The sequence below is a fragment of the Lissotriton helveticus genome, chromosome 9 (assembly GCF_964261635.1).
Source record: "Lissotriton helveticus chromosome 9, aLisHel1.1, whole genome shotgun sequence".
Classification (NCBI taxonomy): domain Eukaryota; kingdom Metazoa; phylum Chordata; class Amphibia; order Caudata; family Salamandridae; genus Lissotriton; species Lissotriton helveticus.
Genome location: NC_136070.1, coordinates 1,188,742,324 through 1,188,814,412, shown reverse-complemented (window position 1 = coordinate 1,188,814,412; position 72,089 = coordinate 1,188,742,324).

Sequence of the window (72,089 nt, the reverse complement as noted above, 5' to 3'; positions counted from 1 at the left end):
GTGTAAGTGCAACAAGTTTTGGAAGAACAATGATTTACCTTACTTACTACTTACCATTCCTCCCTCTGGCTCATTACACACTAGATGGTGTAAGCTCAGGGCAGCATGGATGCACCAGTATTTGAAGGTTACCCAAAGGAGATACATGTATTTTACGTAAAAAGAATTGCATTGTATATGTAATGTAATTGGGGAGAGGATGTGGCCTAACAGGCTAGGTCAGTCGATCTCAAATCCGGGGAAGCGGGTTCGAGTCTCGGCAAAGACGCTCAACTGCCTGTGATTATGGGCAAATGACTTAAGGTCACCGTGCCTAACAAAAATGAATTTGTCCTTGTGTAACATAACTGGTGCTCATGTAAAGCACTCCGATACCTTTGGGTCAAGTTCGAGCTGTATAATGTGTTTGCCACTCTGGTACCAAGGACATATCTTCAAATCTAAATGTGCACTACGGATGTAAATAAGCAGTGATTGATTAAATGATAAATGTCTTCTTCCCATTATGGAGTTGCTTGTGGTTCCATGTGGAGGTGTCTCGCCTGGTAGTTTGGGATGCATTGTTCCCTGGAGGAGCTGGGTGAGTACTGGTTTACAGAAGGCAGACCTCTGTCTACAGGGGCAGAGTGGGGGAAGTGCGATGGGTTGGAATGGTACACAGAGAGATTGCCAGCGGTTTCGACTATTTGCAAGAATTTCTCCCATTATCTTTTGTATGGTTGATGATACTTTCTAGGATCTCAAACCTTTTGTGCTGTTGCATTGTGTTTTTTGTAGACAGGTGTTCAAAATGTAGCAGCTCGTTATGAGAAAAGGTAGAAGGGGGAATAAAGGTCTGCAGAGGCATGAACTCTCTCATTGTTTGTTTGAGTTTAAGATCTTCACACAAAAAAAGGTCTGCAGGCATTTCTTGTCAACAGAAGCTCAACCCAGCGCAATCTGTTCTTTATTGGGAATCATGCCAGGCGAGTGTGGCTGCTGGGAGTCTGTGCTATTAAATAGAAAAATGTATTTGATCCTGTTTAAAGTGGGGATAACTCAGTGGATCTTTCTGTGGCCATGGCAGAAAAAAGGGCTGATCATCCTTTGTGGAATCCTCTTCTTTGTCTTTGATGCTGTTATCCTGAATTCTACAGACTTTGGCCATTGCTGTCTGAACTATCTTCTTATATTATTTATGTTGCAAGTGTATCTGACAAAAATCCATTCTGGTCCTCTTCATCTGCCTGCTTGACCTTCTTGCTACTGAATACTAATTTACAATATCTTTAATGCTACTCACAACTAAACATTGCTCTGCAAAAAAAAAGAATATATATTGATAATGAATGAATTAATTTATTAGATTTATTGTTGCCAGAAAGTGGATTATATGTTGGAGGGAATGTGCGTCTTTACAAAGTAATGTCCTAATTCCATTCAAGATCTAGTTAGTTCTCAATAATTTTAGCTGAGTTCAACTCTTGGTAGTTGTAGCAAAGACCAGACAGACTTAAATTACAAATAGCATTCATCAGTACCAAAAAAGTTAAAAAGTAGAAATGTTTATAAAAATAAAGCAAACTTTAATGAACAAATACACAACAAAACACCACAAATCAGGTATAGGGAACCAATGATATGATTTTTAGAAGTGTTAAATACAAACTAGCACCTAAAAGAGCAAAGCCCCAATCTAGGTTCCCTGGTTGCGTTAGACTGAATCAAAGACAAAAGTGTAGGCCGACTGTGAGCTACTGCCGGTCGGATAAAAATAACAGGCCTGTCCCAGTGCAAAGTTTACCTTCTGACTTAGAAGATGTTCTGGAGAAAAGACCCGGTCCATGGGTTGTCTGCTGGTCTGCCTCAGGCAGGAGCCAAAGGATTGATTAACAATGGCAGTCTGAAAAAATGTGGCTCCTTGGTTTGAGCCTTGGCTCCGGCGAGAAATTTGTCATTGTCGCCATTGAAGGTGGGAATGCTCAGGGTGGACAAAATCTGGATTCCACAACCAGAATGTCTCGCTGCTCGTCAACGTTGGCCTCGGTGAAGCCACTCTATGTTTAGACTTAGAAACTTTTATGGAAGTCAAAATCCTTTCAGTGGGGAAACAAGCAAGTTGCAGCTGACTAGTGATTCGACTTTGGCAGCTGCAGCTTCAGGTTTGGTCCCAGTCACCACTTATTCTCTATAGGAAAAGTTCTGCAGATGTTTCTAAGTGTCCATGTTAGAAACTGGGTCTCTAGTTGGCAGAGTTTTGCACCCTGTCCAAGAAGGGACCACACGCCTAGTTAGGGTAAGCTAGATAACACCCTAAAATATAACATGAGCTCACCCTCTGGTAGCTTGACATAGAGCAGGCAGGCTTATTTAAAGAGGCAATGTGTAAACTATTGTACAACACACACACACACACACAGTAACACAACGACTACGCCATAAAAAAACTCCACACAAGTTTAGAAACATAGAGAATAATTATATGAGTAAAACTAGACAAAGTGATAAACATCCAATCAGTGGAAGTCAAGATATTAATTTTTGAAGAATAAATGCAAAAGCAGTGCTTAGAAAACAATAGAGCTAAAAGGTTACTTGAGGTCACGAGGGTCCGGTTTAACTACAAAGTTCAGGCCAGCTACGAGAGTCATGCAGGTCATTCTAAAAAAGTACCATGGATGGAGCACAGTGTCGACCCTGAGGGCATGATACATAGATCTTTTCCCAGCAGTTGGGCCACTGCGCTGTCGTCGACCTCTGTGGAAATGTAGGCAATGTGTCATCACTGAGCCGCGCAGAGCATCGTTGTCAGGCTGCGCAGGCTGTGGAACTGCTGTAGTCGAATAGCCTCAGTGTCGGCGTCGAAGTGTGATGCTTTGGTTCCGAACAGTGTAGTGGTCACGATGCATTGGTTCTGTAGCAAAATAGCTGCAGAACCCACTTCTGAGGCCCAAGACTGGAAGGGTGCCACAGGCAGACTCACAGATGGAAAAGTCCAGCAGCACCAGCAGGATTGCAGGAAGTCTTTTGTGTCCCTTAGACTTCAGAAAAAAGGAGGCAAGCTAGCAAGCCCTTGGGTCACTCTGAGTTCAAGTGAGATGGCTTCAGTCCTTGTCCTCAGCAGGGAAGAGATCAGCAGGATGCATGTCAGGTCAGTACAGCAGAAGATCAGTTCCTCAGAACTATCAGTCAAGGTAATGTGGCAACTCTTACAGCACAGTAGTTTTCCCAGTGTACTGATTTGGTAGTGTCAGAGCCTCAGTACGTATACCCAAATGTGCCTTTGAAGTGGGGGTAACTTCAAAGCAGCTCCATTAAGTGCACCGATCCCCTTTCATCCCAGCCCTGTCTGCAGTTTTGTGGGGACAGAACATAGCCTATTCAGATGCAAATGTGAGCACCCTCTCTCCCTTCCTGCCCAGGAAGGCTATCAGAATACAGATGAGTCCTCTGTCACACCCACACTTCCTGGGTTTGTGGCTGTCTAGAAGGAATGCACAAAGTGTTGCTGTCACCCAGCCCAGACATGTATCGGAGACAGGCTGCAGGCACGCATAGCAAAGTTAAGTGCAGAGAAATGCCTACTTTCTAAAAGTGTCATTTCTATGATTGTAATATTAAATCCAACTTTACCATTAAAGATCATTTATAATTTCCATTCCAAGGATATTAAGCATGGCTATTGTAATGGGCAAACCCTCCCTTATGGTCACTCAAAACTGGTTCTGTGGGCACCCCCTCCCTCGTAATGGAAATGTGGCTGGCTGGCTAGCTGGCTAGCAGGACAATGAAGGGGTACTCTCAGGTGTTAGTTGTACTGTGTCACAGTAGATAACTTTTGATGTTTAATTAAGTTCTTCGAAACAGTCCAGAAGCCCATCTTGTCATGAGGGAAAGCATCTCCCCACTCCCAAGCCCTTTGTCCACTGTCTGGGAGCAATACACATCCCGCCACAGGAAAGTAATTAACAGTAAGTTGACAATGAACACTGAAAGAAAGGCACATTTGGCTTATGTAGGAATATACCAACTTTTGTAACGTGGCATTTTAAAAATAGAATTTAAAATCTGGCTTGACCATTAGGTTGGATTTTAAATACCTACTAAAATACATCCTAGCTAGTCCCAAACTGAAGTTATGCATTATAAAGATGTTATAATGTAACCTATTGGGTTTCTATAGGAGAGTAAGCCATGCCACAATAAAAAAACGTAGGAGATTTATTTACTGACAGGACTTGCAAAACCTAGGTACATGTATGCTACTTTTGAATCACTATGAACCCTGATTTGAGCTTGCAGGGCCCACTTTAGGGGTGAGTTATAAGTATTAAAAATGAATATGTAGGCCTGGCAAATTAGCAAGACCCCCCTTCTGATTGAATTGGCTGTTTTAAAACTACATACTTAGGCTGCTGTGCTAGAGTCGTATTATACATGGTCGTTTCATTGGTGGCACAATAAAAACTGCAGTCTACTAGTTGCATTTAACTTACAGGCCCTGGGTACGTGGGGCATCATATACTAGAGACTTATAGTAAGTTAAATGTGTCAATCAGGGTTTTTAACCAATTCACCTAGTTTTTAATGGTCAGAGCAGAGGCAACTCCATTCAAGTAAGCACATGGCTCGATGGCAGTCAAAATAAGCTCTCGCAAAAAAATCTCCACATTTCCCAATGCGAGGGAGTATAGCAAGGAAGATCAGCCATCTAAAGAGGGATCAGGGGAAACTATTATTTTTAAAGAAAGAAATGGGAAACATGGCTTACAGATTTACAAGCAGTTCTTAAGATGGATTAATTAAATACTTCAGAATCTTTCAAAGAAATATGGAGTGATCTTTCAACAAAGCTCAAAATCAGAGAGACTAGAGAGTTTCTAGAGGCATCATATGCCAGATAAAAAAACAATAAACAATTAATTATATAGAGGGCAAATATTTGTTATACAGCAAAAGCTGTTTGGACCTGAGGCAGTGTGTCCTCACTGAATAAATGTCCATAAATACCATTTGCCAGGAAAAATAACACGAATTTCAGGTGAGGGAATAATTATAAAAAATGCTTCTGTGTTAAGAATCCATCAGCACCGCTGTGTAGTGAATGCTATGATGCTAATCATGCCAGTGTGCCACTGGTACACCTGAAGTCTACCTGAGTGCCTCCAAAAAATGCCATGTTGTCATCGATTATCAATAGTGCTTGAAATCATCATTGCTGTTCAGAATAAGAGGAGGCTGCACGTTCTGGGGCAGCTGCCAGATAACTTTATTTTTTTTATTGTTTTTATTGTTCAGTTCATAGCATATACAACACGTAGAAATCATACATAAATCAATCAATATTCAATGTGCTGTAAAAAAAAAAAAGCATTGCAAATATCATGGCTAAAAACAATCAGGAGCCAACCAAAACGAATACACCAATCAAAGAGCGAACTCTCCATATGCTGTATCATGGGCTGCCAAATCTTGATCCCTAATTGTTTTTTCTTCAATGATTTAATACGGTACAGGTTAAATTCCAAATAAAACACATTGTAGAACTTTGCACGCCACATTTCATACGATGGCGCCTCTGGTTTAAACCACATGGAAGCAATACATAATCGAGCGACTGCCATAGACATAAAAAAGAAAAATCTGTATGGATAATAAAGCTGAATAACATCACTATCTTTACACACCCCAAATAACATCATCTCTCTGGATATCATAACGTTACCACTTGTTGTTTGAGATAAAAATTGTGCAATAGATAAAAAAAAAAGGTTCCAACACAGTACAATCAAAAAATATATGTACAATATCAGCAGCCGCAGTTTGACACCTGAAGCATTTCCCATCATGAGCATCACCCCACTTCATCATTTTAGCCGCTGTATGGTATAAATTAAACAAAGTTTTATAATGTTGGGCGCGTAAATTAGAAGTCAAAATAACTTTGCTAGCCATATCAATTGATTCTTGAACAAACAAACCAGAGTTGCCAAGTCTAGCACTCCATTTCACATCTTGAACCGCGATATCATCTCGCTGCTTTGCCAATAAAATATCGTACAGAGTCCCGATCTTGCCAGATAACTCTTAAGTGTGAAAGGATTTCCAGGTCAGCCTCAGTCATTGTACAATCAGAACAGCCTAACCTGAACTGCCAGGCCACATCATCTCTGAACAAGAACAACAGCAACTCCAGACCAGTTTCAGCCACTTTGAGGCTTCTTTAATAATAGGCAGCTTAGATCCTTTTGCAGAATGAGCACATAAATAGATCTGGGTCTATCAGTCTTACTTGCTTCATCATATTGAAACATCAAAAGAGGATAAGTGAAATGGCAGAAAATAGTTTAGGCTTCATTCCAATCAACAGTTGTTTTGCCTGCTGCACCCTTCAGATGAGGAGCAACCATTTGCAAATCTGTCTTTGTCCAGCAGAGCAGTTCAGTACAAACTGAGTGTACAAACGGAGTGGGAACAAAAGCAACCCTCATCAGTGTGAGCCTCATTGGGTCTCATCATGGAAGTACAGCTTAATATTCTGCCTCCTGAGTAGCAACAGCTGGAATTTCCATTGGTGAGAAGTTGGCGAGCAGCATTGTTCTTGTATGGAACTAGCCACAACTACCTACTAATACACTGTTGGGAAAAATGGAGGCTAAAAACAGACTGTGAACGGTTGTGGGATAGTGCATTGCAAGTTACTATGAGATAATGTTATAACCATGTGCAGGAATGTAAACCAGTCTCAGATAGTTAAAATGGCGCAGTTTTAGTGACGACTGGAGCTGTCAATAGTGGAGCGGAACATGTACTGAAATGTGAATTGTACTGTCACATAACATGTGTATCACTGTGTAACAGTGGATTGAATCGCCACAAGCTAATATATGCAATAATATATGATTTCTGTAGTAACTACTCTGTAATATGACAATACTGTATGGCACATGAAAACAAATAAAATCAATAAAACTTTGTTTAAAAAAAAGAACAGACTGTGAAAAGATAGGGTTGTCATAAAAGGGTGTAGAAGATACTCTCTCCCTTCTGTTAAAAATGAGAAATAGCCTCAGGTCTCTTGATAGCAAAATAGATAATTTGACTACCAGGATGAACCATCTAAAGGAAAGGTTGGATAGGCATGCTACCAGGATAGACATGACTGAATGTCGTAACTCAATTCAAGATGATTCGTCCAACACACATTGACAGCAAAATACTAAAAGGAGGATTGCTATATGTTGGGAGCCACCACCGACATTGGCTTGATGGGTCAACAAACAAACAAATAAATTGTTTTAAACTTTTTAATATCCTGAAGTGATATATTTTATCTGAGGATCCTTCTGTCCTGTGCCTTGGCACCTACGTTTTGAGTAGCCTTCCAATCAAGAGGTCCCAATCTAGCCAACAATTCCACTGTTGTTCCTAAGAGCAAGAGTCCTGTTTATTTTACCAAATGAGACCTTTATTCATCATAACACAATTCACTGAGGCGAGTAGACACAAACACCCAGCTGTCGATTTGGTACAGTGGGAACGTGTCACTAGGAGACCTGAGGTTTATTGCTGGCTTTTCCACATAGCAAATATACGCTAGCTGTGGACTCTGTATTAAACTTATGTACAGATTGTACATCACAGCAGCAATTCCTTAGTGAGAATAGTCCCTGAGTCTCACCATCAAAACCACTCATACCACAGTTGTTGTGTAATGAGAAAAATGGAAACTATGGAACAAGAAAATGTCCTGTCCTCCACTTGTGATAAATTGTGAGCTCTTGGGCATTCACTTTTTAAACATATTTGTCTGCTTCTTTTTTGCAGTGATAGGAAGATCTTGACTCAAACTAAACACTGGCAGTAAGTATGTGATAAGAAAGCAACCAACAATCATTTGAATTTACCTACGGAAAAGAACACCTAGTCTCATCCACTTACGAAACCCTGTGGAAGTGAGAAAGTTGTGGACCCTGAAACAAGGAGTACTGCATTGTATCGTTGGCACTCCTGCTGCACAAAATTGTATGATCATAGTTAAATCATTCCCTTCCTCTGAAGTTCTCCTCTTAATTGCCGTAAATGATTGACGTGGAAGAACCACTATAGGACTAAACCAGATGCCTGGCTCAGTCTGAGCTCAATGTTTTCTGGATCCACAAGCCAAAAGCGAGGCAAGCCTTTAGGTTGCTTTTCCCCTTTACGAAATTGTGTGATCTAAGGCAATTGGCTTTTCTCACATTGTCTCCTTTTCTTCATTATTATCACCTTCGCTGCGGCGACTATTCTGCCGCAGCGCTAAGGGGCGGGGGGCCGCGCGCCCATGCTGGTGACGGAACCGCTCCGTCATCAGCCGCGGTTGAGCTGTGCTCACGATGGAGCGGTTCCGTCATGGCCCCGCCCGCCTAATAGAACGTGCTGCGCAGGCGCAAAATCAGCGCCACGCATGCGCGTCGGGCGGGCCATGACGGAACCGCTCCGTCATCAGCACAGCGCCACCGCGGCTGATGACGGAGAGTTTCTCATTCTCCTTCTTCCATGGTTCTTGTTGTAAAGATGATGTGAACAGATGACAGGATACTTCAATGTACAACAGTTCTCCTTCTCTTGTGACTCCGACACTCTTGTCCTTGACACTCTTGACACTCTTGTCCTCTTTATCCTCTTCTAGTTTTCTGGCATCCTCTGCCTTGCCTCCTAATCGTTGTCTGCCCTGATACAGCTGTCCCACCTTAATTTCAAGCGTGTCACTCCTCCCATTGATTCTCGATTCGCTGAGTATTCTGATTCTCGATTCGCTGAGTATTCTGGTATCATCCATATAATCTGGTGCGCAGACTGTCTGGGCTGACAGGCTATCGGTAGCAGCCATGTTGGAATCCCTGTCATACATAAGTTTACATGCTTGTTGCACAATGTTGTCGATCATGGTGTTGTTCCTAAAGGTAAGTGGTGTAGGACAACTACTGTGATTCTTTTCCTTTGCTACAAATAATATATAAATAGATGCCTATTTTTTTTTTTTTTAAATCTGAATGTTAGTGCTCAGTCTAGTGAACAGTAGCAAGTGCTGCTGTTCACCCAGTGCCCACATTTAAAGGTGAGGCTGGATGCAAGCAGCTCCAACGCCATATAATAAGTTTCACTGCCATATAACTTAAAAGTAAATACAATTATGATTTAAGGCAACAATATCAGACAGGGAGCTTTCAAGATAGAGAGATAGATAGAGACAAAGAAAGAGAAAATATCAAAAAACACAGGCTGTGTTTTGGCTAACCCAGCACTATGCCAGGCCATCAAAGGGGGCAATATTTCCCAGGCCCTCAGCTTTTTAGATCCCGTGCTTGCGCAACATTTCTATCTGTTGCTGACTTGACAACTTGTAAATACCTTTCACCATTTGAGGCAGGGCTGAACCTTAGAGGGGCTAGTGCTTTTTCTGAGCAGAGCCTGGGGTACATCTACTTACTGCCTCACTGTCACACCAAAAAAGCAATGTTCTGAGACTGGTATATATGACTTGGGAGGGTTTCACGTCCTCGCCCCAGAATAAGCAGAGCCCTAAACAGGAGCATGAGATTCACCCTGTGCACACTTTGTGATATTAGCACTTCAGTGACCACACACACACACACACACATATATATATAACAGCCGTAAATCTTGTCAGATTGAACCACTAAAAGTCAGTAAATGAACCTAAGCTTAACCCTCTTAACCCTCTGATAGCTTAGCAGAAAAGCAGTCAGGCTTTACTTGGAGGCAATGTGTAAAGTATTTATGTAGCACACAAACAGTAATATAGTGAAAACACAACACAGGAAAAATCCCACATCATTTTAGAAGAATAGAGTAAAAATAAATATATTATTTGACACCAAAATGACATCAATCCGTCAGTAGACCCAAATATATGTCATTTTAAAGACTTTGACGAAAAGTAGCACTTAGAAGCAATAATCGCCAATTGCAGTTATCTGGCTGTGGTGAACTGGGTCCAATTCACGAGTTCAGGCCGACCGCAATGGAGCACGGGCTGGATAGATGACTGAGTTCAGTCCACTGTGAAAAAGAACTTTGTGTCCCAGTGCGTGGAGTTGTGAAGTCCTTGCTTTCACCTACACTGAGGGAGCATTGAGGAGCTGCTGAAGGGAGCTGAAATGCCACATCCTAAGTTGAGATGTGTTGTGCTGAGTCAAGGTCGCTGGAGTCGTCAAAGAAGCTACTTCAAGTTTGATGAAGCTGCTGGGTCTGATAGGAGTTGCAAAGAGTTGTGCTGGTGCTGAACAGAGATGCATTAAACTGAGCCCGTTGTTGGCACTGAGATACGTCACGTTGAGTTGATGCTTGCGAAGCCACTGATCAGAAGCTGGGATGCGCAGTTCTGCATCAAGGTACATCAAGATGCGTTGAGCTGGGTCAGTGGTGCAAGGCTGCCGAACTGTGATGCATGATCCAGCATTCAGATGTGCTGGGTTGCGTTGGCACAGAGAAGCCTGTTATGTCTCTGTAGCTGAGAACACAAAGCCAGCTAACTTGCCTTTGGAGACACTCTAGTAATCCTGGGTTTAAGTTACAGAGTCAGTCCTTCTTCCTCGGGCAGTAGGGTAGCAGAGCAGTCCCTCTTACAGCAGGGCAGCAGAGCAGCAGAGCAGCAGAGCAACAGAGCAGATGGGCAGTTCTTCTTGCAGGAAGGCAGCAGAGCAGTTTTTCTTCTGAGTCTTCCACAGGTCCAGAAGTTATCTGAAGAGTTGAGTCTTAGGGTCCAAAATGTATACCTGGTGCAGCCTTAAAATGGAAGATGCTTCTTGAGTTCCACCTTATAGAGTTGTCTAGAATTTGTTGCCTCCCTGACCTGGCCCCAGTCTGTCTGGGTGCACAATAGGCTAGTGAGTAGTCCTTTCTGTATGAGCTGAGCTAGTGCCTTTGAAGTGAAAGTGTGGTAGGTGACAGCTCCGCCCCATATCAAGTCGGAGTTGGCCTATCCTGCCAACACTCAAAACCTCTTTTTCATTTTTGATACTGTCTAATGAGAATACACAAAGGTCAACTGCCAGCTGGATCTTGTTATGTGACCCAGGAACAAGGTACAAGCAGCAAATGGTTAGGACAAGAATATAAAGAATCAATGTTGACTGGCCCACCGTGTTCAATTTACTTGGTCACTTGTGGCTGTTGGCCTGATGGCAGGACTCAATTAGTCTTGTTAATAAACCCCTCACACACCAACCTGGTTGGTGTCATGCTTCATCATGTCATGCTTCATCATCGGGGGCACACCTTTTGCCACTCACTTCACTTCCTGGTCCTGACGAAAGTCCCGCCCAATCTTCAAAGGGACTGAAACATGTAGACCGCCAACACACAGTCAACTCGTAGCAATAACCTTGGCTATTAGTAGTTGCATCAGATATTTTAACTAAAATACCCTGGGCCGCCAAGAATAAATTAGTAGGTAAGGATCCCCAGAGGTATATTTTATCATCCACCTTCATCCACATCACACTGTTGCTCGACACCTGCTCCGCTGTAGTCAGGTGTGGAAGCACAACCAGGCGGCACTCGGCTGCCTGCTTGGACCCCGATGATGAAGCATGACACCAACCAGGTTGGTTTGTGAGGGGTTTATTAACAAGACTAATTGAGTCCTGCCATCAGGCCAACAGCCACAAGTGACCAAGTAAATTGAACACAGTGGGCCAGCCCACATTGATTCTTTACATTACATTTGGGGACAGGACGCGGCCCTAAAAACCCTCGCTCTACCTCTTGTTTAGCTTTAGGACAAGAATATGCCAACTTTAGTGGCATTTGCAGAATTGTGACTGAAAATTTGACCTTAACATAAAAGAGGGTTTAAAAATTACAATTTCTCAATTACCAAACATGACTGTCCTACCTGCTCCCAATCAAAAGTTGTCACTTATTAAATGTAATAAGGTAACCCAATGTTATCCTATGAGAGAAGTAGGCCTTGGAGTAATGTAAAACAAATGTGTGAGTTTTTCGCTGGCAGGACAGGTTAAACTTAAACATGCATGTCCAAAATTTTAATTTCAATACATTATGTCCTGTGCGCTGTTTAAGGCCTTCATTAGGGGTGACATATGTATTACAAAGGATGGATTAAGCCTGATACTTAAGGGGGTGGCACAATAGGAGCACAGCTTGAGATCCAATGATAGCGGACACTTGAGCCTGCTGCTCTGTACCAGCTCAACCATTATCCTGTATAATCTGTGGCCTGAGGTACTGAAGAGCCAGCCACGATAGCTGAGACTGCAGCAGAAACCTTCAGAAGTTGTCCCGGGAGCTGTGGTACCTAGGACTGGTGCACAGATGGATGTGTGGACCGTGACGGCTTAACGGCTCGGACCTCCCAAATGGCGGATGGTTCTTGGTGCAAAGTGACCTACGGAAGAGGCCTTGCATGTGTCTATGGTAATGGGGTCGCCCGGCGGCTGCTGGGCTCCTGGTTGGTAGTCGGTACACCGCTACAGCTAATCTGTGAGCAGGGGCTCCGAAGCCCTCGCGGATCAAGGAAATGTGACGCGAGGTGGGCTCCATTTGAAGCCAGGGGAGGCGCCTGGTTTGGGGGCCTGTATCAGGGCCTGGCACTGAGTGTTGAGCCCAGCGATGCAGAGCAGCACTGGTGTCAGGCCTCTGGGGGTGGACGATGGAACACACAGAAACTCTGAGCCCTGGTGGAAACTGCGGCAGCTCCCAGGTTGATATGGTCTGGGCAACATCAGTCATCATCAAAAAGAGTGGGAAAACAAGGACTCGCTGAGGCCCTGCACCTGTGAGTGGAGGCTCCCCATTGGTCAGGTCACTGTGGTGCAGGAACGTTGGACAATATTGGTGCAATGAGTGAGGCACTGCCTAGAGCCCGGACCAGGTTTGGGGCTGCATCCTGGTGCTGGTTCTGGGACTATACATATTTGCCTTTCAGCTTGGAGTTTCCCACTGGGGACTAGAAGGCATTATTTCTGATTGTTGGCCGTGGACAGTGGAGCTATCTCTGAGGACTAGCCCGACCTGTGCCACCACTCTCCATGGCTGAGGGTAAAGGACCTATTACCCTGTGAGGTCCTATGGCAGAGGTTTCCTGAATTAGTACGAGTGAAGTAAACAGGGCACCGGGTGGAGCCAGGACTGTTGCAAAATAAGAGTGCTGGAATGGGCCAGGCCCATCAGCCGTCCCAGGTTTCTTGCAGTCGGTGACTCACTACCAGGAGAGGAGTGCATTTCAGGGTGCAGCAACACATTGCTACTTAATAAGTGACTTTCTGAGAACACCACCCAGCTGGCTCATTGCTCTGGACTCTGGCAGTGCTACCCGCGTTCCTGGCCTGATTTGTGCCCTTATTTTGGTGTTGGCTTGGGACTCCCTTTGATCCACCCATGGAGCTTCAGCTGGACCTAGGATACTACAATCTACTGCCAGGATCACCCACAAAGCCACTATGGGGAAGCCAAACACTAAACAAACAGCCATGCAGCCTGGTGCACGAGATCCTTCCCTGCCACAGACTGGGAAGAGTGAGGGTCTTGACCCCCAGAATCCTTCATGCATGTGCATTTTGATAAGGTTCCAGCTGCAATTGCAGATACTAACCTTATGCTCCAGCAGGAAATCAGTGCAGTGTCAGTGGGGCTGGGAATGCTGCGGGAGTATCATCGCAAATTGGCTGACCGTGTAGGAGAGGCAAAAACCTCCATGAGAGAATTGCAACCGGAACAGAAGACGTTGGCTCACAAGATGGCGGATCTATTAGACAGGGTACGCACCTTGAAGCGGCACGCTTGAGATGCACAAGTATGGAATTGTTGCAATAATATTTGGGTGGTGTGGCTTCCTGAAGGAGTTGAGGTGTCTGACATGGTGGTATATTTAGAGGACTAGCAACGGTCCAAGGTAGCCCAGAACCCTCTAACCCCATTCTTTGCTCTTTACAGAGCACATAGTGTGCTGGTGTGTCCTCTGGCACCTGGCCATCCTCCACACACTTTGTGGTGGCCAGACTGCTTCACTATAGGTACAGCTACATGATTCTACAACGGGCACAGACATATGGCCCCTTTGCTGTCAATAATGGACATGTGTTGTGTTCCTACATTTTATAGCCCTAGTCTAGACAAGGCGTGTCTCCTTCATGGAAGTCAAAAAGGCCCTCAGAGAGGCTTGGCTTGTCAAGTCAAGTCAGAGGAACTTGTTAAGGGCATATATCACCATAGGGTCTCATGGAGCTAGCGAGGACTCCGTAGAGACTGACAATCAGGTATGCGGGGATATGGATGGTCAAATAGCCAGTTTTTCAGTTCCTTACAAAAGGACTTATGGTCCGCGATGGAAAGAAGATGAGGCAGCAGCTTGTTCCAGCAAGCAGGAGCAAGAAAGGAGAAGGATCAACCACCGTTTCTAGCGGTGCGGACTCTGCAAGGGGTATGACGACATTTAGAACTGGATCTGAGCGACCTACTTGGTTGATACCAACTAAGTTTCTTAGCCAAGTAGCTTGGCCCAGTTCCATACATACTCTTATGCACAAGACAAAGAATTTTAACATGGCACCGTTTCCTAAAAGGAGGCCAGTGAAGGGACTTCATACTTGACACAGATGGAGCTTATGCTGGGAGATTTAATATCAATTTTGCCGCAGTATTTTGCAAAAACTTGAAGCTTAGAATAGAGCTCCTCATTTATAGAGGCTAACAGGGCATTACCATAGTCAATGCGACTCATGATACAATATTCTCTGATGGGTTATGGATTGTTGTAGATGGTATAACCCACTTCTGGGATGACGCTGATGCTGTCTGGACCTGGCTGGAAGCTTATAAGGCAGGATCAGCCCTACCCAAAACAAGGTCTAAAGCTCCCACAACTAGGTCACGGATTAGGAAACAACTCAGGTGGTCTTCACGTGGACAGATCCTGAAAAAGACATCACCCTCCCAGACAGAACAAGAGAGAGTAGCAGCACTGCTTGCAGTGGCTGAAATAACGACGACAGAAACACAGGATGAGGAACCCCAAACTCCATCCAAAAATGGATCGTGGCTTTGGACTGACACCTCCATGATTAATGGTGAAGCTTTGTCTCAAGTGACCCCTCAAACCGCAGAAGACTTGATCTGATGGAACCTGAGTGACAGCTTTGGACACTGTCCTTTTGTTTTCTTTGTAAGTATTCTTGTATACTTAGGGAGCCCCTTTGGACATGATTGGCACCTGGCATTTCGTGATGTTGGCGCCTCCTGTGGGTCTGTACCCCCATTGGGTTGGAAATACAGGCTTGAAATGGGATATATCCTATTTTTAGGCATAGTGGTTGACTTAGGAGCCTTGGCACGCACTAAGAATTAGGCTGGCATGATACTTCCGCAGTTTGTACTACACAGTCATCCCTAACCAGTTTGGCCCCTGCCAGGACTCTTCGGGTGGGATAATATTAATAATGCTTTTTTTTACAGTTTGGTTAGTCGGCCATTGCTGGGCTACTCTTGGGTTTGGGACTTTGTAGTTTGGGGTTTTGTTTATATGTTTTGCGGATGCACTGTTTGTCATTTTTGAGAGGGTGGGCGGGGTGATGCCTGGGGGTGGGTATGAGGTGTACATTTAATGTTTTCATACATGGCAGACCCTAAATTAAATGTTAGATTTATGTCCTGAAATATTAGGGGGATGAGATCAGCCTCCAAATGCCACAACATTCATAAGTGCATGAATAAGCGAGGAGTGTACAGAGCCATGCTACAAGAAACACACCTTCCGGGTGGTGAGGTGGATCACCTGAGGTGTAGATGGCAAGGCCAGATTTCTGCAACCACTTATTAGGACTATGCCAGGGGTCACAATAGACAAAGAGGGTCAATATGTCCTGATTAAATGTAGATTGCTCAGCAAAGACATTGTGTTGGGGAGTGTGTATGCCCAGAACTATGATCCGGTGGCTTTTTTGCAAACATTGTCAACCTAAATGGCCCCACAAGTTGTGAACAAACTCCTGTTAGGGGGAGACTTTAATTGCATTGCTGACATTGCAGTGAAATGCTAAACTCAGCCCTGCCTGGATTGTTGGCACATAGAACCTCGGAGGGCTTTAGGGAACAGCTACAGCATTGGGAGGCATCAGACACCTGGAGGGTACAACACAGGCAGGAATGAGACTACTTTTATCACTGTCGTATTTACCACTTACATACCAGACTGGGCATTTTGGCTGCTCCACCAGTCTTCGCCAATGGGTAACTCATGCAGAATACTTAGAATGCACAATGTTTGATCTCACCCATTAGCTCAATAACGAACTCCTCCGACTAGATGTTAGGTTTCATGAACTGGACTACATTGTGGGGACAGAGGAACACTCAAAGACTAGACTCCGGAATGCAAGGGAACTTATAATACAACACTTGAGCGCTTACGCTGACATGATTACAGAGTTTACATAGGAGGGGCATATGACGAGGAGGGCAGACCTGGCAGACTCCTGGCATGGCTCATCAGAACTGAATCCAGAGGGGCACCTATCACACAAATCTGTTACATGACACCACACTTCTCTCCTCTCAAGTGCCATTAACAAGGCATTTAGGGAATATTATAAATCCCTTTACAGGCGTCTGGAGCTGATAGCACCCGAGAAACTCTTTCATTTTCAGGACTGTGCCCCTGCAAGTATTGGACCCTGGAACTCAGGAGGATCTGGGATGTTCAGGAGATTAGGACTGCCATTAAAGAAATGGCTAATGGGAAGACCCTGTGGTCCGAAGGTCTCCCAGCAGAATTTTATCCTGACTTTGCTGGAGCATTGGCTCATCGACTGGAGGCTCTGTATGCTAAGTAATTACTCAGGGGTTCTCTGCCACCAAATTCACTAGGGTAACTCACCTCCCCAAGTGCAGGGAACTGGTGCCCCCGTCTCTGTGTTCCAACCTTTATCCATCTTAAACATGGACTTCAAAGTCTTCAGCAAGGTCCTGGCCCTCCGGCTGTTGCCTCACATGCTGGGATTGTCTCCAGTCTTTCCTATTTGACCTGCCTCGTCACACCTGGTATTACCGAAACCTCCCCCCCAGCTTCCCTCCTTTCCCTTACACTTCCCCCCTCTTCTCCATCCTCTCCCCCCCACGCTAGGCTAATCTCCCTAGACTTGCTGTAACCCTTTGCAACTCATTTATTGTGATGGTATAAAACTAGAGTTGTTTTTACCTTCGTGTGGGGTTTTGAATACCACCTCATTGTAAACCTATCATATGCAAATAATTGTATCTATTTATAGCTGTTTGAAACTGCCTTAACTATCCCCCTCCTTTTCCTCTCCCCTTCCTTACCCTTCCTCCCTATTTTACATCCTTTCCCTCTCTCTCTCTAGCCTGACAGACACACCTAAACAGAGATGTTCTGACAGACATTTTAAAATTAGAGGGAGCCAAACGGATACCATGGGTGAACTATGTTCATAACTTTTTAAAAGATATTGGGAGAGAGGATTATATTTTGAATCCCACTAATGTTTCAGCTATCTCACGGAAAGATTTGAAGAAGCAGGGCCTGGCTTTTCTAGACTCTCAAAGATTTGCAATAGAGGTCCTAAAACCATCTGTCCTGCAGCACCAAATGGTTTTAACGACTTTTAAAATTCGCCCTATCTAATCTATGTATCTAACAATTATGAGCGTTTTTTACTTTCACGCTTTAGATTTGGTATTTTTCACAGTTTTAGTTAGTTTTCCTATGAATAATAATTGAACGCATGATTTACCTCCCTGCCCCTGTGACAATATTTCTCCCCAGAGTACTACCCATGTTTTTCTTTTCTGTAAATTTCATGATGCAATAAGAAAGAATGTTTTATTACCATTTTTAAGAGAATTAGGACACCGTCAGTGCCGTGTGGCTATGCTTAATATTCAATGTAAAAAATGTGATTTGCAGTAGGAAAGGTATGAGTATGACTATTTAAATGCACTTTGAATCCTATATTTTTCTTGAGTTTGAATCCCTTGAAATTGATGAATTCCTGTATTATAACTATGTATTTTTTAATATTGTAATGAAATGTGCTTCTTTTTATCTGTACTTTTATGATTGCTTCTAACAATCGAATAAAGATATTTGATACTGATACATCCTTTCCCTCTCTCTCTAGCCTAATCCCTCATGATTTGCTGTAACCCTTGGCAACTTGTTTAGTTTAATTCGATTGTGTAATAGTTAAATTGCTTTCTATGGTCTCTATTAATTTCTGAATACTACCTCATTTTAATTGTTGCTATATTACAATGTATACTCATGTAAAGTGCTCTGATACCCCCCCCCCCCGGTCCAGCTAGCACTATATAAAACATGTTAAATGATTAAATAAATAAATAAAATGTCAAAATGTCAATTGACCTGGAGAAGGCTTTCGACTCGTTCAGGTGGGATTACCTTTTTTGAAGCAATGCTTTGGATGGGACTGGGGAAAAGTGGGTATAATGGATTTGGCTACCTTAATTGACTCCCACTATGCAGGTCAAAACAGGCCACAGCATTTCTACACAGTAGAATGTACATAGAGGCCCTAGACAGGGGAGCACGCTGATGCTCCTCTTTTTGGCTCTTGCCATAGAGCCCCTAGCTGAACTGTTTCATTGTAAGGGCACAGGCTGCGGAGTGATGGTGAAAGGAAGGGAACATATTATATTATTATTTGCAGATAACTTGCTGCTTTACCTAGATGATGTGCTTTGTCGGGGGCACTGCATGATATGACCTTGCTGGAGGACTTCGCAATGTATGCAGGCCTCCAAGTCTTTAAGACTACGACCTACCTGTTTCTTGTCATTGCTGGTGCCCAGAGACCTGGCCATATGCTGCAGGGCCTGAGGTGGCGCCCGCCAATATTTCGATATTTGAGGGAACAAGTGTTTCACTCTTTGGAGGACCTGTGGAAGGGAAAGCTATGGGGTGTTCTTGGGTCCTTTAAAGATTGTGTACATTTTTGGTGATCCTTGAATTACCCATAAGGGTCCGGGAATATCTGTCTAAAATGGTCATGTTGCCACAATTGTTACATTTCTTCGCTAATCTCCCGGTCAAAACTCCCGTCTCCTGGTTCAAACATTTAGGGAACTTGTGTTGGATGGAGGCCGCCACAACGTATCATTGGAGATCCTCAAATCCCACACAATGAAGGTGGCCTGGTTGCTCCTGATTTTGAGGTCTACTATTTGGCCGCTCAACTACAGTGGGTAACTCAGTGGCAGGACAGCTCTAATAAGGAGAAGCTGCCCATCAAATTGCAATGGTGGTGAAGGTCCTGTCCGAGACACTTGAGATTCCTTGGCCGGGAGCGCTGCTGTCTGTGGCACTAAAGTGTTGACAACGATGATTGCAGAGAACTTCAGGGACCCCACTGTATGCCCCAGCATGGAAACTCACTTACCCTTTACACAGTCACACAGGTCGTGGTATGGACAGACAGCTGGGAACATTGATCCCACTTGAGGACTTGATGACGCTGTGTGACCTACCCCTGAGTCAGTTCCTGATGTTTGAAGCATTGACACAAGCCTTCGGGGATTTGTGGTCCAATGGTAAAGTGGAACCTGAAACGAATGTGGAACTTCAGCTCCTGTCCATGGGCACTGCACGGCACCTGGTGAGATGGTTTTATAGAGCGCTATCGGTAATTGCACGAAGGCCACTTACGACTCTTCAAACTCGGGGGCTTTCCTGTGATGAGAGCTAACTGGCATGGAATGGGGTAGGTTTCTAGCATACCCCAAACAGGTATCAAGAAATATGAGGCTGAAATGTATCCAATTCAATTATGTACATATGACCTACTTAACACCCAACTGGATCCAGGTTATCTATGGTCATGTCTCAGATGCACATTTCTAGCAGCTGAATTTTGGCATATGACTTGGAGCTGCCCTCGGTTTCAGCCATTCTGGGAGGGAGTGGTACACACACTGAACACTACATTGGGTCTCACGCTCACCTGCACATTGGAAACTTGTCTTTTGGGGCTATTCCCCAAGCCTAAGGTCAGAAAAGTAGGCACCAAGTTCCTAGATTTAGCCTTGGCCCTAGCATATAGTAATAGTATGGAATTTGGGAATGGGACCTAAGAGAGAGGCGTGGGTAGGAAAGGTCACAACCTAGGCTACAGCAGGGGACAGGGTCCGCATTAGGGAAAATGCTAGCGGCGTACGGAGGCACCCCATTGCATGGTTGTGGGCAGAGGTGCTTGGAAGTTGGGAAAGTCCAGCTGAAGATACAGAGAGTAATGCAGACGGTAAAGGGGAGTGCACTGGGGAGGTGGCGGAGACTCTTTGCAGAGCATGATGGATGCAGATGACATGGACTGGCTGAGATGCAGGGCTACTTACCCGGTGGAACCAAACCTATTCCGGGGGAGATGGACTCCACCCCTTCCCGTATCTTAGGGCCCACTGGCATAAATATAGTTGGCACACCATGGCATGCCGTTTGCTCCCCAAAGCACCACTTTATGCCTGGGGGACTGCAGAAGCATGAGGAAACAACTTCCTACATGACAGCCCCCATTCTTGATTCGTGGCAACACCCCCCGAGACAGTTCAGTCACGATTGGGTTGCTATTTTGTGTTTATCTATAACGGACACTAAAAATGTCCACCTGAATGTTTTCTACGAGCACTGCAAGTTAATGGCGAGTCTTGCTCGGTGTGCTAACACCCCAGGGGTATGTCTAGAGAGATGTAGCAGGTGGTGGTGGAATTGAAGGCGGGGGCATGGCGACAGAGCGGAAGTGGTATTTAGGTAGACATCCACAAGGATCTGGGAGATTGAATAGGCCCAGTGATGCAGGCCCACTAGTAGCGTTTAATTTACAGGCCCTGGGTATTTGTAGTACCATTTTACTATGGACTTACAGGTAAATAAATGTACCAACTGGGTGTAAGCTAATTTTACCATCTTTAAAAGGGAGAGCACAAACACTTTAGCACTGGGTGGCAGTTTGCAAAGTCCTATGGCCAGCAAAAACTAATTCAGCAAAACGTTTGGAGGAACACTACACCTAGACTGACAGGTCCAACAGCTGGTCAGTGCTTCATTTGTAAAAGAGTAAATGCCAGTGCCCAAAGTTTTTCTCAGAAAACAGCCCCCATCATTATCGGGGTGCCGAATACCAAGCGTGTGTAGGATGGATTCCACCCGTGTCTCTTTCCTTCACCACCAGACACTCCATGTCCCTTTATTTCAAACTTGCAGGTTCCTGCTTCCTTTTTTGTCACTGTTTTTCCATCTTTCTCTACTTCCTTCTTTCCCCCTTTTTGTGTTTTTCTGTCCCTTGCTCTGGGGTCAAAGTCAAAGGAGGAAAAAGGTGTGCCAGTCCCCAAAAATAAGCGATGGTGGGATCCGCCTGCAACCACTAACTCAAATTAATCACTGAACCCAGTGGCACCATGTGAGTTGGGAAGTCTGCTATAGATGTTGAAACAAGCCTGTCCTGTTTAATCATGACAGGTAACATGGCTTATACTACCAGATCGCACGAGGTTCCTACAAGTGGGCATTGTATAACGGAAAACTGATGACCTCTTTAGCAAAGTGTGCAAAACATGTAACAGAGCATTTGGTCTCAGAAGGAGGAAATAGCAGTGGCCAGGAAAAGGTGCCGTTTTTCCACCGGAAGCAGATGGTAAATATAGAACCCAAATTGTACGGTGGACAGCAGCAGATAGAAAAGGCATTGAAAGCAAACACTTAAACTTGTGGGAGGTAAGTTTCGGCAATATCTAATTCTGCCACGTTTCCTTAATATTTCTCTCTTTTTATTATTTTCATCTCTGGTATATTTTGATATTCCACTCTGTACTCTGTAGACTAATGGCGGGGCTGCATTTTTCATTGGCTCCTCGATGCTTGTCGTTAATTGAATAATGCATATTCTGCTCTAGCTGTGAGCATGATTAGACTTATTTTGTGTTGCATCAGTACTTCTTGTTTTCATAAACCACCCCTCTATTTTAACACTATTTTTAACAGCGCAAATGTTAGGTTTTTGTACTGTTTTTTGTTTTTTAGCTGGAATAAATACTTGGACTACTTATGTAAGCCTCAGTGCATTGCATGGGACATTTTGTTATGCCACTTCCCTGGCTAGCTGCAATATTATTAAGTAATTACAAACAAAAATAACCTCAATATAAGTTACAAAAATGTACAGATACTAGCGATGAATCAGAAGAAATGGACTCCTTGTAGAAAAGGGAGGCATCTGGGAAGACCAAACTGGCATCTGCAGATAGAAAGGATTTGTACAATATTGGAAAAGCATCAAAAACATCTACCAAGAGTCCAGAGTGTACGATTAACACAACAGAAAACACTTCTCAGAGCATACTAGACACTAGGGAGGATGTAAAACACAGAGCAACAAGAAAACAACACATGCTGGAAATGCAATAAAGAAACTGGATATTTCAGACATATGTTTTGGGCATTCCCCTATGTGAAATTGTTCTGGGAAGCTCAGTTCAGAAGGCCTGCATGGACACTGTAGGTCCGCTAAGAAAAACATTCAATTTGCCAACAGACATGAAAAAACTAGTTAACCAACTAAACAACGTTTTTTTTCCTGAGCAGTGGTGGTATGGCGAAAATAAATTCATTGTAACTGGAAAAATATCGCACATTATAAATACAAAAGTGGTGCCTGGGGATGAGCATTCAAGTAGCACCGATAACAAACATATTCCTGAAACAAGGCAGAGTATGGGTGTTTGATGAAATGTGCTTGACACACTTACCTTCTAAGGATATTGGAAGTAACCATCCACAGAAACGAGGGCAAAGGCCAAGTTCCTTTGTAAAGTCACTTAGCTCTGAGGTGACTTGCAATATATGTAACATGCAGAAAAATGTATTTTAATCCGTATAATACATGGTTACATAATTATACTTTCTCCAAAAGCCTGTGGCTGGGGACACCTGTTCTTTCATTTGAAAGTTTTCGTATAGTTGCAGCTATCTAGAATAAAGTTGGAATCCGTAGTGCGAAAATAATTAAATGCAGGACAAGGTCTTTGTTGAAAAAACATAAGCAGTGTAATGTAAATTACTTAAAAAATGCTGCTAGTTTAGATGAAACTTGATGAAGACATCTGCTCCGTTTAATTTATTTATTGAGACTTTTACACAGCGCATACATGACCCAAGGGGTATAAAAGCACAGTACAGTTCACATACAACTCTCCTTTGTACATAGGTTTTTAACAGATATATGAGGTCACTGTTCAATTGTACCCAGTTCTGGTGATAAGGATTTAAAGGTTTTGAGGTTTATGAAGAGTGAACGGTTTGCTTTCTGTGTCCAAGAATCCCTATGATTGTCATCACACTGCTGTTTTAGTTACTATGCTGCTCCCCATAGTTGCCGGTGGTTCATTTGGTTGGAGTTTTTGGGACTTGTAGGTGTGGAAGTGGAGTTTTGTTTATCCTTCCTTCCAGGTAACAGCCAGTTATATTATGTGATTAAGGTAAGCTCATTCCCTCCTGATTCCAAGGTGTCATTCTAGTAGTAAGGATTGTGCCCCTGTGTTGAAGTAAGCTGTTGGTGGGTTAGCATGGATTTCCAGTGGATTGGAGTTTGATGTCCTTGGAGCGTTTCCCATGAATGAGTTTTTTAAAACTCTGTGGGGCATATTTAAAAGCCCCTTGCAACACATTTGCGCCGTCATTGTGTCACTTTTGTGACGCAGCGACGGCACAAAAAATGCAGCCAATTTACAAAGTTGCGCATCTAGGGAGATGTGTCACGTTCTAGAGCCCTGCGTCACTTTATACCTGCATCAGGTATAATGTATGGAGGGTGGGCATTCCCCACGCAGGAAAGCCTCGTAAAAGTGACACAGTGAAATCTACAAGATTTCACAGCATTTACTTCTAGGACGCCACTGAGTCGAAACCATACACCTGCTTGAAGCACCCACCTCGCCGGACACACACTCGACGCCGTCTTCTCATCCAGCAAAGACATCACCTTCAGCCACGCCACTGGACTCCACTGGACGGACCACAGCTGCGTCCACTTCACCTTCAGAAAAACGACGATCCACCACCACCAGCAACAGGTTGCCCGAAGAAGCTGGAACAAGATCACAGCCGATCAGCTCGCCGCCTCCCTGAGCCAGCACCCTCCCGCCAGCTCAGCGAACCCCAGCCAGGCCGCCGACAACCTCACGAAGTGGATCAGCAGCTGCGCGGACGAACTCGCCCCACTGAGGACCCAGCCCAGCAGACCCAGCAACAAGAAGGCCCCATGGTTCACCGACGAACTCAAGAGCTCCAAGAAGAATTGCAGAGCCCTCGAGAAAGCCTGGAGAAGGGAACCAACACCGGACAACATGACCACCCTCAAGCTTGCCACCCGGAAACACCACCAACTGATCCGCGCCACCAAGAAAACTGCTTTCAAGGACCGGCTGGACAACAACGCACACAACTGCAAGGAACTATTCAACATCGTGAAAGAGCTCTCCAACCCCAACGCCGGAAACAACGACATCACCCCATCGCAAGACCTCTGCAACTCCCTCGCCTCCTACTTCCACAACAAGATCGCGGACATTCACAACAGCTTCGGCGCTCAACCGACGCACGCCACGACCGAACCACCACCCACCACCACCATCCACGCCTGGACTCCGATCAGCACCGAAGACACCGTCCGCATGATGAACTCCATCCACTCCGGAGCTCCATCCGACCCCTGCCCTCACCACGTCTTCAACAAGGCCGACGCTGTCATCGCACCCCACCTGCGGGACATCATCAACACCTCCTTTGACACCGCCACCTTCCCAGAGTGCTGGAAGCACGCCGAACTCAGCGCCCTGCTAAAGAAACCTACAGCGGACCCCACCGAACGCAAGAATTACCGCCCCATCTCGCTCCTCCCGTTCCCAGCCAAAGTCATCGAGAAGACCGTCAACAAACAGCTGGCCGCCTTCCTCGAGACGAATGGATCCCTCGACCCCTCACAGTCTGGCTTCCGAGCCAACCACAGCACCGAGACCGCCCTCATCGCTGCCACCGATGACATCCGAGCCCTGATGGACAACGGAGAAACAGCGGCCCTCATCCTCCTAGACCTCTCCGCTGCATTCGACACTGTCTGCCACCGCACCCCAGTGCAGCGCCTCAGCAACGTCGGAATCCAGGAGAAGGCTCTGGAATGGATCATCTCCTTCCTTGACCGAAGAACTCAGAGAGTCCGCCTACCACCGTACAAGTCAGAGGCCACCGAAGTCATCTGCGGCGTCCCTCAAGGATCCTCGCTGAGCCCCACCCTCTTCAACGTCTACATGAGCCCCCTCGCGGCCATCGCACGCCAACACAACCTCAACATCATCTCCTACGCTGACGACACCCAGCTGATCCTCTCCCTGACCAACGACCCCGCCGCCGCCAGAGCCAACCTTCACGAAGGGATGAAGGACGTAGCCGAGTGGATGACGACCAGCCGCCTGAAACTGAACTCAGACAAGACGGAAGTCCTCATCCTGGGTTCCTCGCCCTCCGCCTGGGACGACTCCTGGTGGCCCCCCGCCCTGGGCACCGCACCCAAACCGACAGACCACGCACGCAACCTGGGCTTCATTTTGGACTCCTCCCTCACCATGACCAGTCAAGTCAACGCCGTCTCCTCGTCATGCTTCAACATCCTGCGCATGCTACTTAAGATCTTCCGGTGGATCCCCACCGAGACCAGGAAGACGGTCACCCAGGCCCTCGTCACCAGCCGACTGGACTACGGCCAGCCCCTTTTCTGAATCATTTTGTCCACCATAAGCGTGGAAGGGTATACTCAGATGTGAGTCCCTTGCTCATTGCACCATCAGGATTCAAGCAAGCCGGGCCGAAGACGCCTGAAATGGCAGAAACCGGTCCCCGGAAGCTTGTATCCTTCCCAGTACAAGAATTGGCTTGGTAGTTTGGTTTGCCCTGTTCCCATCATGCACTGGGACAGGAACAGACTAATTTGCATATAGCCAAGTTCTGAGCTGGGATGGTGCAGTGAGCTAAAAAACGGTGATGGATCAAGCCCTGATCTTTGGACTGGGTAAGAGTGGTCTGCTTAATTCAGGCACTCTGTTCATCACCACCCCCTTTTCTGAATCGACTGGACTACGGCAACGCCCTCTACGCCGGAACCACCGCGAAGCTCCAGATGAGACTCCAGCGGATCCAGAACGACTCTGCCAGACTCATCCTCGACATCCCACGACACAGCCACATCTCCGGACACCTGAGAGACCTGCATTGGCTCCCCGTCAACAAAAGAATCACCTTCCGGCTCCTCACCCACGCACACAAAGCCCTACACGATCAAGGCCCGAGCTACCTCAACAACCGCATCAACTTCTACGCTCCCAAACGCCACCTCCGATCAGCCAGTCACGCCCTCGCCGCCGTCCCCCGCATCCGAAGAACGACAACAGGAGGAAGGTCCTTCTCCGACCTGGCAGCCAAGACCTGGAACTCCCTCCCGACCGAACTGCGCATGACCCAAGACCACCTCTCCTTCAGGAAGAAGCTCAAGACCTGGCTTTTCGAGCAGTAGCAGCACGCCCCCCCCCCCCCAAGCGCCTTGAGACCCTCCGGGTAAGTAGTGCGCTCTATAAATGTCTGTGATTGATTGATTGATAAGGAGTGACGCAGTGTAGTGTGAATAATGATACAAGCAACAATCAGTTTTGTTGGGTCAAACTATCTATTTCTTTGTAGTATTAAATAATAAAAAGAGCAATTAAATAAACATGAACAGCACATTCTTGGAGTAAACAGTATTGTACTTCATATTTGCAAACTCATGGAGTAAGGTCAAGAGTTACCACGACATTAGAGGAAAGGCAGTCCGATAATTCATTTATCAGTTCAAGAAAACTTTATTGCGGCTATTATAGCCATAAAAGCACATTAAATTTACATCAATTTCAAATCCATGCTAGGTTAAAGTAACAAGATCATAGGATACCTTAAAATCTAGACGAGAAAATAAAAATAATACCACTAGTTAAAAATGTGAAATCATCATTATTGGAAATTCATAGGTGAAAACATGCGATAAGAATAAAATGTAAGTAAGAAAAATTCATAACATTCCAAAAACCTGTGATCGCCTTCCAGCCCAGTAATATAAATATATACTACTATAACTCTTTTGGGTTACCTCCGTCAACTTCCCACTGTCAATAAGGATTCCAGGGTTTTGGTCAAAATCGCGGGATTAGAAAAAAAAGCAAAAAAAAAGCTATGAAATACTAGTGTTTTGATCTAATTTTTAGCAAATTTCTTCGTGTTGACCACATAGAAAACAAAAATTTCGAAGTTGCAACCACATCCGGGTCAGTATCTAATTTTACGATCCTAAAAAATTCATGATAGTTCCTAATACCCAGGTTCCTACAAAGTTGGACAATCCATTTCAGCCTAGCCTGTTTATATGCCACGCAGAAGAACATTACATGAACTATTGTTTCTTCCTCCACATGACAACCGGGACAAAGGCAATGGGATACTCCCGCACACTTGTTGGTAATTGCATATAGCGGTAGTGTTCCATACCTAAATTGCAAAAACAAATTCTTTGCTAACATCGGTTGAATAGAGTCCAAGACCCGCTCAAATTCGTAATGACACTTAAAATCCAGGAACCCATAAATTAAACTCGTAGGATTAACTGACTGCAGAATATTAGTCATTTTGTACTCTTTCAGTGCAGTTGCCAAAGTTTTCTTAGAAATGGCTGGGCAGGATGCTTCTGGGTTAATCCATAAGTTCTCCCTACCAATTGCACAGAAAGAGTACCTTACAAATGATAGCCAGGGTATACTGCCAGCCCCTAATGATGTCATTACCGCTTTTAATTCCTCCCTGTAGCAGCCCAACTCGGGAGTACTCCACAGCCGCAGGCCAATAGAGCAACAGACTTGTCGAGATGAGATCCGCAATTGGGAGGATATTCAAATCCATCCTCAGCGGTACAAGTGGTGTACTTTTAGGCAGGGTCAGAAATTGCCTAATAAAATTATTTTCGGTTAATGTGAGGGCATTGGATGGTCTGTGCCCCCAAAGTTCCACCCCATATAGGATGCTGACCTGGCTTGGACTTTGTATATTTCAAGTGGTGGGCTTATAGTCTTTAAAACACAACTCTTCTGTACTCTTAAGATTCCCCCAGCCGTCTGAGTTAGCTTTAAATTAGCCTTGTTAATTTGAGGACCCCACCCCATTTTATCATTCAAGGAGAGGCCCAAATAATCAAATATAGGGACCCTCTCAAGAGGTCTGTCCTCCATCATCGGATGTGGGCAATTGTTGGAATTAACATTAAAGGTCATGTATTTGGTTTTATTGATGTTGACCACAAGGTTCCTCTTTTTGCAGAATTGGCTAAATTCGTTTAATACATGCTGCATTCCCATAGCTGACTTTGAAAGCAGCAGGGTGTCATCCGCAAACATAAATGCGGGAAATCTACGGGATGCCAATTTCGGGGAGTCTATGTCTTTTATGGGAAGTAGATCTTCAATTAACCCGTTAAGGAAGAGGGAGAACAGGGTCGGCGCAAGCACACAACCCTGCCTCACCCCCTTACCAACGGGAAACGGAGCCGTTATTTGCCTGTTCTTGCCATACCTTACTCTAGCAAAAGTGCCTTCGTGGAGACATTTAAGCTGGAAGCAGAGATACAGTGGAACTCCCATAGCCAGCAGAATACTCCACAGCTGGTTACGGTCCACCATATCGAATGCTGACTTCAAGTCCACGAAGGTTAGATATAGGCTCCCACCTCCCAGAACTACATACTTCCAGGAAATTAACTGGATCCTGAATAACTAATCTATGGTGGAAGTTTTGTCCCTAAAACCTGCCTGCAACGAGGTCAAAATATCATGGTCTCGAATCCAATCCTGCAATCTTTCCAATAAAACCCTAGCAAACATTTTTTGCGATACATCAATGAGGCTAATTGGCCTATAATTGGCCGGTTCAATGGGGGACCCCTTTTTACAAATAGGGATAATCTTTGCCCCTGCCCATGTGGGAGGGGCTGGGAGGCCATGAAGAATTGCGTTAAAAAGAGATTGAAGATAAGGAGCCCACACTACCTGTTCATTTCTGTACAGGCCCCCGGAAATTTGGTCTAATCCTGGCGCTTTGTTCAGTTGGAGCTTGGCTAAGGCCAATAGGACTTCAGCCAAGGTGCAAGGTGGTGTTTTCCATAAAGGATCAGAAGTTAGGCAACAGACCGGAGGCTCACTTGGTTCAATTGGCCGTGTTGAATATAACTCTTAAAAATATAGACGCCAGGCTTCCTTACCAATATTTGGTTCAATAGTAGTCTTGCCCTCTGATTTCCCCGTATGAACCAAATTCCAAAACGCTCTTGCGTCTTTTGAGTCTAGGGCAATCTTGATAGCCTGCCATCTATCTGCTTCCCATTTTGATTTTGCTTTAAAAATATATTTTTTTTAAAACAGCCCTAGCTTCCCTAATACATAGGCTGTCACCCCCCTTAAGAGATGATAACAGAGCTCGATTTGCCACCCTACACCCCTCACCAAACCAGCCGGCCAGCAAATAGCATTAATAAAAAAGTAGATTTGCAAGGGCAGGAAGGAAGGTGCTCCAGGACCTAACGGTATTCCGCCAGTACTATTTAAGGAAAAGATCACAGAATGGGCTACCAACATGCAGCTGCTATTCTCGGAAGTCAGACTCTTAAATAAAATCCCAGAATCTTGGAGAGGGTCGACGATCGTCCCCATATTCAAAAAAGGCGAAAAAATGGACCCTAACAAATATCGCCTAGTAGCCCTCCTCGATAATGAGGCAAAATACTTTGCGGGAACCCTCTTAGAGGAGATTGTGCTATGGACGGATTCAAATCAGATCATACCATTGAACCAGACCAGTTTCCGGAAAAATACTGGTACAGCTACCAACATTCTGGCCATCTCTCTAATGATCGATGCAGCAAACACAAAAAAACTGCCGCTGCATATGTGCTACATCGATTTTAGTGCAGCGTTTGACAACATCGAGAGAGGCAGACTCTGGGGTAAACTGGCACAATGGGGAATACCGCAGCCGATTCTAAGCATGCTGAAGCTTCTTCACTCTGATACCTGGGTGCAGGTGAAGCTAGGAGGCGGCACACATCTGTCATCTAAAGTTCGCACCACCAAAGGCCTCAAGCAAGGGTGCGTACTTGCCCCAATATTGTTTAATCTGTTTATGGCGGATCTATCAGGCTCACTCAACACATGTAACTACCATTCCCCGAGGTTGGGAGGGAAAACCCTGAGCAACCTGCTGTACACGGATGACGTTGTGCTACTCAGCCATACTTACATCGGCCTCCAGCAGCTTCTGACCCAAATGCACAGCTATGCCACGGAAAACAAACTTAAAATAAATCTGAGCAAGACACGCACCATGTCGATCAACACCAAGAAGAAACTTCAGAAGTCATGGGCCCTAGGCGGCTAAAAAATAGAGTCAGCACTTGTCTACAAATACCTGGGAGTCATCTTTGATAGAGATGGCACTTTTGCACAGCAAAAGCAGGAAGCAAAAATGAGAGGGGCTTGCATTGCCGTCGCACTAAAAAAATATAGCCAATCAACTGATGGGGCCAATTCTAACCCCTTATCTGAGAGTTATCCAGGCTAAGCTACTACCCTCTATCTGCTATGGCAGCGAGGCACTATGTGGGATAGACTCTAAGAACCTGGACACAATCCAGACAAAAGCCTACAGAATAATGTTTTCGCTCCCGTCCTACACATCGCCTGCCCAACTTAGGCTGGAATTTGGATTGCAAAAGAAAGTTCTTGCTAGACAGGGAGCTTATATCATTTGCTGCCACAAACTTCACTCGGCTACTACCAACACTCTAAACTCATTGCTATGGCAAGATATTCAAAGCAGGGACATATCTCAGGCAAGATCCTACCTGAAGGCAGCCCTGGGGCCACCAATCTAACTGCGATTTGGGACATGCAACTTGGGCACAACCCATTCAAAAAACTAGTCTGGAAAACTGTCAAAACTCTATCCTTATTAGAGGAGAAGGCCACATTTGCCAAAAGAAACCATGCATGGGTGACATTAAATTCGTATAAATCGCTGACACCACAACCATACTTCAGTCATGTTTATCCTAAGACCACAAAACTGAAGTTCTTGAAACACAGACTAGGGGTTCTGCCCAGTAGAGAGTATTTTCCACCATGGCTCAGGAGTAATGGCCACGAGGTTTGTCCGTTTTTGCAACATAGATAAGGGCGACATACTTCACATGACCTGTCTTTGCGAAGAGCTACGGCCAGCCCGCCAACAGCTCTTAAAGGATCAGTTCAAGCAGCTAGGGATTCGCACTAGAAGGCAAGCGGTACTCGCATGCCTGAACCCTTCGAATACGATACTGAACTGCAGATATGTTAAGTTCCTTGCGATGATCGAGCAAAAACTGTCAAAAGGCGGCCTACAGGACTTAAGGGAATACGCTGCCCCGCCTTAAGATAAATGCTCCTGGACAATCAGACTGGGTCCTTTAGTGCATGCTTTTTAATGATGATTACAATGAACACATTTTTATGATATTTTAAAACCTTTTCTTTTGTTTTGTAAAACGTCTTGCACTGGTTTTAATTAACTATGCATAATAAACGTACGTACTTACTTGCTACCTTACCAAACCAGGGGTTTTTATCACCACGGTGTTTAAACTTGGAGGGACTACTACTATAAAGGAAGTCCCCCAAAATTGCAACCATTTCCGGGTGGATTTTCCCTAGGTCATCACCGTGTCCTGGGTTGGCAGGATTTCCGGTTGCAAAGTTTGCCTTTTCTAGAAGGGGAATAATACTATTGTACATTCTTGACATTGTTTCTGGGAATTGGTGTATTGTAGCCCGGCGAATATGTCTCCCTCCATCGACTACTCTGAGATCGTTTCTAGGGGGGATTACAGTACTTTGATCTGTTTCAATCATACAAAAATCTAGTAGGATAACCAGAGGATTATGATCACTTTCAGGGCGCTGATCAACGCTAAAAACTACCACTTTGCGCCATATTTCAACACTAGATAAAAAATAATCAATTACTGATACCTGACCTAATCTCAAAAGTTGGATGCCCAGGGTTGTCTCTCGGGAATCGCCCATTACAGGCCCTCAAAGAAAAAGTAAGTGTAGGAGAAGTATTTTGAAGGACTAATGGGGTCCACCCCTTTATCGGGTATGTATTAGGCGATGGGATTGACCAGATTGCATCCTCATCGCTAGTAATGGGTTTCATAAGACCATTAAGGGGTTCATAGTGGCAGTTAAAGTCCCCACCTATCAAAAAGGACACATCACCCGAGAGGGAGTTAAGAAGACTTACCAGGGAGTCTAGAGTCGAGGATGTCTCGCCATGCTGAACTGGCCGAGAATAAATGTTAATAATGGACAGTTTTGGTAAGTTTCTGTGGGTCAAGAGGATACAAATGATATCTGGAGAGTTAGTGTCAACTCTTTTCACCATGCATCCGAGGTGAGTTCCCACCCATATACATAAACCGCCCAATGGTCCACCTCTAGGACCCTTAACAGCTGGCTCACAATATGCCGCAAACCCTGTTCTAAGAATAGGGCTTAGGGCCCAAGTTACTTGGAATAGGCAGATCCCATAAGAATCAATATAATCACCCCAATTCGGCACATCAAGTTTAGCAACAAGGCCCGCAATATTCCATGACAACATTCTAAGGCCACTAAAAGATCCTTCCAGGCCACTCTCTGCAATTACCTCTGTCCCTGCGATGACCAACAAGTCAGGGAACTCAATGCAAGAATAGGGGGGGACTACTGGTTCGGTGGATGATCTAACTTTGCTAGGTGGGATATATGTAGCCATTGGTGGAACAAAAATCACATCCTTTACATCGGAATCAACTATAGATGTTCTTTCACTATCAGTAAGTCATGTTGCCTCACTAGTCAGAGGGTCTTGGTTCTTCTCCCCAGGCTTCCATCCACTATTTGTATCCCTCTGCCTCTTAGATAATATTACTGTAGGAGGGAGGGTGGGTGGTAGTCAATCTACCAGACCTAGTACGCTAAATCTATTACTTACTGGTATACCTAATGAGTTCAAATTAATTGGTACCCACCTCTTGTCTGTGACTCTGCCTAACATATTGACCATGCCATCCCCTATTTCCATAATAGCCTGGATTTACACTATGGGTAGGGGGAGGATAAAAATAACTTAGGTCCAAATTCTGGATTATAGATTGGAAGTTTTTAGGGAAGCCCATACAAACATGCTCCACCACCCTACTATCCTTAAAATTATTAACAATTCAATCCCCCTCCAAATCTTTGGGTCTGCATCCCACCCATCCCACTCTTCTCGCAAATAAAATTTCGCAATGAGCATCTCTTGGAAGAGGTCTATTATTATTCAACCAGTGAATAGATGTGTTTTTCAGTTCAGTATAGGATTTACTTCCACCATTGCCCAGTTCGGGAACCTCAGCAAAAACAACGACTTATGGTGAACTTTAAGTCAATATGTGGAAGGGTAATCTTCGGATCTTGAACAATAGGTTTCCTTTTGAGCATCCCGTCTACAGTTTTCAGCTGGCCCTCTCCCAACTGTTGTTGAGCTTTGCTTATTTTCGTTTTACAGGCCGTAGTTGTATGATCCTCTGGGCCAGCAGTAATATTTGGGTCAGTTGTAATTGCCCTAGACACAGTAGAATCCAGAGGATTGGAAAGACGGCTACAAATCAACGGGGAATGAGGGGCAAAAGACCCTTCAGGCACATGCTTTACTTGTATTTGGGCACAGTTTGCCATTTTTCCTTAATCAATTCCACACTGGACCTAGAGAGTTCTTCATTTTTTGTCAGCCTTTTCTCTGCTAACAATAGACTTCCCTCGAGGGGCTGCAATGTTGATGATATAAGAGCACCCACTTTCAGCAAAAAAGACTCCTCCGCCATAGATGGTGTATGCGCAGTATTAGCCACGCGGAGAACGCTTATTGAAGGTGGGGTCTCCTGCGTGCCTTCAATGGCTTTAGGCCCCACAATGACAGAATCTTTATTATTGTTAAGCTTTGGTATCTTGGGTTTTCTTCCCCGCTGGACTGCTCCTCCCCGCTTCCTTTTGGCAATGGCCGCCTCGAAATGCCCCTGTAACTGTGGGGGAGTATTAGGTGCCTCAGAATTGCATATTACTATACTATCATTGGGATCTGTCGATAAATTATCAGTCCCTGGCGCCGGCTGTGACGACTCCCCAATCAGAGAATTATTACCCAGGTCTTGTGGTGGCTTTGTATTAGTCTGACACGGGGACCCAGCAGCAACGGGCCTTTGCTGACGCCGCTCAGGTGTACGCGCGTTAGACAAAGCCCCTAACGAGGATCTTTTGGTAAAAACAGGGCCCTGAGAAAGCCGACGCTCTGTTAGGGTTATCTCATGGGCCAAAACAGACGTGGCCCTAATAATAAATTGGTCTAATGTTCCAGCCACGTAGCCGCCCGTTTTCGCTTTCTTCCCCCTTCCTTCGCGCCCAGCCATTATATAGATCAAATGCAGATAACTCATAAAGTACTTATAGTACAATGGGCCAACCTTCGATATAATAGATGTTAGATGTTAGAGGAGGGGCCGGTCCGGTCTCTTATGGGCTTAAACGGGCCCGCCCTTGGCCCGGGCTTTGCCCGGCGCGCGCATGCACGCATCCTGCGATGCGGGGGCCGCAAGCCATTTTATATCAGAGGCGCAAGTGGACACAGGTGGTCTGACTCCCAAGTCTGCTGGTATTAGTAGTCCCCACACAGCAGTTGCAAAGAAAAGAAAAGTCCCCGGCTGCGAGCGGCTCCCGCGGAGCGTGGGCCGCGAGCCTTTTTATATCAGAGGGCCGAGAGGACACAGGTGGGCTGACTACCAAGGCTGCTGGTATTAGTAGTTCCCACACAGCAGTTGCAAAGAAAAGCAAAGTCCCCGGCTGCGAGCGGCGCATGCTGACGTGATTATAGTGACACAGTGAGTGAAGTGAATTAGTGACGGTATATGTGTATTATACAACACGGTGAATTAATGACATACAAATATTTACACAGAGAAATATTAAAGACAAGGTCCAATTAGACATCAGATAGTGGCAGTCACCCTGGCTTAGTAAATTAATTACATAAATTGGCATGCTAGGGGACCTGATGAATGGACAACAAGACCATCGACCTTTTGACCCTGACAATCAGCATAAATTAACGATGTCAACACGGGTCTTCTTCAGGCACACTTCACGGACATTTGCCCCGGCCAGCACCACAAAGCGATTATGATGCTTTGATTCATATTGAAGTCGTGTTTGTATTATGTGCCCAGGTTCTGAGGGACACTGGGTTACCCCATTGCTTTGTATAGTGTAGTTTGAATAGGCCTCAAAATGCATTGCTGGAGTCGTGTTGTGCTTGCGACACGACTCCAGCAATGCGTGACTTTTACCCCAACAGATGCTTCAGAATTTCTGACGCATCTGTCAATCCGTTAGCCAAGGTGAGCTGTACTGTAAATACAGTGCATCCAAGGTGGTGCAAGGGTATCTCAGGGTGGTGCAGGGAAAGTGACGCATCTCTACAGATGCTTCGCTTTCTCATAAATCTGCCCTTGTGTTTTCTCAAACTCTGGTGGTTTCAGGACCAGTGTATCTGTGCTCCTGAGTGTGTGGTTTCTCCCTGGTCAGGTAAGTTCTTTTTATAGACATGCCTGTAGTGTTTTTTAGTGCCTGGCCTTGTGTGTGATGGAGGCTTTTTTGAGGGTGCATCTTGCTTCAACTAGTAATGAATTTTAGCAGTCCCAAAAGTAAATATTCTGCCCAAAATGTTTCCTTTTTGCTATTCACTTCATTTTCAGAAGAAAGCAGCTCAGAAGGGTAAAAGTTTGATCTTCTTTTCTCTCTTTGAGAGTCAATCCTAGGTATGCACCATGCTATGTCTGCCTTTCTTACAGTCTGCTGGCAACAGCCATTGTGGTGTCACAACTTACCTGTAAAAATCTATCACAGCATAATAGCTAAAACATTTCTTATTACAAGTAAAAACTGAAGTCACAGCGATAATGTATTAAAAAAGTATTGACAAGTTTTATTTATGGATTGCAAGCTACCATGTAATATAAACAACCATGAAAATGTGAACAATGAGTGCCGCTGAATAATAAAACAATGGAAGGGAAGAGCAAAAACCAAAGTCCTCTTCCCATCCACAATGTTCTGACTTTGCCACGAAAGTACAGATCTAGACCTGTGCCATAGATAGGTGCACAATGTGCACATTGCACAGGTTCTAGTGATCTCACCAAGGAAAATGTGTACACATGTATAAGTAAATGTATATAGACATGAAACTTTCATCATGACCGAGGAAGGTAAGCAATTCATATTCAGGGATGGGCATGATTTTACTTAATTTTAAAATTCTTCTTTATATTAGGAATAATAAATATAACAAATCGAGCACTGATGGTCCATCAAACATGGCTAGACAGAAAAAAATCTACTGGAGATGGCAAAGGAGTTCTCTTGGCCTGGCAGGGTTTGGTCAGGAAAAAGTTGAACATTTGAAGCCATCTGAAAAATTTCCAAAAGTTTTCAGCAGGTTGGAGAAAATCATGAATTGTTGATTCTAATACAAATGAGAAATAAATTCTAGCAGATACAGGGCCCGATGTAGGTAGCCCAATACCGGTCGTAACGGCCGAAATTACCGAATTTCGGCCGTTACCGACCGGCATTAGGCTATTGAGATGTAGGTGGCTACATTTCAGATTCGGCAATTTACCGAATTGGTAATTTAAGGAATCGGTAAATTACCGAATCCTTAAAATGCGGAATCGGTAAATTACTGAATCTGAAATGTAGGAAGCATTCAAATGAGTGCATTGCATGGTTAAGCATTCTGTATTTCCCACCAAATAAAAATTGGTGGTAAATATTGAAAACCTTTGAAAAAGCAAATTTGTGCTTTTTCAAAAGTGCCATGTGGCAGACATACATGCCCTCAGGGCATGTATGTCTGCCACATGGGCACCCATTCACTATTCAGGGATGCAACAGGGTGTCAATGTGACACCTTGCTACCCTTCAATGTGTTCCCCCATTACCGAATCAGTATTTACTGATTCGGTAAACTTTACCAAATACTTACCTACATACCATTTAACAATTATGAAATACCGAATTGGTAAAATTCGGTATTTTAGAATCGGTAAATGGAACTTACCTACATCTGGCCCACAGAGAGGAAGGCGCATATATCCTCTTAGACAGCCCATCTGCCATGTCAGTTTCAATTTTAATGTATTTATTTGTGTTTGGTCAAAACGCACCTTAGCGTACCAAAATATTAAAAACAGTTTACATTGAGGTCCATCAACATGAATAGTTAAGTTTGTGGGAGAGGTGAAACTGCAAAGTGTGAAGAGAAAAGAGCACGGCTGGGAGGTAGATCATTTGGCTTTTTAGCAGCAAAAAAATGGAACCAAATGTCATTGATTCTTAGTATGCAGCCAATAAAAGTGTTGTTCCGTAGGAAATTAAAAACTTGGGGGCATATTAGCAAGGGCAAAATTGACGCTTTAGCTGGACTTTTTCCCGCTAAAGCGGCGATATTTTTATCGCCCTATTAGCAAGCTGTCGCTAACAGCTATCGCTGGATATTTTAGCACAATTAAGAAAAACGTTGCTAATAGCATGTTTTCTCCGCTAAAATATCCAGCAATAGCCAGCGATAAAAAAGTCGCTAACCACGTTTAGCGATAAATATCGCTATTTCTTGCTAATAGGCCCCTTGATTTTTCAGGGCATCACAGGCAGATTGGTGTTGAGGCAACTAACAGGGGTCTGTGCTCACAAGGAGGAAGAATTCTTAGTGCTGGAAAACTCACTTGGAGTAACCAGGCACTCTACAAATTGCTAATCTAATCTAATGTAACTGTGAGTTGATGAGTCTCACATGGTGGTGTAAGTAGTGGTTAGAGAAAGTGTTCAGGGGGTCCAGTCTCAAATAGATACCAAAGCCTTAGTGTAGCTACTGAGACCTTAGCATCCCTGAATGATCATCTGCTGGTGTTTAATGCTTCTGCGTCCTCTGTGGAAGGGATTCCTACAGGTCGTATGACGTACCGTCACTATCTTTTGTTTCACCTGGCTTGCTAAACAACACAGGGGACTATTTAGAAGGAAATGGTGCAGCGCGGTGCTGCACACAGTTTAGCTGAGTTGCATCATTTGAAAAACGCAGGGATGCGCAGTGTTCACACACGTTTGACACCTTTCTGCATATAAAAAATCTTTAAAGGCTATTTGCTTTTTATATGTGTTCATAGAAAGAGAAAAAATGAGGAGAAATAAAAGCATTTCACCTCATTGGCCGAATCTAATGCCTGCTATTCAGTGGCATTAGTTTTTGGCGCTGCCTCAGATTTACAGATCTTGTAAATCTGGGGCAGATTAAAAATACAATGGGTGCTGCAGTGGAATGCCCACAGCAACACCCATTTCACGCCCTTTTCATACAGATACCTGCGTGAAAGAGGACTATATTTACAAAGCGGCTTAGTGTCGCTTTGTAAATATAGAGAAGGGCGTTCTGATAGCTCAACCCCCCTGTAAATTTACCCCACAGTTTTATCCACAAAGCTTAGCGAATCGTCTGGTGCCATCATTTGCCTTTAATTACATTTTTGGGCTAAGCTCAAAAGTGAGCAGGGGCTGGGAGCGCGTGTGGGTTAAATTGATACACTGTGAGGTGAGTGGGAGTTGTGGACGCTCATCTTTTTTTAATTCTCCTGCTTGTGAGGATTTTGTTGCTTCTCTGAGTAGGCAGGCAGTCCTAAATCTGGATTCCAAGGAAAAGATTAATTGTGTGGGCTCAGAGTCTTCATTGGCTCTAACATCAGGCTTCTTTTCTGAATGTGATTCCTTCTCTGTGGGGTTCATTCGTCAATGGCAGACATTCTTTGCATCCTCCCCTTCAACATCAGCTTTAAGCATTGTCTACTTTGGCAGAGATGTTGCTTTATGAATTTCCTGAAAAAAACATTGTTATCTATCCATAATCCTTGATAAAGGAGTCCTTTCAAATTTTCAGCTGGATTATTTTTCTTTAAACGGCTACAGTGTAATCTTAAATATTTTCAGACCAAAGACAAGATGTATTTTGGGCTGTCCGAATCGGAACATCATCAAATGTTTTACCCATTTTCAGCAAATGCAAGCCCTTATGCTGCCAAAACGTAATAAATTATACGTTCAAGTTACAGAAATGTGATGTGCACAAAATGCTGAGGTCTCACGATGCTCAGTTTTTGTGCCTGTCCTAGAGACTTTTTTTATCGATTTTGCACGGTTCGTGTAATGAAAAGAATCATAAATTAAAAACTACATACACAGAGGAGCCCTAGGCATCCCTTGGTCAGTTCATGTGTGTATGTGTGTGTCTGTGTGTGTGTATGTATGTATGTGTGTGTGAATATATATATATATATATATATATAAAAATATATATATATTTATAATATGTATATTAGATATGTATATGTGTGTATGTATGTGTATAAGTAATATATATATATATATATATATATATATATAAAACCTACTGGCGGTAGTTATAGTTAGGACCTATTATCCATAGGAAAACTGAAACATTCTATTGCCAATACTTTGGCGACGATTGATGAATCTTCTTGAAATTTTCCAAACTTTTGGCCAGCTCAGTCCTGCTCCTTCCCGGGGTTATTGGTCAATCGGGGGCCGTGAAAAAAGGGGGGTCCCAAAACACGTTTTCCCCATGCAATTTCTCATAGGACCTTTAGCCACGGCTATAGCTCGAATGGCTGAACGGAATTACACCAAATTTGGCAGAGAGGTAGTCCTCAGTTCTGACTTGTGCCTTTGGCATATCTGGTGTCAATCTGTTCAGTACTTTCTTTGAAAATTACAGTTAAAGTCATTTATATATCTATGGGCGCGGAGGATCCGCGGATTATGCGAGGATTGGCCTCGTATGATAAGCACACCGTTCCGATCACGCGCTGAATTCTAATTGGCTGTCAAGCGGTTGTAAACATTTGAAACCAGGAACTGTTGGCAGCCATTTTGTGCCTCAGTAGAAGTGAGGGTGAAGAAGTCTGTGAAATATGTTGGCAAAAGTGAACAGGGGCAGGTTTGACACACCCTGACCCATTGGCCTGCTCAGAGGGTGACATAGTGACCCGTAGGCAAAAAAAAGTAATACATTTTTTTACAAAAAAGTCACGAGATGCGCGTAGGATCCGCGCATTTGGTCGCTGAAAAAACTAAGCATGTATTTTTGATATATATATCAAGCTTATTTGTATAGATGTTGGGTGGTTCAACAAAGAGCCCTTGTGTTTATTGAGAGATTTTAGTAATTACAAGTAAGTACCGAAGCAGAGTCTAAAGTTCATGAGGAAGACTCGGTTTCCTTCATCTGTAAAATATACACTATTTCTTTAATAGATGCCATGCATATTGAAACACAGATTGTTGTGGTATATTGACAATATTCTATAGTCTCGTAGAAAAGTAGAAAGATTTATTCACATGTTTATTCACCTATCTGCGCAGATCAGGTGTTCCAGTCTTCCCCTATCTCGACGACTGGTTGTTGAAGGCGGGCTCGCCCCAGACAGTCGTCTCCCACCTCCAGACTACGGTCGACCTCTTGCACCTACTGGGGTTGTCCATCAACGTGCAGAAGTCGCACCTGGGCCCCTCTCAGAAGCTCCTCTTCATCGGAGCGGTTCTGGACTGGGCCCAGTTTCGGGTTTTTCACTCCGAAGAGCGGGTTTGGGATATTCAGGCTCTGATTCTGATCTTTCAGCTTTTATACCGGGTCTCGGTCTGGTTGACCTTGCGGCTCCTGGGGCTGAAGGCCTCCTGCATCCTACTGGTGCATCACGCAAGGTGGAAGTTAGTAAATATAAACATAGGCAACGCAGTTTGCCTCCCGTAATACACAAATTTCAGGGGGTGGTGGTTCCCGGGGCTTGAGGGGGTTGGTTAAAGCTCACATACTTGTAATGTTGTAGGGGGGTGGACGTGAAAGTGGTGCAAGGGGGTTGTAAATCTGGTACACAGTGTTTTGTATTACTTTGCTTTCCCTTCTGTGATGTAGAAGATCCTGGGTAAATATAATGGTTTTTGTACAGCCAGTAACTTTTAACCCTACCCCCAAATGGCTTTCTGCATGTTACCATAGTAGCAGTTCATGGAACACTTACGTGAGCACAGAGGTTAAAAGTTCACCACACTATGTTGCTAATCAGTTAGCCTCAGAATTATACTTCAAATTATAAATCTCATTTCTATTGATGACTGCTACCACCCAAAAAAACAGACATATGTACTTTTTTATTAACTTTTATTAAAACAATAACTGGAACTATAACTAATAGATAACAATACAATAAATAACTATAACTATAACTAACAAAACAATATAATAAACAGCATATAATATGGACTCCAAAAGAAGTATTGTAGTTAATCTGCAAAACAGAAACAAAAAAATTTGGGTTTAAAATCAGATTGATGTAAATAAATAAGGTCAAACATTACAAGTCGAAGTAACACTTGACGAAATTTATATTTTTTTTAATGTTTGAAGTGTGCCTGAATCGCTTCCACTGGCATTGTACATGCAGACTTTGGTCCACCCTTTTTCATCAGTGATGTAATTTGAGATTTCATCAGTGAAGTCACTGACCATGTCATGAATTATGTAATATGTGACATCATCAGCAGTGGATTGCAGGCGCGCGAGTTATAGTTAGTACAACTAACTAAATGGGGGAATTTCAATGGTTTTATATGAGTGAAATGTATAGCTAACTATAACACCCCTAAAACCTATGGTTTTTTCAGTGAATATATATATTTTTTTGGGGCACACTTTGCTGCAGTTCTGCCGAGCACAGTGGATCTCTACTCACCTATCCCTCCCCCCGAGCAACACCCCCGAGGACCTGCTACACAGGATTCTGGGACATGTAGTTTCCTTCAACATAAAGGACTCTGCACAGGTGTGCTGCACTGTGAAGGGGGCGGTGCGAACTCGCTACCACGAGTTCAGATAAGGCGGCGCTCACCAGCAGAGTGCATCTCATCAATGGAGGCTTGTGGCGCTGACGACGGCCAAACACCGGCTAGAAATGCATCCGCCAAATCTGTCCATTAAAGAGCCTCCAACAGTTCCCCTGGGTCTCTGCTCGTCTTTTCTGGGAGGAGTTTTGTGGCAAGTAACTATGCATCGGCCAGGGATGCATTCCAGAGATCCCTGCTTCGTTTGGGCTTGAACGACACTGGCACACATTGTGGCAGCTCCCTGCCACAATAAACTTTCCTTCAATAGCGTCTTGAACAGTTCAAAGTCCGCCTTGGAGCCCGGGGAATTATGTCGGTGGTGACGAGGGTATTCAGACCTCACTTTGGGCTGCCTGCACTGTCAGTGTAGTCCCTGCCGCAAGTACTCCCTGGAACCAGAGGCTGAGGTGGTATTGGGGAGCCGAGGAGGACACTTGATGGATTACAAACCTGGAAAATTTAAACCGTCACACTTTGGTTTTTCTTTTCTTTTTTTTGGGCACACTTTGCTGCAGTTCTGCCGAGCACAGTGGATCTCTACTCACCGATCCCTCCCCCCGAGCAACACCCCCGGGGACCTGCTACACAGGATTCTGGGACATGTAGTTTCCTTCAACATAAAGGACTCTGCACAGGTGTGCTGCACTGTGAAGGGGGCGGTGCGAACTCGCTACCACGAGTTCAGATAAGGCGGCGCTCACCAGCAGAGTGCATCTCATCAATGGAGGCTTGTGGCGCTGACGACGGCCAAACACCGGCTAGAAATGCATCCGCCAAATCTGTCCATTAAAGAGCCTCCAACAGTTCCCCTGGGTCTCTGCTCGTCTTTTCTGGGAGGAGTTTTGTGGCATATATATATATATATATATATATATATATATATATATAAAACAAAGGTTAGAGGGACGTTATAGTTAGTAAAGAGAAATAAAAAAACTTAGAAGTTCACTGAAAAAAACAAAGGTCACAGGGACATTATAGTTGGGCTCAGATTTCACTCGTACACAACCAGGGACATTCAGCAGTTCTACTTACCTGAGCTAACTATAAATTATGCACCTGCAATGCACTGCTTATGACCTCACATATTACATCACTCATGACATGGTCAGTGACATCATTCATGACATCATTGATGACATCTTAAATGACATCACTGATGTAACTGAGAGCCAGATCCTGCCCCCCCCCCACGCTGCCTATTTCACCCCTTGAGTTTATAAAGGTTTAATTCCATGTTGTAAACAGCTAAAAATCTCGACCTCCACATTGAGAATTTTGGAGGGCCTGGATTCAACCAATCTGACGCAATGCACAGCCGATAGACTGCCATTGAAATTAATAGCAAATATGAGTCTTTTCTTAACATAGCATTATCCTCTGAATCGTCAATCACACCCAGAATTATCAGTAGCTGAGTGATTCGGACCCAACCCACCAATGATAAAACCCATAAAACGACCAGTATCCTGCATCATGGGCTCTAACTTGGGTCATGAAAAGAAAATGTCAATGATTTCAGCCTGCTCTGAACCACACCGGTTGCGCTTGCTACCAAAACTACCACCCCAATTAGCCACCCAGTCCAGGGTATAGTATAGATTAAAGTCTGTCTTGAAGTGTTGGCTTCTCAAACTCAACACTAATAAAACCTTGTTACTAAGATCCAGTGACTTCTGAAGATATATAGATTACAGAACTGGGCCCCCATTTAGAATTCAGCATTTCCATATCATCTATGGCTATGTACCAGTCGTAGATTGAACCAATGCCATCCCTCGGTCTCACTGCTTCAACAAAAGGAATCTTCAATATTGATGTTAAATCTTTTTTCTCTTAAGGAGAAAATCTTGCAACTGAAGAAATTAAAAAAAAATCATCCCTTAGTTAATTGAAAGATCTCTGCAGTCCAGTGAAGGAGCAGAGTTGGGCATTACAATATAAATCACCCAACACTGTGATTCCCTTCTGTCCCCACCTGTCTACCATACATCTTGAAAGGTAGATGGTAAAATTGATAAGGAAGACAGATGTATAAAAGTTGATCTTAGAAATACCTAATCTGCACTTGATCTGACTCCAGACCTTATATGCTGCTTTTAAAACCTTGAACCTGTGTTTTTTATAATGAATGGGTTCTGCTTTTTTCAACTAATATCCGTTTGCTTTGGTTCCCAACACCATCTTATAAATCGTTGGGGTTTCTGCAAAATGTATTCCGTGTGACCCACCTGTAACTAGGATTCCCATGTGTCACAACATGCAAGGCTAGTAATAAAAAGTAAAATTAGGGACTGATTATACTCCTCGTGATCTTCGTAAAATCACATATTTAGCCACTCTTCTTGGCCTCTGGTAGCCCCACGAAAAGCAAAAACATATACTCTCTAATTTAGACAATCAGAATTTACTGATCTCCAAAAGGACAGCCCTAAAAATATGTAACACCTTTGGTAAAATATTAATTTACAGCACATTACACCTCCCAAATAACGAAAGATGTAAGTGATTGATTCTATTGAGCTCTTAATTAACATTATGGAGTAATGGTGTCATATTCAATTCTACCAACCTATCCAGTGCTGCTGTAATTCTAACTCCCAAATGTACTACCTCAGTCACCACAGTTGGTCTCTAAATCCGATTCTCTCCGTACACAACACCTGGGTGTTACCCTCATTTAATTTATACCCTGAGCATGCCCCGAACAGCCTATCCAGATTTTTAATTTCAGAGAGTGAGATAGAGGGATCCAAGATAACCATTGTGACATTGTATGCGTATGCAAATACTTTATATTCTACTTGATTCAAAATAACAGGTTAAATGCATAGATTATTTTTGAGTTTTGCTAAAAAAGTATCAATATAAAGTGCAAATAATAAAGATGAGCATGGGCAGCCCTGTCTGGTACTATGCAACTCCAACCCTATTACGAATGATTTATAAGTCACGGTCTTATACAGGGCTTTAATGGCCTTTATGAATCTTCTACCAAACGCTTTCCATTTTAGGACTGCCCACAAAAATTCTGCTGATTTACAGTCAAAAACCTTCTTGGCATCTAATTAAATCAGCCCCAACAGTGTCTTTAGAGCTTTGTCCGTGTCAAGCAATGCAATCACTCTCCTGACATGGTGGACTGTGATATACTCAGGAATAAAACTGTGTGGTCTACAAGATACAGCAATGTAGCTTTTCCCAACCAATTTGCCAACACATTGGCGTAGATTTTACCATCAAAGTTTATTATAGAGATCGGTCTACACAATCCAGGGAGCAAGGGTGGTTTAGCTCTTTTCTTAACAACCACTATGTTTGCTGTTTCCCATGATGGAGGGATTAGTCCATGTCGTGCTCCACAAAAACTTTGAAGAATTCCAATGAAAGGCTATCTGGCCCTGTGGCCTTCCCAGCAGCTAAATATTTAATTGCTTAAAAAATCTCCTGCAACATATTTAATCCCATAAAAGAAAGTCATTGTAGCCCTCCATTGGATGCTCAGGATCTTCAGAGTATAAGGCTCCATAAACATCCTTGAAAACCTTGATGATATCAGATGTGGCCTCAAAACCCCTCCCTTACTGATCTCTTATAGCACTTATCTCTTTGTCCACCTCCTTCTGCCTAAACCGTTGTGCCAATAATCTTCGTGTAGCCTTCCCGTACTCATAACATTCAGACCTTTGCGTATGGAATTTAACAATGTCTGAGGGGCGCTAGCTATTCCTATCATGGATGCAGATCTGAGTTTGGCATCTCCTGTTCCTCTGGTGTCTGTTATGGGAGTAAATACCTACAACAGTATGGTGGGGGACCTTGCTGGAAAAGCTCCCCCAACAGAAATTATATCCTGGACCCCCACAGGGGGAACTATTCCAGACGGGAACTCTACTGGGGGCGTATTACTCCCCAGGGAAGGTTCACTGGGCAGTGTGTGCTAAGTGATGTGCGCAGCCTGGGTGAGAAACAAGGGTCCCGGCTATATCCAACATGTTCTTATGTGACTGGTACAGTGAGAAAGAAGGGGCACCACAACAGGAGGGGGCTACGATGGGTACAAAAGAACTACTATGGGATTATTCTGTTTTGCCCAGCCGGGAGGGTACTGCCCTGGGAGGAGGTGAGGCTGCTCTAGGAACCCCAGATATGATCTCACCGAAACAATCTACTAAAGTATAATGGCACATCGAGATGAAATGGATAGAGAGCTGCAGACTCAATTAGCCTGTCGTAAGATGCAGGGGGCCATCCTTTTGGCTTTCAAGGCAATGTCTGAATTTTCTGAAAGGGTGGGAGAGTCGGGGAATAGAATCTTGATTTTGGAGAGGGATTTAACAACCCACAAGAAAGCAACTGTAGTGCTGGAGGCTCAAATGGTCGACTTCCAGTGGAAACTGGAAGATTTTGAAAATAGACTCAAGTGCAACAATCTTAGGGTCCTGGGTAACCCTGAAGGGTTGGAAGGGAGGGAACACTTAAATATATTGTGGGACTCTTCAAGGAAGCTTTTCCAGACCTATCCGACTGGAATTGGAATGTGGAGGTGCAGAAGGTTCATAGATTCTCCTTTAAACAGAACTTCCTGGCCGTGGAGGAGGGGGCCAAGTCCAGGGCAATTTTAATGTATCACAGTAATTTTCTGCTACAACAGGCAGTCGATGATCTGGCTTTTCTGTAGTACAATGACCTGCTGAGGGGTCTAATTTTTTCATCAGGCCGCACTTTTGCCACTTCACGTTGGAGAGGAGATGGCTCCTTCGACAATTGATACCATCGTTCCAGAATAAGAGAGCCCAGGTTTACTTAATGAACCCAGTCAAGCTTAATGTGGTTATTCAGGATAAGTTTCACTTTTTTACTTCAAAAGGTAAGGCAAATGAATTTTTAGACAGCTTGATCCTCGGATAAAGTAACTGAGCCTGACAGGTTTTCATGAATTTACTGGTATAAAGATGTATAATCATGTATAAATATGTATAATCATGTATATCCCTATATCTGCACTGTAATACGTTTTTGTATCCCTATTCCCACTTTTTTCATTTTTGGGAACGGAGAGACTTTGATTAACAAAATAGGGTTAATTGAAGCCTGGGGTCAGACAGGGGCATGCCACCATTATTGGACTTGCTTGGCCCAACTACTTCTAGGGGTGGTGGAGGGGCGGGTGAAGAGGGGAGTCCAGGAGTGTGGGGGCTTGGTTGGAAGGTGGACGTAGGAAGTGGGGGGTGAGTGTGAGGTTGGTAAGGTACACAGATGGGTGTCACAGCAGATATGAGCAAGGCAGCAGGAAAAATAGGCATTTCTCAAAGGCAACAATTCTAAAGGCTTTGGTAAGGAGAAAGGGGTTTGTTACCAAAAACAGCCATTCGCCCGGGGAGGCCTCGGCTGGGATCCCTTATCTGGGCTGCTGATATCCCAGGGCATGGCGCTACTGGACCTCCGCCCACACTGCTCTTTGGGGTGAGGGAGTGGGGCTGGCTCCAACTGCGGCCCCCGTGCCGACCAAGCGAGAGACGAGGCCCTGAGTGTTGTCTCGCCCGCCACTTTCCATCTACGTGTGGCACAACTGTATGGCCTGGGACTGAGACGCGGCCTCGGAGGTGAGCTGTTTGGCGCAGTGGGGGAGCTCCGTTCTATTCGGCGCCCCCCCACAGTATCCGGAGACAGTACTGGTCCAGTGCCGGAGCGGTGTCTACCCTTTCCGCCCCTCCCCCCCCCAGAAGGAACGCCATCCTCCAGAGGGGCCTCGGCTGGGCCCCCCCCCCCCCACTGACCTACACTGATGGGATCCCGGGGCTCTTGGTGTTGCCAGACATCAGTGCCTACCTCCATTGGGGGTGGAGGATACTGGTCCGGGAACCCACACACGACCATTACCAGAAGACACAGAGTTAGACTGCCTTGCATAGCGGAGGGAAGGAGAAGGCCAGACACCATATGCGGTCAACTTACAGACACCAGGATTGAACGGTGAAAAAAGCAGAGCAATTGAACTGCATCAGAGTCACAGGGCACATTGACGGTCTCAACGCTCTGATTTAAAAAGACACAGCCATTGCCTGCTATTGGAGCTAAGCGCTGCAGGAACGTAAGGTGGCCATGTCGGAGCTCTGCAAAGAGGCGCACCACAGCGGAATATGTGATTGTGGACTTGTGTACTGGTGACGGGCCGGTGCTGTGCACTACGGAGCTGCTGCCGCTTCATAGCCTTGTTTGTGCCCCATCCCCGACCCCCACATATGCACACAGGGACTGGAATTTAAGCGCTTCCTCTGGTGCCAGTGCAGATGTTGCTGGCGGCCGCCTTGGCGCTCCGGTGCCTGTCCGGACCGCACAGCCACTGAAGCGGTAACTTCCCCAGCTCCTTCCCCCTCCCCTGAATCTTTCCCCTTGCCTGCTTTTCCCCTTACGTATTTGTGCTTATTGTTTATCTTGACCTTACAAGTAACTATGTTGCCATGTTCTAATAATTGTGTAACCTTTGTAACGATGTAACCTGTAAGGTCAAGCCAGCGCTATATAAAACCTTTAAAATAAAATAAGTAAATTAATCCCGTATTAGATGAAATGGAACAATGCTTCATGTGGATATAGGGGGATTGATGCATTTCAACAGGATGATGCAAAGGAAAATGGAATCACGTAGAAGATAAAATGGCTGGCTATAAATTGTGAAGCTGCATAATTAATATCTTTGCTCTCAATGATAGGAATAAGAGAAGTAGGGCTGCATTGAGTTTAATGGTCATGAAACCAGATTACGTTTGTGTTCAGGAGACTCATATTCCATGGAATAAGCATTCACTCGTCAAGGATCAAGGTTTGTCACTTTTGGCCTGCACGCCGCAGCGTTTAACATCTAGGGGGGAGGTTATTTGTTCCACTGGCCGTATGTTGGTGAACAACCTGGGCCATTGGGTTATCACAGAATGCTGTGTGGGCAATGGCCGGTTCACACTATGTTCAGTTTATGGTTCTAATGTCGATGAGGCTGCTATTTTTGAGCTACTGACTATGGACTTGGCTTCATGGCCACTTCAGCCTATTTTATGTGGAGAGTTCAATATTCATCTGGATGACAAGGATGATCGAACTGGGAGCCAAATCTATTAATGGAGGAAGCCAGGGGTTTATAGGGAATTGGAATGCTTAGTGAAGGATCATGGTCTTCGTGATTTATTGGATAAATGCAAGCCCCCTGGTCCAGGCTTTACTTTTTATTCCTTCCCGCACAGTAAGCTGGTGCAAATAGATTATTTCTTTGCTTCTGCCGCACTGGTTAGCAAGGCTAAGATAGAGATGTGTCTCAGATCACAGTCCTCTTGTACTTGAAATTCCTGCTACAGGAATTACGAAAGGGTGGGGGGGGGGGTGAAAGCAGTAAAAAAATAGAAGTTCAGTAGGTTTTCCATTCCTAACATTGGTTGGTACAGAAGAGGTTTAGAAATTTATAGCTTCGTTATTGGGTCATGACTTATGTAATATCCTGTCCATTAATGCAAATGGGCTGCTAAATAAACAGAAACACGGAGCCCTTTTGAAATGGGCAATTGCCTTTAAACCCCATGTAGTCTTTCTCCAGGAAACTCACCTGAAGTCGAACTCTCCAAGGTTGTTTCTACCTAGATACTTCTCCTATGGGTTTTTTTCCTCAGCTGGGGTCGCCCAGAGGGGTGTCGCTATCTATTTCTCAAGGAATTTACCCTGGGAAATTTTGCAAATGCAAAGAAACTCTAAAGGTAGATGGCTTTGGGTTGCAGTAAAATTGTTGGGAAAGGTATACAACTTTGTAAATTATTATGGCCCAATTTTTGATGACACCTCGGCCCTGACTGAAATTAGTGAAATACTAAGGGGTATTGCTGGGCAAATTATAGTAGGAGGTGATTTCAATTACATTCAGGATTTAAAGAGGGATACCTCTAACAAGAATAAGAAACAACTAAAACCAAAGACTAAAGGGGTGTTAGAGGCTTTTATGTCAGAATATCAATTGCGGGACTCCTGGCGCTCCCTAAATCCCAATCTAGAGTCCTACACATGCTATTCTAATAGGTTCCATACAGCCTCTAGAATAGATTTCTTTTTATCCTCTAGATCGCTTCAAATTTCCAACGCATTGATAGGCTGCAATCCCTTTTCAGATCATGGGAGGATTGAGGTAGATCTAATACTAGAGGGTTCGACAGGGGAACGATCTAGGTGGCAGTTGGATCGTACCCTTTTATAGAACATGACATGGGTTGAGGGTTTCAAAGAATGGATAAAGGAATTTATTCTAGTAAATAAGGACTCAGCAGAGCCTTTTGCAGTATGGGGGGCATTCAAAGCAGCATCCCGGGGACAGATTATAGCATTTTCTTGCAATAAAGCAAAGGATCGAAAAAATATAATATCTGCCCTTCAGTGTGCTGCTGAGAATGAGTACGCATTGAAACTGAATCAAAAACCTAATAACTGGGAGCAAGCTAAAACATCGCTTAGGGACTTCTTCATCCTCAAAGAGATAAATAGCTCAAAAGCCTTTCAACAAAAGCTATATGAAGAAAGTCAACTTATGGGTAAGCTGCTGGCAAATTCGATCAGGAAAAAACAAGAGTCTTCCATCATTTTAAAAATCCAAGATCTATCAGGGGGAATAGATACCCGCAGTGAGGGAATTGCGAAAATATTCCTTGATCATTACGAGAGAATATATTCTACTGATATTCAAGTGGAGGAAAATTTGATCAGGGAATATTTTGATAATTTGAATATCCCCAAAATTTCCAATTTTAGATCTAATCAAATAGGCTGCGATATAAGTCATCTGGAAATCCAGAATAGTATAAAAGCCACAGCTGGAGCAAAGGCTTCAGGGATAGATGGATTCCCAATCGAATTCTATAAGGTTTTCTTTAAGGAATTGGTAGATCCCTTGAAAAATTTATTTAATTATATAAGACTAGGTGGTAGGGTTCCCTCAGAGTTTAAAGAGTCTACAATTATTAGTTTTGTTAAGAAAGGTAAGAATCCGGAGGACGTAAATTCCTATAGACCAATTAGTCTATTAAACTCTGACTATAAGGTTTTTATGAAAATTTGGGATCAAAGATTCGTGTTGGCTGCCCAGGAGGTAATACATCAAGACCAAACGGGTTTTATAGCCGGTCGTTGTATGGCTGCCAACACAGAATATTTAATACAGGCGATACATTATTTTAATATTCATTCAATTTCTGCATGCATTCCTATGATTGATGCAGAAAAAGCATTTGATTTAGTCAACTGGTCAACGTTATTTTTTTCCCTGGGTTATTTTGGGTTCCCTGCCCCTATTATTAGCATGCTACAAAATATTTATGAGGGGGCATCAGCCCAGGTGATAATAAATGCCAAGCAAGCAGGGAAGATTAAAATAAATCGGGGCACCAGGCAAGGTTGTCCCTTATCACCCCTGCTTTTCACCTTTTTTATCGAACCCCTGGTAATAAAAATAAGAAATAATGATGCAATATCTTCCCCAATTGCAGGAATGTCGAAATTAAAATTATTCGCCGAAGACATTATCCTTTATATGGCTCCTGATAAAGAAAATATTTTATATCTTATGAAAGAGCTTCAGGAATATGAAAAGATAGGGGGCTATAAAATCAACGAGAAAAAAACGGAAGTTCTTATTTTAAATTCAAATTTAGATTTTCTTCCACTAGATCTTCAGTTCCAAGCAGAAAAAAGGGACCCAATAAGATATTTAGGGATATATGTGACCAGAGACTATCAAGAACTTTTTCAATTGAATTACATAAAAACAAAGAATAACATTAAGAGCCTTTTAGAACAATGGGATATACTGCCCTTATCACTGATTGGCAGAGTGGCTTTGATTAAGATGAACATATTACCTCTGCTTTTATTTTTGTTTAGTAACATTCCAATCAAAGTCAATATGGCCTTTTTTAATGAACTAGAATCCATGATGAGAAGATTTATCTGGAACAAAAAGGCCAACAGAGTCAAACTTGCAGTGATACAACTTCCTGTTAACCAAGGCGGGCTTGCTCTTCCCCATTTTAATACAAATTACGAAGCAGCTTTTTTCGATATAATGGCAGGATTATTAAAGGCTAGACAGACAAGAGACAACTTTTTTTTTAAATAGAATGCTTGAGGAATCAGGCTCTCAAATTTTTATTTTCTTAAAAACCACAAAGCTTCCAAAGAGAACACGATATAAGACACTGGTGGGGTATTCATCGAGATTACGGCTTCTATTTGAAAAACACGGCTCAGATGGATACATTTATTTGAAACTGTCAGAATGTACTAAATTGGGTCTTAGGATTTCTTCAAGTCATCTGACAGAATGGGAATTGGCCGGATTTGTTGAAATAAGGCACCTTCTCATTCAAAATACGATAATGAGCTTGCAAATGGTTAAAGACAGAACGCATCCGAGGCGGCTCATGTTTTTCCAATATCTGCAATTGATATATTTTATAAGAAAAGAATTAGGAAGTCTAGATACAACACCCAATGCTTTGTTAACAGCGTTATATGGGGAGAAACATAAGGGTATTGGATTTTGGCACAAAAAGCTACTCCCTTCTGGATCATCTACTATAATAACTAAACACTTGGAGAAAATATGTCTTACATTACAGTGTGAATTGTCAGATAAAGACTGGGAGACAATATGCTATTTAGGAAATAGAGCACTTCGAGCAGCTAACTATAAGAGAATGTCCTTTCTTTCTCGCTGGTTGGCATATTATACCCCGGAGGCCCTACAGAGAATGTTCCCTGAATGTGAGAATAAATGTTTTAGATGCAAAACCAGGGGACAGGGTGGTTGGTATCATATTTTTTTCTCATGTCCAAAGTTAGAGCCCTTCTGGAAGGAGATTTTCGCAGATTTGGAGATAGCAACTGGGAAAACTCTTCTTCCAGAAGCAGAAGTGGCTCTTTTTGGCATTGCTAAAGAAAGGAACAGGTTCAATGAATCCGAAGAAGTGTTTATTTTTATTTCCACTGCTGTGGCACGGTCCCTGATCTTGCAAAATTGGAAATCTATGGTGAGTCCTTGTCATGTTAAGTGGGTCAATAAAATGAGAAGAACATATAATTTTGAGAGAGCCTATGCAGGTAGAGTGGGTGCGATTGCAAGATTTGAAAGGAATTAGAATTATTTTAACATGCTTGAATTGTTAAAAGGAAGGTGATTGTTATATTTTAGTTTATTGTAAGATGGTATTATTATTTGTGCTATTATACATTGGCACTTTATTACATAAGTCACTTTATATAGGCCAAATTATTTGTTGTGCTATATTAAACTGCTAAGCACTTATATCATATATATTAGTCAAGGAAAAAGGGGAGTGAAAAGAAAGGGGAAAGGAGGAAGGAGAGGAAGGGAAAGAAAAGGGGGAAAAGAGGGGGAAAGAAAAAAAAATGTTTACACGTCATTATATCTACACTTCATGAAATGTATTACTATTTGTGATATTATACATCGGCACTTTATTGCATTAGTCACTTTATATAGGCCATTTTGCACGTAATAACACTAGCAATTTCAGAACTATATTAATGTTCTTTCCATTTTTGCACTAGCACTTTATGAACGGTATAATAATAATAATCTTGATGCTGCTTATTACCAGTTGTTTACATATTAGGTAATTTAAGACGTTTTGAAACTAATATTTTGATAGGTTTAAAATTTTGAAGCATAATATCAGTTGTTCTTCAACTAGTATTTCTATATCGATATGGCCAGCTGTGCATTATTGCAGTTTTTTTTACCTTCTCTTGTATTATTGCTGTGGCATTTTATTGTCTAGAGTTGTCTCTTGGATAGTGTAAACTTTTGTCCAATGTATGTCTAATCAGGAAGAAATTAATGTACCAATGTATTTTTCTTATTTTCCTACGGCTTGTAATAAATTTTTTTTTTTAAAAAAAGGAATTACGAAAGCCAGGAGGTCTTGGACTTTTTATAGGAAGCTATTGTCAGACCGAGCATATTTAGACAAAATGGGTGAATGGATAAAGCAATTTTAGGAAACCAATAGAGAGATTGCTCCAACCGGTTTAGTGTGGGACTCGTTAAAGCAGCAATCAGGGGGGAAACCCATAGCTTTGGTCTGAACCTCCAGAAAGTAAAACAGAGGGAGATTCTAGGGTTGTATAAAGAGTTATCCATAGCAGAGGGAAAACTGACTTGTAGATTGACTAAGGGCTTGAATCTGAAAAAGACCCAGGAAGAAATGGCAATATTAAAGACCAAACTCAACCAGCACTTTAGCAAGGAGGTGGCTATTAAATTATCTGCTTAACCTAATGCTTACTTTATGTCGATGTTAAAGATCTAAGCAAAGACGCTTTTGCATTTTTTGTTTAAAAAAATCTTATAATGGGAAATTTAATGGGAGACATGGTTGGAGAGCTTGAGAACTTTCTAAGGACTTGCACAGCAGTAACAAGGTAAATGTGGCCGCACTCCATGCAGTCAACAAGGTGACAGGGCAGTTACTCTCAGTTAATGCCCTGACACTTTCATCAGGCTCATCAAAAAACCTGGAAATATAGAGGGAATGCTGGATACAAGCACAACAGGCCCTGTGTTCTCATTTGTGCTCACAGAGAACAATCCATATGTGCACAGAAGCGTACTGTCCCCATATATGCATACATACAACATCCTCTGTGTGCAATCACTTTATCCTCCGCAGACTAGTGCATGTCATGGGGCCACGCACGGTGAAGATGGGGCTGGGGAGTTACTAGCAAAATCACTGATGAATACACCAGATGTCAATTCTAATCCCTCTTTCCCCTCTTGACCAAAACTGTGTGAGATTCTGCCCAAGGGCTGGGTTGATTTATTAATTAAGAGTGATTGAAAACATGTTTCCTTCATTGATCAGTGCTATTTTAAAAATCAGGAGCTTGTTTTTGTTTTTTTGTTTTTTGTTTTTCAAGTCCTCATATCATCTCCAGATATTGGAATAAGCACCATTACTTGCTCCAAAATTTGGATTTTCTTCTTTAAGCATGTTATGTGGGCTACCTTGAATCTATCTTACTGCCATTGCCCAATTGCTTTAAGAAGATTTCATCATTAGACAAATAAATTTGCTTAGAAGCTCAGCATATCCCAAAAGTCGCCAAGCTCCTTTAGCTCGCCTTGCCATCTATTTATCTTCTCAAAAAAGGCCACAGAATTTCTCCACAAATGCCAGAAGGGTGGAGAGGCCTCAGTCCATAATTTTCATATTTCTCTTCTCGCAATTAAGTTTAAATAGAATGTTACATTTCTTTGCTTTATGTTTATAAATAAGTCCCCCACATCCTGTTGCCTTATCCCAAACATGATTAACATCGAGCTTACCTCCATGGTAGTACCCACTGAGAGGGAGGTCGTCTTACCCACGGAAAGCCAGAACTCTTCTAATTTTGGACAGGTGGCGAACATGTTCATATCGTCCGACTGGTTGTTTCCACAACATTTTCATTTCTGGAGGTCAGTATATTGTATAAAGAGTAAAAAAGTGGTTCTTCCTTAATGCAGCAGGCTTGACAATAGAGTAAAGTGTAGATAAAGATACTTGCCATATTTCTTCCAGCTCAGGATCTGGCAAGTATCCATCCCATACTGAAAATGGGGCCTCCATCCTGTCATTAGCCACTGTAGGTAGATGTTGAAACCACCGCGCCACTTTCTCTTTTTTTTTTTGACCGACACTCCTGAAGGTCTTTCTCCATTTGGCTTACATTACTATACAATCTTGGATCTTCAGCCATGAGTTGACTTGATAGATTTTGAACCTAGAGATTCTCCCCTCAGTCCTGTTACTCCAATATTCCCAGGTTAGGGGCTGCCCCTCATCTAACAACTGCTCCCATCTGCTTATCCCGCATTGTTTAAAGGGGGCTGAAAGGAATCCAGCAGACACTCCGGAGTACCAGGGCAGTCCCGAATGGGAGGCAACTTACTGTGATATGCACTACCCAGAAGTGATCTAACCTCAAACCAGGTTTTTACTGCTGCTTGAAGACATTTCAGTTTGATCTTCTTAAAGTATTTGGGTGCTCCAGACTTCCCTCCTTGGGCAGGCCCAAAATCATTGCTCTGTACATGTAGCCAATTAAGGTCTTGTCTGGGCTGAAAAGTAACATTCTGTTATTCTTCAGCTAAAAGTGAACTACCATCAAATCATCGGCATATAATGCTATCTTTCTTGAAAAAGACTCTACCTCAAAAGCCTTCATTTCCACTTTCAATCTTAAACTTTGAGCTCATGCCTCAATATAAAGGTCGAAGAGAATGGGAGAGAGAGGACAGCCTGTCTAGTCCCCCTTTCTTTTTTCACGGGTGCTAACAGGGAATCTTTCACTAACACTCAAGCAATAAGAGTATAATAAATCTTGCCTAATGTAATTAAAAAAGACTTGCTCCTGCCAAAATGCTCTAAAACTGCCATAAGATACTTCCAATTACCACGATCAAATGCTTTGGCTGCGTCTATGGTAACAACTGCTAACGGGGTGCCTGAGGTTGTAGCTAGGTCTATCGAGCCTATCAACAAATGGTTAATCTGTCAGGTTTCTACAGTCTTCTTTCATTAATATTTTCTTTGTCCTTCAGTAGGCCGCCTTTGTATTGTTTTCATTTTACCTTCTGTTCCATATGTAGTTTGGATGATACAAACTAAGGACCCTCATTTGTTTTAGTGCAGTGGTGCAGGCTTGATGGCTTGGACTGCCATAAGTATACTTCCACTTGTGTCCTTTCTCGAAGCCGCACTCCGTAAAATGAAAAATTAGCCCGGAACATTACAAGGGCGGCCCACTGGAGGGCAAGGAAAATATATATTTTTTTTTAAAAGACTGTATTATCCGAAGCCTATTGGAGGGTACTAAATCAATATTAAAACTACAAAACCACAATAACCAGCCTGCATTGATTTAATTGTGACACCCACTGGACAGTAAATAATGACAGCTGAGAAAGGAATAAGTAATCTGTAGTATATAGATATTGCAAGATAAGCCTGTGCCAAGGACCGTGGTGGTCCGAAACGTGTTAGGCAACGAAAATAGAGCCAATGTTTTTGCCGGTTAGCCAACTAAATAGTACCTGCTGGGGAGTGTGGCTTCAAGAGAGGACACACGTGGAAGTATACTTATGGCAGTCCAAGCCGTCCTTAGTTTGGATTGTCCAAACTACTTATCGAACTGCAAGTAAAATGAAAAATTAACCGGGAACATTACAAAGGCGGCCCACTGGAGGGCAAAGAAAATATTAATTTTAAAAATACTGTAGTATCCGAAGCCCATTGGAGGGTAAAAATGAATAATTAAAACTACGGATCCACAAAAACCAGCTTGCATTGATTTAATTGTAACGCCCACTGGAGAGTAAATAAAGACAGCTGGGAAAGGAATAAGAAATCTGTAGTATTTGGATATTGCAAGTTAAGCCTGTGACCAAGGACCGTGGCTGTCCAAAACACGTTAGGCAACGAAAATAGGGTCAATGTTTTTTGCCGGTTAGCCAAATAAATTGTACTTGCTGGGGAGTGCGGCTTCGAGAGGACACAGTTGGAAATATATATATATTGCAGAGGATTCTCCCTCAGCACGGCATACTTGAGGCAAGGATTGTAAAACTGCATGGAAACTCAGTGGTCGTGAAACTGACCTTGTTCACCACAACCGAGGTATGGAACTGTCCGTTTAAAAGCTTGTTTGGCACTCGGTTTTTGGTGAACAGAGTGGGGTTTTACCATAATCGACGTTGGAAACCAGTATAACTTTAAAGGACATTCATGGAGCACTATGGGGGATGTAGTCCTGTGAGCTGATATAATTGAAACCTACTAACGAAGGGAACTATAATAACATTACCACTTGGGAGTTACTTGTGAACGCGAATTGAAAAAAGTACTCACCTTCGTTAATCACTGGGAAGTCAGTGTGTAATTTTGAAAATCCAGAGAAACTGTCCCTTTAAACTGGAAGAATGGACTGGTGTCCCTCTTCAATGTCTGTGAAGTTACGTTTTTTTTAAATACTTAACGAACCCACTGACACGGCAGCAAGAGGCATTTGAAGAAGAGTCGCCTGACTCGAAACGCGTCATGCCTGTATACTTCTAAATAAAAGAACAACCCGAGTATTTCTGGTGTGGTCCTTGCAGCGTTGCATACAGCGCTTGTTCCTGTTGGATTTACAGAGATGTCTGACACATCTCATAATGGACCCCAATCCGCGAGGAAGAGGCACTTCTAATGTCAGGACGTTGTGTGAAGCGAGAAGCTTTCTTTAAGGAGTGCCCTCCGGCTGCCAAAGAAACGAACATGAACGGAGTTCGAGATGGAAGGGCCACCGTGTGAGGCCCGCCCCGACTTGGCGAATGAACATTTTTAGGCAGCAAGGATTTGCAGAGGATTCCCCCTCAGCACGGCATACTTGAGGCAAGGATTGTAAAACTGCATGGAAACTCAGTCGTCGTGAAACTGACCTTGTTCACCACAACCGAGGTATGGAACTGTCCGTTTAAAAGCTTGTTTAGCACTCGGTTTTCGGTGAACAGAGTGGGGTTTTACCATAATCGACGTTGGAAACCAGTATAACTTTAAAGGACATTCATGGAGCACTATGGGGGATTTAGTCCTGTGAGCTGATATAATTGAAACCTACTAACGAAGGGAACTATAATAACATTACCACTTGGGAGTTACTTGTGAACTCGAATTGAAAAAAGTACTCACCTTCGTTAATCACTGGGAAGTCAGTGTGTAATTTTGAAAATCCAGAGAAACTGTACCTTTAAACTGGAAGAATGGACTGGTGTCCCTCTTCAATGTCTGTGAAGTTACGTTTTTTTTAAATACTTAACGAACCCACTGACACGGCAGCAAGAGGCATTTGAAGAAGAGTCGCCTGACTCGAAACGCGTCATGCCTGTATACTTCTAAATAAAAGAACAACCCGAGTATTTCTGGTGTGGTCCTTGCAGCGTTGCATACAGCGCTTGTTCCTGTTGGATTTACAGAGATGTCTGACACATCTCATAATGGACCCCAATCCGCGAGGAAGAGGCACTTCTAATGTCAGGACGTTGTGTGAAGCGAGAAGCTTTCTTTAAGGAGTGCCCTCCGGCTGCCAAAGAAACGAACATGAACGGAGTTCGAGATGGAAGGGCCACCGTGTGAGGCCCGCCCCGACTTGGCGAATGAACATTTTTAGGCAGCAAGGATTTGCAGAGGATTCCCCCTCAGCACGGCATACTTGAGGCAAGGATTGTAAAACTGCATGGAAACTCAGTGGTCGTGAAACTGACCTTGTTCACCACAACCGAGGTATGGAACTGTCCGTTTAAAAGCTTGTTTAGCACTCGGTTTTCGGTGAACAGAGTGGGGTTTTACCATAATCGACGTTGGAAACCAGTATAACTTTAAAGGACATTCATGGAGCACTATGGGGGATTTAGTCCTGTGAGCTGATATAATTGAAACCTACTAACGAAGGGAACTATAATAACATTACCACTTGGGAGTCACTTGTGAACTCGAATTGAAAAAAGTACTCACTTTCGTTAATCACTGGGAAGTCAGTGTGTAATTTTGAAAATCCAGAGAAACTGTCCCTTTAAACTGGAAGAATGGACTGGTGTCCCTCTTCAATGTCTGTGAAGTTACGTTTTTTTTAAATACTTAACGAACCCACTGACACGGCAGCAAGAGGCATTTGAAGAAGAGTCGCCTGACTCGAAACGCGTCATGCCTGTATACTTCTAAATAAAAGAACAACCCGAGTATTTCTGGTGTGGTCCTTGCAGCGTTGCATACAGCGCTTGTTCCTGTTGGATTTACAGAGATGTCTGACACATCTCATAATGGACCCCAATCCGCGAGGAAGAGGCACTTCTAATGTCAGGACGTTGTGTGAAGCGAGAAGCTTTCTTTAAGGAGTGCCCTCCGGCTGCCAAAGAAACGAACATGAACGGAGTTCGAGATGGAAGGGCCACCGTGTGAGGCCCGCCCCGACTTGGCGAATGAACATTTTTAGGCAGCAAGGATTTGCAGAGGATTCCCCCTCAGCACGGCATACTTGAGGCAAGGATTGTAAAACTGCATGGAAACTCAGTGGTCGTGAAACTGACCTTGTTCACCACAACCGAGGTATGGAACTGTCCGTTTAAAAGCTTGTTTAGCACTCGGTTTTCGGTGAACAGAGTGGGGTTTTACCATAATCGACGTTGGAAACCAGTATAACTTTAAAGGACATTCATGGAGCACTATGGGGGATTTAGTCCTGTGAGCTGATATAATTGAAACCTACTAACGAAGGGAACTATAATAACATTACCACTTGGGAGTCACTTGTGAACTCGAATTGAAAAAAGTACTCACCTTCGTTAATCACTGGGAAGTCAGTGTGTAATTTTGAAAATCCAGTCCCTTTAAACTGGAAGAATGGACTGGTGTCCCTTTTCAATGTCTGTGAAGTTAAGTTTTTTTAAAATACTTAACGAACCCACTGACACGGCAGCAAGAGGCATTTGAAGAAGAGTCGCCTGACTCGAAACGCGGCATGCCTGTGTACTTCTAAATAAAAGAACAACCCGAGTATTTCTGGTGTGGTCCTTGCAGCGTTGCATACAGCTCTTGTTCCTGTTGGATATATATATATATATATATATATATATATATATATATATATATATATATATATATATATATATATATATATATTCACAAAAGTCAGTCAGTTACAAACTGAAATGAGGACGCACTCACTCGTATATATCTTTCAAAAAGCTTTACAGCGGCTTTATTTTCCTGCCAGTCCCAACGCGTTTCACCTCCTCCAAAGGCTTGTTAACGGGATGAGGTGACCTGACAAATTGCTTTCTTTTATGTTTAGCATGCTTTTACTTCCTGTGTTTTATTTGAGGTGCATTGTGGTCAGTGGAGTTCTATGGCATAAAAAATGATATGCTTTAAGCGCTAAGTGTCAAGCGAAAATTTAAAAAAACAAATTCGACGCATGCAGATTTACTTGTTAGGTATGACAATTCTAATTTCAAAATTTTGGTGTGTGCTGGTGTTTATGTCAACTACTCTCTGTTTCCAGTTAATTACAAACAATATTGCAGCGGTTCATTTTCTGTCCTTTCATAAATTGTTCATTTTACTGCTCTCTGGTGAGCTAGAATGAATTTTCATTTCAATTTCTGCTCTCTGGTGAGTATACCATCATGGTTTTCAAGCATCATTTGATTAAGAGAGTTTGTGATGTTTTACAAATGGACATAAAGTTCCCCGTTTTGGTTCAATCTTCTCGGGTCCACGGTCCTGAAGGTTAGAATGTGTTTAGACTCTCTCTGTCGGAGGGTTTTCAGCCGATCTCCCCCTTTTTCTGATGTCGGAATTTGTTCCAGAACACAAAATCGCAGGGCCTCCCAATCTCCATTGTGAAATTTCTCCATATGTTGGGCCACTGCATTCATGCGGTCTTTGTGGATTGTGGCTCGGGCGTGTTCTAAGATATGTTTTTTTGCTTCAAATATTGTGCTTCCTATATATCTTCTGTGACAGGGACATTCAATCATGTATATCACATAGGAACTTTTGCACGTCAGATGTTGTCGTATCTTCCAGGTCATGCCTTTTTTAATGGAGACTTCCTTTTGTGGAGTTGCGATTTTGCAAATTATGCATTGTTTACATGGCCAGAAACCCTCTCTCTGTAACCATGTTTTGTTGGTGGTTTCCTTAAAATGGCTGTGGACAATTTGGTCGCCGATGTTTTTCGCTTGTTTGTATGATATTGCTGGATGATCTCCAATAATATCTGTCATGGTTGTGTCCATTTTTAAAATGCCCCAATGTTTCCTGATGATTTTAATCAGTTTTTTGTTTTCTGCAGTATATGTCGTGATTAATCTAAATTTGTTTTCTTTTTCTTCTTGCTTGTGCAGAATTGTTCTTCGATCTTGATGTATGACTTTGTTTAGACATCTTGTGAAAACCATTTTGGGGTATTTTCGGGCGAGGAATCTGTTGCTTGCTTCTTTGCTATTTCTGAGAAATTCTTGGTTGTTGGAACAATTTCTTTTGAGTCTTAAAAACTCCCCGTAGGGAATGCTCCACTTCAAAACTTCATCGTGGAAGCTCTCCCCATGCAATGTAGCGTTGGTTGCTGTGTTTTTACTGTGCAGTGTGGTTTGTAGGGAATCATTCTCAATATATATCTCCGTGTCCAAGAATATAACTCTCTCTGAGCTTATGTCATACATGAATTTCAATTTCGCTGGAGAGTTATTTAATTCCTCAAAATAAGTTTCAAATTCCTTATCAGAGCCATTCCAGATTATCAGCAGATCGTCTATGAATCTGAGCCATAATATTGTTTTCTCTCTCCATTCATAGTTTATGGTGTTCCATGCTATATGCTGCTCGAACTATCCCATGGTGAGGTTCGCGTAATTAGGTGAAAACGAAAACCTCATTGCACAGCCTCTGAGCTGTTTGTAGATTTACTTGTTGAATAGGAAAGCGTTAATGTTCAGACACAATGAGATCATCTCATTCAACATCGCATTGTGTTCTTTATGTTCAATATTCCGTTTGCCTAGGTAGTATTTGCAGGCATCTATTCCAATGGAGTGTTCAATGCTGGTATATAACGATACCACATCCATCGTTATCAACTTATAGACTGGTATCCATACTATCTGTTCCAATTTTTTTAGCAAATCTGTTGTGTCTTTTAGATAAGATGAAAGTTGTTTCACTGAGGGTGAAAAAAAGTGGTCAATATAGTTGGATATCGGTTCCAGAAGAGAGTTGTTAGCAGAAAGCATAGGCCTGCCAGGCGTTTTTTCTTGATTTTTATGCACCTTGGGGAGGCAATAAAAGATTGGTAATGTCGGATGTTTTTTCTCTAGATATTTATATTCCTCCTTGTCAATGAGGCCCTTCTGTTGCCATTCACTGAGACTTTTGTTGATTTTATTTTGTAGGTCTTTTGTTGGATCTTTATTCATTGGTGCATAGCAATCCTCATCCGATAATTGACGTTTTACTTCAACACTGTAGTCTTTTTTATCAAGGATCACTATATTTCCGCCTTTATCGGCTGGCTTTATTTCAATCGTTTGATCATCCTGTAGATTTTTAAGTGTTTCTTTTTGTTTTACGTCCAGGTTCTTTTTACTTCTGTTTGGTGTTATTTTATATAGTTCCTCAACTACCGCTTCATGGAATTGGTCTATTTTGTTCCCCGGCGGTAGAATGGGGTAAAACTTGGATTTTAATTTGAGACCACTCTCACTGGCTCCTGTAATGGGTATGATGTTTTCCAATTCAGCAATGGCTTCTTCCTCTTGAGAGTGCGATGTTGCGCCCATTGTCATTAGAGTTTCTAAATCTTCTGTATCTTCAGCAAGTAATTGATTCCCTTGTGTGTTTCTAATGTTTTTGGGATCTTCGGTTCTTAGCTTTTCAGCATATATTTTTGCCAGTTTAAGTTTCCTTGTATATTTATACAGGTCAATTCTGGTTTCTGCTATGTTCAAATGTGCAGTTGGGCAGAAGTTTAGGCCTTTTTTTTGAGAGTTTCATTTTCTATTTGAGTTAGGGTTCTTGATGACAGATTGATTATGTTCAGTTCTTGTGAGTTCGCATTTGGTGTTCCTATCTCCTCGGTTGTCTCAATCTGTCTCTCGACCAGGTATCGGTCTTTGTTTCTACCCTTTTCCTCTCTGGCCTCTTCCGGTTTTCATCTTCCTCCTCTGTTCCAGTCCCTTCCTCTACCTCTTTTTGGTTGTTTGTTTGCATTTAGGTGCTCCAGTGCCAGTCGCATTTCCGTTAAAAAATTGGTATTTTTTCTCATTTCCGTTGTTTGAGGGACATTATCTTCCACTTCACTGATATCAGTGCTTGATAATGAATCGAAGCTAGATGTATCCTGTGTTGTAGCTTAATTTTGTGGTTTCTTTTTCCCTGGCTCATATTGTTTTCCAAACGTGAAGATTCTTCCCTCTTCAAAATCCGCTTTGTCCCTCTGGAATTTGACCTTTTTTCTCAACTTTACTCTCTCTTCATTTTTATCTAGGTTTTTAATGATGTCTGATTGTAATTTTTGTTGTTCTTCTGTTAGCGTGAGTTATATATATACATACATAATACATACGCACATACATATAATTTTCTTTTCAGCGGAGTGGAGCATGCCACTCTTCTCCCCAGGCCAATAGTGGCCCACAGTACACACCATCGGGGGCATGGCTAATTATCTCCTATATTACATCATTTGTGACATGACTATGACATCATTGATAATAAGACTGCAACATCTGAATGTACATCATTGCAGAAGGTAGACCTCTCTTAAAGAAACCCTCCGCTGACCCCAGTGAACTCAAAATTATCAATCAATCTCCCTGCTCACATACCCAACCAAAGCACTCGAGAAAACCATCAACCAACAACTCACCGAATATCTGGAGCAAAACCATCTACCGGGACGCCTCACAATCAGGATTCTACACCAACCACAGCATTGCAACTGCCTTAATTGCTGCCACAGGCAACATCAGAACTCTCCTTGACCATGGAGAAAATGTGACCCTAAGCCTCCTCGACCTCTCTGTGGAGTTTGAGCCTGTCTCCCACAACAACCTCATCCATAGACTCTACAACATTGGCATACAGCAATACACCCTCAACTGTCTACTTATCAAGTCGGATTTAGAACAAAAACTAGTTCAATAGTTTAGGTATTTAGATTGTTGTGTATAGCCTGGAAATGTACTATTTTAAGGGGGGACATTTGTACACTGCTTTTATAGATCTGAAGGCTGCTTTTGATCTCATTCCCGGAAAATCCCTATGGAACTGTTCAAAAAGCCAGGGAGTTCCTGAAGATCTTCTGATACAGATCGTGAGGCTACCCAAGAACAACTATGCAAAAGTCAGATGGGGTCCTAGGGGTGAACTGACAGATGCAATCCCGATAAAAAGAGGAGTAAGGCAGCAATGCATGCTGGCTCCAACCCTGTTCTCCTTATATGTGAACAATGTTGTGCAATATCTACCGGGCTGTAATCACGACTCCACAAAGTTAGGAGGGACTCCAGTCCCAGCGTTACATTTTGCTGTTGACACAATCTTAATATCGCAAACACCTCAAGATTTTTGCATGCTAAAGGGTCTTGAAATAAATTCCAACAAAACCAAATACATGACGGTTAACCCACATAAATACTTTAAGAAAAACATTATTTTACAGAATTAAAAACTAGAATATGTGGCAAATTTTAATTATTTGGGTATCATACTCGACACTAAGTTGTCATAGAAAATGTAAGCTAGTCCTGTTAAAGTCAGCCATGGCAATTGTGAAAAAGCAGCAGAGTAGTGTATCAAAGGCAGTGCCACCCGCACTAGAAATGTACAAGTATAGGGCACAATCTGCATCCCTTCATAGTGCAGAGCTGTGGGTGGTTTAATGGCCAAAATGTTCTCGCAAGGGAGTTAAATAGATTACTGAGAACACCATTAAAATTGCCAATACGTACACCAATGATTCCCATCATATTTGAAGTAAATATTAGGCGCATCCAGCTGCGCTAAGACCTATGCTGTTCTGGGTGCGCTTGTGGGGAACACAAGAACGTAGAAATGATAAAGATGGGTTAATCAAGCACTTCCCTGGGACCGATATTTTTTAACCTGGTTTTACAAACTTGGCCTGAACAGCTATTGGGATGCCCCCAAGTTGCTTTCACGACTGTCAAAAACAGCTTTAAAAAGCACATACTGGATGTACATTGAAAATAGCATACACTGCTCCTTGAGTACAGGAAGGTTGACTTCGCAGTTTATATCATTCAAACATTTTCCTGCCTTTGAGCAATATCTTGATGAAATTCAACCTCCGTGGCCAAATCGCTATATATGAAGTTCTCCTTCGATGTGTTACGAACAAAACACAATACATCGAAATGGACATGCAGTAAAACGGTTTGCAGGGAAGGCTTTTGCTCTCTATGCTCTCAAAAAGTCGTTGAAGATGATGCCCATATATTAATTTTCTGTTCAACTTATGCTTCTTCTAGGAAAAAATTGATTAAACCAATATGCCGGAATATGGGATTTAGGACCCATCTAGAAGCACTGAGAATTTTGAAAACGGATCCTTCGGAGAAAATAATTTTTAGATTAAGTAGATACTTATTTGCAGTAAACCTTGCTCGTAAGGGAAAGGACCTGGAATTCTGATGACATGTATATCCTAATAAGTAGATACAAACTGGAAAGTTTGCAGCACCTGAACTACATTATGTTATAAAGCTTAAACACTGCATTAACATAAGGAGAAGACTGATGAGGTTGTTGCAATTGCACTTCCGCACTTTAGTGACTGAAATTTGCACTTTAGCTATAATCGATTGATACCATACCACTAGCACAGGACACACTTTCATGCTGGATATATATTATTTAATTTGTACTTTAATGCTCCCAGTGGTTAACATCTGTGTTCTGATCAGATTCATAGGATTATCCTTGGTTGCACAGCTCTCCGATAGATACATAAAAGTAACAAGAACATAACACATCTTCTATTTGTCAAATCAAAAACTGTTTAATATCCCAACTGAATTTGTTTTACCCAATGAATGTTATGCTTGTATTTGCACATTACTCGCTAAGTGGTTTGAGATAATGATAAGTTGTTAAACTCAACTATTTTCTTCATGATAACTTATTTTAATACCAAATTCACATTTTATTCTACACACTTAATATGTGTTTTAAAATTGTTGACTATATATGTGTATCTTTATGGTTTATTAAACTGAATAAAGATTATTGAAGAGGATTGTCTTCTTCTTAAAGAATGCACACTGAATATACGGCTGCTTCTTTTCACCTCCACACCCAAGGACATCATATGTGGCGTAGCCCACAGATCATCACTCAGCTCCACCTTATTCAACACGTACATGACCTCCCTTGCAGATGTTGCCATGCCCCATGGCCTCAACATAATCTACTACTCATATGACACTCAACTTATCATCTTACTCACTGAGGACCCCACCAAAGCCAAAACCAACCTCTCCAACACCTGACCAATGTAACCAACTGGAAGTGAGACTACTGCCTCAGACTGAATTCTGACACGACCGAAGTACTGAGCTTCAGGAACAACACTGGGACCACAGCTGGTGTCCATCCCAACTTGGACCAACACCAACAGACGATGCTTGCTAACTAGGGTCATCCTCAGCAGCCATCCGACCATGAAACGACAAGTCAACGGCATTGCCTCCTCCTGCTGCCTCACTCTTCTCATGCTCTGCAGAATCTTCAGATGGATACCAATAAACACCAGAAAGACCGTCTCCTAGGCCCTCGTCATCAGCCGCTTTGACTACATCAATGCTTTCTACACAAGCATCTCCACCCTGCTCCTCAGAAAACTCCAGACCATACAGAACACGGAAGCCAGATTCATACTGGACTTTCCCAAACAGTCACACATCACCCACTATCTCAAAACCTCCACTGGCTCTCTATCCAGAAGAGATGCCAGTTCAAGATCCTCATGCAGAATTACAAAGCCTTCCACAATCATTGGCCATCCTACATTAACCATTGACTGAAATTCCATCACCCCACCCGACACCTGCGGTCCTCCTCACTCATCCTCACCCACAGTCACAGTATCTGCCGCAGCTGTAACAGGAGCCACTTCTTCTCCTATATCGCTGCCAAGACCCGGAACGACCTGCCCCTCCACCTCTGAACAGCACCCATCCTGGCAGACTTCAGAAAGAGACACAAGAACTGGCTTTTGAACAGAGATACTGCATCCTCAGTGCCCAGATACCTTTAGGGTGACAGTGCAGTGCCTTACAAATGTTGATTGATTAATGACAAAACTGTGCATGGGGGCACAAGTCACAGTTACTTTAGGACAGAATCTATAGCTATTTGAGATAATAATAACTGGTGAATTTCACTGATTTTGTTAATTTAAAATGGTATGTTTTAACTGACATTTTCACCTAAATATAATGTCCTTTTAACCTTTGTTTCTTTCAGTGAATTCATACACACACATCTATACAAGTGGAGAGGAGCTGTTCCTACAGAGAGAGAGGGCGCGAGAGATCCTAGATTAAAGAACCCAATGGGACCACTTGGGGAAGTTTTAAGACACAATTTTTGCACCAGACACACTACCTTACATCCACATACGCTCACGCATCATTACGGCTAAAAGAGAAGATCTACGCCAAAGAGTCCACTTGCAAGGCCCGTGGGGCATTGGAGCGCTGGTGCCACGAGGATCTAAGCCCTATGATGAAGCATGACACCCACTTGGGTGTGTGAGGGCTCAATCTTCTAGATTTTCCAACTACATCCCACTCTCTCTCTCTCTCTCTCTCTCTCTCTCTCTCTCCCTCTAGGAACCGCTACCCTCCACTTGTATAGATAACTTGTATAGATACATTTCAAGACAGGAGCATGGGTGCTGGACCTTTAATTGCTCCTAGCGCCTCTCCCTTTTGAATAACTACATACACACACACCGACACACAACCACACACACACGCACACACACACATATATAGTTATATATATTTTTTCCTCAAAGACTTTTCCCTAAATAGAAAACAGAACCGACAAAGCTTGAAAATTGATTTGCACATATTTATTTACATGTGCTTTGCCATACTGAATTCGTTTTGGCCTTTTTTTACATACTGAGCACCATATTGAATGCCCATTATATGCTAACGCAATACATGTGATGAATAGACAAAGAATTTTGTTCACAGCATCCCTGCCCTTCACATTTATCTGTGTAATTCCACTCCTGTAGTGAACAACAAAAACACTGAGCAAGGGCATAAAATCCAGTGACATGCCTTTGCTGTATCCGAACAGGGAGGACTTCCGGTATATTACCATAGACACATGTTGGATCCTCATAATTGGTCAAAACAAATGCAAAAGAACTAAGCAATGCTAGCACCCAGTGTTAAAGTGCACACCACAGCAGATTAACTTCACAGTACATGTGAACACTCTTCCTGTAAGGGCATAATATTAATAGAACAGATTTACAACAGCACGTGATGGGAATTTAATTAGAATCAAAAGAGTAGCCATGGCTACAGTTCACATATTAAAACAATCAAGCGCAGACATCAGAAAATGTAAAATTAACTACTAAGAGTCTCATGTGATTGATTAATGAAAACTCAGGTACGGGGTGTCAGTAGCAAATCGCTTTTAAAGGCACCAAAAACTAAGTCAATTAAGTGTGCCAATTGTATCATATCCAATGTTCACATAAGTTAATATTTTACAATACCAAATAGGCATCAATGTCTAGCGTGTTTCATAGCATCGACACCCTGCTGAATCCCATGTTGCGATCTTACGGCCACCAGTTCATCTGAACTCAACACACGTCACGGGTTCCACCAGGCAACTTGAATGCTGCCACCCCCCACCCAAATGCCATATATATATATTTACATCTCTCTGCCACGCAGATCTCTGGTACATACTGGAGGGACCTGGTGGGCTAGTTGGCAACTTCATTCCGCTACTTAAACCGTGCCACAGGGTGTGCTTGCAGACATGTCACCCCAGGCCACTCCCCCTTCCTTCACCACTGTGCAAACAGGCCCCGTGGTGCACGCGCCCGCAATCCGCTGCTGATGACGTCACATATTACATCACTCATGACATGGTCCATGACATCCCTCATCACATCACTCATGACATCTCAAATGACATCACTGATCCATGTGGGACCCCCTGAGTAGGCCTAGAGGATTAACATGTTTCTACCCTGCCCCCTTTCCTTATTTTCAACTTTGTTTTACTGTTTTCTTGTGACTCGGTGCTACAGAGGCACAAGATGGCTGCTAACACTTACTGGTTTGGAGTGTTGAAAGACAGTTGACATCCAATCAGCATGCAGCTCGTGCTCGTAATTGTACAGATTTCGGTACGCGTGCCGTACTACGTCTCTAGATATCGCTATGATTTTACTTTTGATTTTCTCAAGAACTACTGCACGGATTTACACCATTTAACAAAAAGCACAATCTGCGAACCAAACTCTACCTCTCTGCCAAATTTGGTGTAATTCCGTTCAGCCGTTCGGGCTGTAGCCCTGGCTAAAGGTTCCTATGGAAAATTGCATGGGGAAAACACATTTTGGGACCCCCCTTTTTTATCGGCCCCCACTTGACGAATCACCCCCAAACTTTCAGGGAAGGAGCGAAGCGGTGCAGACCATTTTCTTCGCGAAGATTCGTTCACCAGCGCCAAAGTTATTCCAAATAGAATGTTGTGGATTTCCTATGGAAAGTAGGTCCTAACTATAACTACCTACTGGCGACTGCCAGTAGGTAATATATATATATATATATATATAGGGTAGTGTAGGGTAGTGAGCAAGGCGGTTGGATACCGCCGAAACGCGTCTGGGCTGTAAAACGGAATAAAGCATCTTACTTTGGATTGATTCATGGTGTCAGCGCCTTCTTTGATATGGAAGTTTGGACTGGTACTTGATATATATATATATATATATATACTCACACACACACATATGTGTTTGTATGTGTATATATATATATTCACTGAAAAAACCACAGGTTTCAGGGACGTTATAGTTAGTTGGAAAATTCACTCGTATAAAACCAGAAAAATGTGGCCGTTATAGTTAGTTGAGCCAACTAGAACTCACCCCCCTGCAATGCACTGCTGATGATGTCACATATTACATCATTCATGACATGGTCAGTAACATCACTGATGACATTTCAAATGACAGGGACCAAGTGACATATATATATTGAGACACACACACACACACACAAACACACACACAGCACACAAATATATATATATATATTTTCTAAATATGAATAATACTCCCACTATGGCGTGTGACCTAAAATTAATTAATTCATGCAAATGTAACTGGGCAATTGATGTACATAGCTGATATGCACTGCGCTATTGGTACATTGCATTTTGCTTTACTGGCAGCATTGTTAACTATCAATGGAAGAGAGCATGTATTTACTGCACAGAGTTGACAATGTGGTTGCATATTTATGAGTATGTTTTTTATGTCTACCATTGCCTCAAGTGGGAAGGGCTATATATATTGTTACAACAATGGCGCCAATTCAGATTGATAAAAGGCTTCCAGCGAGCCGAAACTCGTCTCTCTTATCTCAGGGGTTGAGGGAGGACCTGAGAAAATAAATATTTGCCATACCTTGACTACCTCGAGTCCGTGCCTTTTTCCATGGAGGTCTCAGTGGAAGTTGGAGTTTTGTATATATATAAATATATATGCCTGCTCCACTCACTTCAAATTCTCCCAGCCGGGATTGAAGACAAAGTAAGGCACTCACGGGGTTCATTTAGCTCAGCAGCAGTATTTATTTTACAGACGCGTTTCGGGAGAACGCTCCCTTCGTCAGTGTTTTACAGAAAACGCGCGCAATGGCAGCATATTATATCATTTCATTTCCGGTTTGCGGGCATAGACATTAACATAGGACAAGCTTCGAATCTAATCATGCGCGCCATCTTGTAAAGTCTATTGCCAACTTTTGCAAAAATGGGTGTGTAGTTTCCTCCAACCAAATCACCTAAATGAAAGTTATCATTCATGTTATTCAATGTTTATGGCCATGATGCTTACTGGTGATTCACAAATCAAAATTTGTGAACGCTTTACAAACGCCATAATGCGTATTTTGTGACCCGCTAATTAAATAGGTGGTCAAGATATAGCCGTGGATCGGCTATAGCAGC